The sequence below is a fragment of the Ascaphus truei genome, chromosome 5 (genome assembly GCF_040206685.1).
Source record: "Ascaphus truei isolate aAscTru1 chromosome 5, aAscTru1.hap1, whole genome shotgun sequence".
Classification (NCBI taxonomy): domain Eukaryota; kingdom Metazoa; phylum Chordata; class Amphibia; order Anura; family Ascaphidae; genus Ascaphus; species Ascaphus truei.
In genome coordinates this window covers 99106990-99179078 of record NC_134487.1, presented here as the reverse complement: position 1 = coordinate 99179078, position 72089 = coordinate 99106990, and the positions used below count along the sequence as shown (strand labels likewise).

At 42.2% G+C, this 72089-nt stretch overlaps 1 protein-coding gene across 4 annotated transcripts; it reads right to left on the bottom strand.

Moving 5' to 3' along the window:
• Nucleotides 1-16284: 16284 nt before the first annotated feature.
• On the bottom strand, nucleotides 16285-70460 carry MDM1 (Mdm1 nuclear protein). 4 transcript variants are annotated; one of them, XM_075600303.1, is made up of 15 exons: nucleotides 70247-70460; nucleotides 59619-59724; nucleotides 58989-59353; nucleotides 57784-57918; nucleotides 54228-54407; nucleotides 53569-53711; nucleotides 48402-48501; nucleotides 41819-41857; nucleotides 41216-41391; nucleotides 39845-40141; nucleotides 32892-33040; nucleotides 32382-32512; nucleotides 28231-28468; nucleotides 17941-18055; nucleotides 16600-16673 (listed from the first exon to the last, which is right to left on the bottom strand). In XM_075600303.1, exons 1-14 carry the CDS (start codon nucleotides 70415-70417, stop codon nucleotides 17967-17969), a joined length of 2319 nt encoding a protein of 772 aa, XP_075456418.1. In that variant the 5' UTR covers nucleotides 70418-70460; the 3' UTR covers nucleotides 16600-16673; nucleotides 17941-17966. The 4 variants fall into 4 exon arrangements, with proteins under 4 accessions (XP_075456417.1, XP_075456420.1, XP_075456419.1 ...); XM_075600302.1 differs by lacking the exon at nucleotides 17941-18055 and having other exon boundaries at nucleotides 16285-16673; nucleotides 70247-70456; XM_075600305.1 differs by lacking the exons at nucleotides 17941-18055; nucleotides 58989-59353 and having other exon boundaries at nucleotides 16285-16673; nucleotides 70247-70457.
• Nucleotides 70461-72089: the final 1629 nt, after the last annotated feature.

The following is a 72089-nucleotide window of genomic DNA, read 5'->3' as shown; positions in this document are numbered from 1 at the left end:
CTGTAATAGACGCTCAGTAAGAGGCTGAATCAGTCACTAACTGCGCGCCTCTCACAGGCGATCGCGGGGGGGGGGGTTATTTAATTTTAAACATTACAGTATTGTAGCAGGGGGTCTCCGGAGCTGAACAGCATTGGTTTCAAGTCCGGGGACCCCCTACTTCCCGAGATACAGGCCTTGTTATGGGGTGCCGGTATCTCCTATGCATGTAAATGTCTTGCGTCACGTGATCGGGACATTTACATGCATAGGAGATACCGGTACCCCGTAACGGGGCCTGTATCTCGGGAAGTAGGGGGTCCCTGGACTTGAAATCAATGCGGTTCTGCTTCGGAGACCCCCTGCTACAATACTGTAATGTTTACAATTAAATAAACCCCCCACGATTGCCTGTGAGAGGCACACAGTAGAGTGACTGACTCAGCCGCTCTTACAGCGCGTCTATTACAGAGAGGCAGACCCCAGTAGGACTGACACAGCAAGGACACCTGCTGTGTTAATCCGATGGGCCATTATAGTCTGCAGCGGCAAAACTTGTGCGGATCACGGGGAAATCTCGAAATCCATTTCGAGATTTGTTCGAATAACGGTCGCTGCATCTGCATCTGCATGTATGACTAATCTACCGGAACAACATTTCAATCGGGCTCATACCTGATTTACACAGTATAGGAGGATTTTGATTAGCCACTAGGGCTTTTAAAACAGTGAGAGAAACCTAAAACGTTTGCCCTGACGAAGCACGCAAGTGCGAAACACGTAGAAATCACTCGAGGTTACACACAGCAGCTGCAGTTTGGAAGCAGGGTCGATTTCAGAAGAAAGAGTATACCTCTGTTGATGGTGATCGTTCTCCAGCGTAAACATCATTACATCCCATCGACTATTTCTCCCAGGTCCCCCACGCATCTACACTATTACATTTTATTTTTATTGTAAATTCACTCATACATTTGTTTCAGACTATATTTTTAACTGGAACACAGACAAGACAGTGACCAAGGTCACATGAGTCCCTTTTTAGCACGCACTCATGGTGTAATAATGAATGAATAGTGGGGGATAAAGTTATCCACAGAGAAGCCTCGCGTTCACCATTCACCCACAAATAATGGGACTAATAAGGTGATAGGACGTCTAACCTTTTAAAAATTAAAATAATAAATATTTTAATGATATAATCAAACGCCGAAACAAGGGATTGCATGTATAGGTGATTTAAAATTAGAATTAAAAATGAATCCCCAGATAGGGAGGTGCTAGGACGAGAAGTGATAGTGGGGATGATAGTGGCAGCTCAGAATATAAATACGTGATGAATGCTGCTGCCACACACAAGACATACCCTCTAGTATAACTACCAGGTTCGCTCCCACCATCTGCGCTCTCGCTAGCCTGCGCCCCCTCCTCCTTACCTGCTCTCGGGCTCCATGTGTCATATGACGTCATGTGACGCATTGCCACTTGACCCTGCCGCGTCATAATGACGCGTCACCGAAGACCCGGGCTGAGAGCAGGTAAGGGAAGTTGCAGAGGCTTCATGCCTCCACCGGCCTGGGGGAAAAGTGTGGGGGCTCTGCAACTGCCACACCTCCCTTAGAAAATCCTGCACCCCCTTGGTGGGTGCGCCCCCCAGTTTGCGCACCGCTGCCCTAAATTATTGCGGAGATTCAGCCTCCTGGGAGCCAACAGGTGAGCACCACAGCACCATAAAACCAGCAAATCTCCCTTAGGGGGGATAGGGGTGTTACATTTACATGCAACAAAATTAGCAAGCTGCTAGTGCAACTGAAATTGTTGTCTTTGAACTTCCTTCCTTAGAGCTGCAGTGTGTTAATGCTTTGAGGTGGTGGCAAAGCAACAACCCGTAATCCACACAATTAGGAAACCACCAAAAATGATTATATCCACATTTTAGTGTAGTGCTTAAGCGGGTAGAAGAAGCTGATGTAACAATGTGAGGCATGTGGACAGACTTCCTTCCTATTGCTATGATATACTAATGCTACAGTATGATCTATTTTATCAATTATCACCCATATTTTATCGCAGTCTAATACAGTAACCTAAATTAATGTTTCCATTCCCTCACAGATTGTGATACACAAACTAAAAATGTTGGTTTTCGCTTTATGGATTTGCTCACTTTCATTTGTGATTTCGATGGACTGAAAATTAATTTATAGTTTCTATTGTTTTCATTCTTTAAACTATGCAGTCATCAGTACATCACTGTTATTTTTTTATTGGTGGCCTGTTCATCTAGTGAAACTCAGACTTAAAACCAAACACTTACTGTACACTTTCCTGCGATTTCATAGATTCAGTCAGATCTCACTGTTATAATGTTCAGTTTGCTATCCCAGTTAGTGAAGTAAACATCTCCTCCTAGTTCAATATTGTGGTTCTCTTTGTTTCTTCTCTTTGAACTCTCCTTAACATGCTGTTTGCAGTATAGTTAATGACACTAGTAACCAGGGCAAGCGCCACCGACAGCTTTCCTGGGGCCAATGACTAGAGTTTCTACTGGGCTCCCCCGTCGGTGGCCATGTGAGGCCCCCTTTCTTTCTCACCTCCTTGCTCTCACCCACTCTATTTCTCCCCCTCTTCTCACACTCCCCCATGGATTTCTCTCCCTCAATACCCCCTTCCCCCCTCCTCTCACACACTTCCTCTGCTCCATCACTCTGTACACACACACACACACACACACACACCTCCCCCCTCCCACCACCCCCCACAAACACACTTACATCCCCAACAATACCCACAGACAATTCCACGCACACAATTTAACCTCCCCGAATAAAGCAACACACAATACCCCCAAGTGTGAAACAACAAAATAAGGCACAACAAATATATGATATAATGCTAGATTCAAGTGCTGCATAAACACCAGCGGTTTCCCCAAACCACTATTTGTGACAAAACTAGTCAATCATGTATTCATGGTGCAAATTGAAATCAACAGTGCAGTGAAAGTGCAAAAATACCCAGTGAATAAATTCAAACACTGATCACACTTATACGGTTACTCCATAAACTGGAATCCTCTGGGTTTAGGGACTCCTTGTAGACCTCATATGGAGAAGACACAAAAGCAAAAGATATATAAGTAAAACGTTAATGCACTATATAACAGACAACACAGAGGGGAAAGGGACAACTCACGCTTTCCCCGCTGGAAAAAAACAAGGAGTGACTCTGGGCAAACTCCAACCCTCTCTCGCATCAGCTTCCCGGCATTTGTGTGCACACTCTCCCTGGTCCGCGACTCTCACTCGCGTCTGGAATCCCTCTGCTTGCAGCACGCGTCACTCGCATCAACCGCCTCAGCCAATCAGATTCTCCACTGAGCTGTTTACAGGGTTGGTACGGTGGTCTCAGACTCACAAGAAGCCCAACACGTTTCGTCTTTCGATTTCTTCTGGGGTCATGCTCAATGCTCTCTGCAGTCTCTCTATATACTAAAGATCATCACAAAAAAGGGATATAGCTTCAAGCTCTCCTGCAGCAATCAGTCCAGGACCTTCAGGAGACGTTCCTCATGCTCCTCCAGCATCCATCTGTCACGGTAGACAAGGTCATGTAACACCATTTATATTTAAGGTATCAGCCACAGGGCAAAACAATGTGTATGAAAAAGGAAGTGTACCAAGTGTGGCGCTCATATATATAGTGTTACTTTAACATAGACCTGTGAAACACATAATAAAATAAATGGTGATACTTATACAAACGTCGGATGCAGCTGAAACCCGGTGTAGGATTGCTTTCTCAATCCTTGTGGCAAGTGAAGAAGGGGGTCATCGGGAAGCGCATACCATGTTAAAACAAAAGACAAGTGCTTATAGTGCAATATTGTAAAGTCAATAAAGTGATGTTAAACTGCTAGCTAGGATGAATGTACAAAATACTCACAAACGTGAGGTGGATACTGGCACATAAAGGTATCTTTAAGGGGTGGCTGTAATCCGTGCAAATGGGATATCACCAGACCGGTACTCTCCACACAGGACCTTAAGGTAAGACGATACTGGACATAGTGTAGACTGTATAACACATTTAATACGGGTAAAAACAAATCCAATCAACTCACATGATGTGTATGATAAAAAAGCATATAGATCACACTTGGATCTCTGCAAACTCTGCAACCGGATGGGACTTCTCTCAGGTTTCCCTCTGTGCTGGCGTGCGTCACGAATGCGTATCACCGGCAGCCGGAAGTGACGACATCCGCATCCAGAGGTTCCGGTTGGGGCAAACAGCGTCACTCTACGCGTTTCACCTTCTCGGTTTCTTCAGGAGTCTCCTGAAGAAACCGAGAAGGTGAAACGCGTAGAGTGACGCTGTTTGCCCCAACCGGAACCTCTGGATGCGGATGTCGTCACTTCCGGCTGCCGGTGATACGCATTCGTGACACGCACGCCAGCACAGAGGGAAACCTGAGAGAAGTCCCATCCGGTTGCAGAGTTTGCAGAGATCCAAGTGTGATCTATATGCTTTTTTATCATACACATCATGTGAGTTGATTGGATTTGTTTTTACCCGTATTAAATGTGTTATACAGTCTACACTATGTCCAGTATCGTCTTACCTTAAGGTCCTGTGTGGAGAGTACCGGTCTGGTGATATCCCGTTTGCACGGATTACAGCCACCCCTTAAAGATACCTTTATGTGCCAGTATCCACCTCACGTTTGTGAGTATTCTGTACATTCATCCTAGCTAGCAGTTTAACATCACTTTATTGACTTTACAATATTGCACTATAAGCACTTGTCTTTTGTTTTAACATGGTATGCGCTTCCCGATGACCCCCTTCTTCACAGGGCAAAACAAGGCAGTGAAATAAAATGAGGTTTATTTTGAATAGGACCTCGGAAACACACAAGAATACAAAATACAAAAATATGCACACTTACGGGCATCTGGGGAATGAGATCTACCTTTCCTAGGTGCAGGGACCCACTTCAAATGGGTTTCCCCTGTCCGCTTCTCTGTTTCAGGATATCAGAGTGCTGAAAACACAGCAGTCACTCTGACATGTCTCCAGCTGGTCACAGTCCAACTCCACTCCTTCCCAGAGTGTCTCTCAGATGGTCTTCACACTCCATCCCAGAGTGTCTCTCCCTCTGTTAGTCTCCTGCTCTGATCAGCAGTGTTCCTTATATACCCCTTGGTGACTATCCTTAAACATTGAGCAAGAGTAACCAGCCAAGAGAAACAGTGCCTGGGGCTCAGACCTGGTAACTGATTCTATTAACTAGTGCCCTACCTTTGTTCTGATCATATCTTTTCTATGGAACAGTTCAGCTAATGGGATTACAGAAACTCCCTCCATAGGAATGATAGGAACAGGCACATAACATCATTTACATTTGCAGGGCTAACTTGTTAATTTCATCACTGTCACGGTGACTTTATGGCAGGCTGTAATTTACACAAAATATATATAAATATATATATATATACCTGGGTCTGAACTGAGACGAGACTTAGATATGATAAAATATAATTTATTCCTTGATAAAGGTGAACACACAATAATGTACAAATAACAGGCAAAATATAGACACTTACTTAAAATGGAAATGATGAAGCAGTCACATCTGGACTGGCAGTTCATACAGCACTCTTCATAGTCATCAAGACACCAAAGACATGAAAAGACCTCTGGCAGGAAGACAGTGCATAGCGTTTCTCTCAGCAATCAAGATGGTATAGAACAGACTGAACACTTGAAGAACTTGAACAACACTGGATAAGGGCTTGACCACAAATTATATACCTTTTGTGGCCCTATCCTTAACCTTAAGTACAGGTGATTGGCTTTCAATTACCTCCAGCCACTCTCTAATGTGGGAAAGCATTCTGACCCATGCCCCCCTGCTAGTTAGCACATGCGCAGTAGAACTCTGGGGTCTCATTTCTGAAGCCCCACATTTGCATCAGGAATGCCAGCCAGTCTATCCATTTGGAGTTCTGGCAGGAAAATCTTTGTTGAAAGGTGTGAAATGGGACACTTAAAGACTGCTCTGGTTTGAGCCTGCTCCGCCCTCAGGTAAACAGGGAGGGTGACAAAACCCTTTGAACAATACTTAAGTCCTAGACATTGGGTCGCCTCTAGGGCCATCTGCTATCCTGGTATGCAAAAGAATTTCCTCTGGGTTCTATCCATACCTTGGGACACAGTATTAAACATAAGACATAAACGTATTAAAATATCTGGTTCCGCTGGGTCCAGCAGGTCCAAACTTCCCAGTTCTCAATGTCGGAACTGGGACACCATATGGTCCAAAAAGCGACGTGCTACAACCTTCGGAACCGGAGTTACACAAATGCACCTTAAATCATTTTTCATTTTAATACAAAAATCTCCGCTAAAAAGAAATCTCAGCTTTTCACTAAATCCCCATTGAAAACAACGGGCTCCGCCGCCATGGGTTTCAATGGAGCAACTCCGCTGTTGTAGTCAATGGAGTTTCCTGCCATAGACTTTCAATGGGGAACCGCCGAAATTGAAGTCTATGAGAAAATCCACAAATCTTTACATTCGTCCATACTCCGTCTGGTTGGTCTGAGGGGGCTGGGAATGGGCATGCATTAAAGCCGGAACCTTGGCTATATGCCACCCAAATCCCATCCCTCTGGGCATTCCAGAACCGGAGATATGGACTTACACATTTCAACATTTTACACTAAGTCATTTTTTCACCATGCAGCTTTTCCCCCATTAGAATCAATGGTAAAAGTCCCGAACTTTCAAGGGGGTCCATACTCCGTCGGGTTGGTCCAAGAGGGTCAAGGATGGTTCTGCAGTGATGCCGGAGCAGTGACTACAGATACCCCAAACCTTGATCCTCTGGTCCCTCCGGAACCGGAGATATGGATTCCTAAATTACAGCATTTCACACTTAGCCATTTTTCAGAGCTGTTTCTGCCGCCGCCATTGAAGCCTATGGCGCGGCCCGCTCTTCTCGGTTCGACCCTTATCGGGGGTCCAGGATATGGGGACCCGGTTGTGGTCGTGTGGGGGGAGGTCTAGGAACTAGGGACAGAAAGAATTTTATTTCTAGGGCCCCCAGAACAGTTTATTCCCACGCCACTTGTCGTTGAACTTGACTTGTAAGTGATCAAAGCTCTCCTATTGAAAATGTATCCGCTTTGCGGTTAAGCGGTTTGGACGGCAGCCAACTCGTTCCTGGAAAGCTCTTTCGAGGGTTTCTCCATTGAAGTCAATGAGCCCATAGACTTTCAATGGGAAACCGCCGCTCTCCCTCTCGGACGCCATCTGCTGGTCTTCTCAGGAACCGGACTCCACAGCAAGATTCACCATTAAAAAGCATTGAGCCCTAATGGCGGCCTATGGGAACCTGCAAAATGGTGCCTGAAAAGGCGGGAAAATTACACAAAGGGCTATAATCACTATATCACTATTAACCCTTGTGCTCCCGGATGGATCCCAGTGTGTGATGCAGACACTGATTAACAATAAACATGGGGGAACAGGGAATATACATTTTCAGGTGATGACAAGGGTTAAATCACACATCTGGGCCTCAGCCCAGTTAACCCCTTGTCTCCCTGGTGAGGTTAGAGGGTGGCCAATTGGGGTGTAACCCCTTTAATCCCGGGCCAAATCCTCTCCATCGTCACAATCACCATACAATACCAAGTATTTAAGCTGGGAGGAATTGCTAACACAGGCATAAATACAGACATAAGGTAATTATGTAAAAGACAGAACTTAGAATTACACACAGCTAGCCCAAATCACATCATAAGACAATGCCAGCTTTCTAAACTGGCGGTAGGATTGTCACAAGGAATAAAGAATACATGCTTTGAAATACAGTACATTCTTACGGACATGGGTTACATTGACACATTCCCTGTTCTTCCCCAGATATTAAAGACATTTGGCTGGATGAAATATTACTACGACAGCCAAGTTACACTTTTGTTTAGGGGTAAATAGCTGGGATCTCTCTTTATTAGGTCCCCCACTTACCGCTACCGTCACACCGTCCAAAAACAATGATGTCATCCAAGTAGACTAGACATTCTCTTGGATTCATGTCACCGATGGTCTTCTCCATCAGTCGTTGAAAAGTGGCAGGGGCTCCACAGATGCCTTGTGGCATCCGGTTGAACTGATAGAATGCTAAAGGACAGATGAACGCCGTTTTCTCTTGGTCCTTGGGACTCATGGGAACCTGGTGGTACCCAGACGGCAGATCTAGTACGCTGAAACATTGACTACATTACAAGGCACTGAGGATCGCCTCAATTCTGGGTAGAGTGTATTGATCTGGACAGTCCGGCGATTTAGGGTGCGGTAATCCACACAGACGCCAAGAACCATTTTTATTCTGCACTACCACAATGGGTGATGCATAGGGACTGCGGGATTCTGCTATAATGCCGGCACCATTCATATCTGTCAGAATATCCCAGACATCTTCCACATCCCTGGGAGCTACTCATCTAGATCTTTCACGAAAGGGTGTGGGATCACTCAACCGAATGGTGAGCTGGGTGCTTTTAGTACAACTCACGTTCATTTCACTGGTGGAGAATACTTCTTTCCGCGCAACCAGTTTAGCATAGAGGTGTTTCTTCCATTCAGCCGGTATGAAGGTCACCGCAAAATCAAATTGTAATGCCGGATCTGCTTCCTGCACTGAAGCAGTGCTCACCCGGGCCAAGGGTTTCACTTCGGTCCCGGGATACATTGTTACCCAGCTCTTGATTGAAGTCAAGCTGGACAGGGTGAAGGGAAATATTCTGGATGGATAAAACAAACCGAGGAGGAAATGTAGATTTCCACTCCTTTACCTCCGGCCTCTCTTCTCATCCTCTTCAGGTGTCGATTCCAGCGAGAAGTACCAAGCACTTTCGTCATCACTAGGGTAGTAAGCCTCTGCGATCATGTGCCGCACTCCCCCTCCCTTTTCCATGTTGAAGAACCATCCAAATCGCTCTTGGGCAGAAATCCTTTGGCATTCCTCCACACCAGTGCTTCCACCTCCATATGGTGAAGAATATTTGTGTTAAGTTGGGGTATATCCGTTCACATCTTGATCACTCCCTCTATAGGGTAATCCTGGCTGCTGAGGCCCCATAGTGTCATTTTCTCCGCCGACTCCAACGGCAGATGTTGAAGATGGAGGTTATAGAAGGATTTGCAAACAATAGTTACCTGCGAACCGGTGTCCAATTGGGCAGAAGAGTAAATCCCTTCAATCAGTACCCGGACCAGTGACGTAGGGCCGATTCTACTTAAGAGGTCGGATCAACGTTCTTTTCGAGGGGGGCGAAGTTGTCGCACTCTTCCCATCACTGGGCAACTGATTCTTAGGGTGAGTAGCAAAAGTCAGCACTGCTGACTTAGTGGTTACCTTCTGAGGGCAATTACTTCTTAGGTGCCTCTAGTTCCCACACTCATAATAGTGAAGAGCGCGTTTGGGTCCCGAAGTAAAGAGAGGAGCTAGGCTCCAGGATGCCTGAGAAGTCCAAGGGGGCGGACGGGAAGACTCCTGAGTCATAGCTTCACTGGGATCTCATTACCAAGGCTCCATTTGAGGGGCTAGTCGTGTCCTTTCGGCGCTTGGGTTCCCGGTTCTTTTTGGGAATGTGGAAACGCAAGATGACTTCCATATCTTGTACTCGATCTATTAACTCTTCAAAACTAGGAGGGTTCTCCGTAGAGATAGAGCAGTTAAGAAGAAGGGCTATTGGGTGTGAAGGCAACGCCTCCCTCAGCAACTGTTTAGTTCGGTAGGTGTCTACCACTGATAACGCAATGACTTTAGAGATCAGCGTCCACTGGGCTAGCTGTAACCGTTGGATCAATGCGGACAGGTCTGCCCCCTCATCTAGTTTAAGAGCGTTGAATTGGGCTAACAGTTCAAATGTCATCATCCTTAGTGCCGTAAGCCTTAGTTAAGGCCATGACCAGGGCTTATGCGTTGGCCTCTGCATAACACTTACGGTACAACTGGACTATATTGGCAGTAGGGGACCGCAGGCATTCACCAACCCTTTCCCTCTTTACAGCTTCAGTGCAAGACCATTCATCAATTACTTGGAGTGTATGGTCTTTCCACTCACCAAACTCCTCTACGCCCAATGGAGTAGGCAGTACCCCTGAAAAGGTCTTTCGTTTGCGCTATTGGTGAGCCTGTGATGATTGCAACAGATTGTCAGCCAGCTGCTATATCACTTCTGCGAGAGCAGGTTCTCCCGAGGAGCTGCGACCAGACTGTCCGCGACGAACGGACTCTGGACACAGTTGGCCTTCTCTGGCTTGATATAAATTGATGCCACTAGTTACTGCACTAGTGGGCACCTTTAACTTGCTGCTTCACCTTGCACCATCAACTCGCAGCAACCACACGCACTAACTTTAGGCAGTGCAGTGCCTTATATACCTCAGGAAGCAGGCACATCTCTGATGTCACTAACTAGGGACTCAGAGCATGTATCCACTCCCATCCATACATAGGGCACCTCACCAGGGTGTGAGGGCAAACCTCCATAATTACTGCTGGTATTCCTGTAACTTACCAGGTTTTACTGCCAGCAGGAGATGATTGTAGACATTGTTATGCATGGCTACATATACATAAGGTCACAAACCTAGCAGCACTCCAAATCACACTCATGCGCATTTGAGTTTTGCGCTTACTAAAACTGTAAGTCATATTATATGCCTTGAGCAAGAGGAAGTGCTGCTTGAGGCCTGGGACATAGTAAGCACTTAAGTGCTGCTGCTCGCTCTTGCTTGCTGCCGCTCGCTCCACCAGGAGCTTTTTGCTGTCCTGGCAGAGGAGACAGCAAGCGCGCTTGGGAGGCGGCTATCACTGTGTGTCACTTGGTAGCTGTCAGTGTGTGTGTGTGTCACTTTCAAGTGGTCTGTGTGTTTGTCTGACACTGGGGAACCTGTGTGTGTGTGTGTATGTATATTATATAATATTTTAAAAATGAAAAAAAAACCGACATGTTGTGAGAATAAATTATTTATTAACATTGTGCAACTTTGATAAATATATTCACGCATGCGCACACACACGCACATACATACACACACACATCACACACCACAGAGACATACACACACATACACACACCTCTGTGCTTACAATGCCGGACCGGCTGCAGACCCATTGGATGGGAGCGGTCACGTGACCGCTCCTCCGCTTCCCTGAGCGGCAAATTTCAAACTTGCCTGTCTCGGGGAAGTTTCTCAGCCTCCGCACGCATCAGCAAGCATGCGGAGGGAGAAACTATAGCCGTGCTGATAACAGATGCAGGGGCTTTGTGCATCTGTTCAGCGACGCTGAGTGCACAATGTCCTGGGCCTGAACCTTTGAGTGTCCCACGACGTAGCTACTATGTCATGGTTTCTGGCACCTTGGATGCCAAATTATGTAGCTACATGAAAAAGAAAAATGCTTGTTCTCTTAGGGGAGATCACATCCAACTAAACTACCCTCAGTCAGCAGATACCATACGAGAGTTTTTTTCATGAAAAAAAAATAGCATTTCATGTTTTTAAAACACTGTGTAGTAATTAGTCCATTATAAATGTTCTCAGTATATACCAAACCTAACAATATACAGGAAGGCATTTCCTCCAGCTACAGTTAGGTCCGGAAATAATTGGACACTGACACAATTTTCATCATTTTGGCTCTGTACGCCACCACAATGGATTTGAAATGAAACAACCGAGATGCAATAGAAGTGCAGACTTTCAGCTTTAATTCAAGGGGTTGAACAAAAAAAATCATATAAAACGTTTAGGAATTCCAAACATTTTCATACACAGTCCCCTTATTTCAGGGGCTCAAATGTAATTGGACAAATTAACACAATCATAAATAAAATGTTCATTTTTAATACTTTGTTGAGAATACTTTGCAGGCAATGACTGCTTGAAGTCTGGAACGCATGGACATCACCAAACGCTGGGTTTCCTCCTTTGTGATGCTTTCCAGGCCTTTACTGCAGCTGTCTTCAGTTGTTGTTTGTTCGTGGGTCTTTCTGCATTAAGTTTTGTCTTCAGCAAGTGAAATGCATGCTCGATCGAGTTGAGATCAGGTGATTGACTCGGCCATTGCAGAATATTCCACTTATTTGCCTTAAAAAAAATTCCTGGGTTGCTTTCGCAATATGTTTTGGGTCATTGTCCATCTGTAAAGTGAAGCACCGTCCAATCAACTTCACTGAATTTGGCTGAATCTGAGCAGACAATATATCCCTATACACTTCATAATTCATCCGGCTGCTTCTGTCACATCATTAATAAACACTAGTGACCCAGTGCCATTGTAAGCCATGCATGCCCATGCTAGCACACTACCTCCACCGTGTTTTACAGATGATGTGGTATGCTTCGGATCATGAGCCGTTCCAAGCTTTCTCCATACTTTTTTCTTCCCATCATTCTGGTACAGGTTGATCTTAGTTTCATCTTTCCAAAGAATGCTCTTCCAGAACTGGGCTGGCTTTTTTAGATATTGTTTGGCAAAGTCTAATATGGCCTTTCTATTCTTGAGGCTTATGAATGGTTTGCACCTTGTGGTGAACCCTCTGTATTTGCTCTTGTGAAATCTTCTCTTTATGGTAGACTTGGATAATGATATGCCTACCTCCTGGAGAGTGTTCTTCACTTGGATGGATGTTGTGAAGGGGTTTTTTTTACCATGGAAAGGATCGTACGACCATCCACCACCGTTGTCTTCCGTGGACGTCCACGGTGTACAGAACTCACCAGTGCGTTCTTTTTTTCTCAGAATGTACCAAACTGTTGATTTGGCCACTCCTAATGTTCCTGATATCTCTCTGATGGGTTTTCTTTTTTTTTTGCAGCCTAAGGATGCCCTGTTTCACATGCATTAAGAGCTCCTTTGACCGCATGTTGTGGGTTCACAGCAACAGCTTCCAAATGCGAATGCAACACCTGGAATCAACTCCAGACCTTTTACTTGCTTAATTGATGATGAAATAATGAAGGAATAGCCCACACATGTCCATGAAACAGCTTTTGAATCAATTGTCCAATTACTTTTGGTCCCTTGAAAAAGAGGGGGCTACATATTAAAGAGATGTAATTCCTAAACCCTTCTTCCAATTTGGATGTGAATACCCTCAAATTTAAGTTGAGAGACTGCACTTTAAGCTCATATTCATTATTTAACTGTAACTTGAATTTATTTTGGTACACAGCCGAACTTGTATCAGTGTCCAATTATTTCCGGACCTAACTGTATATAAGGACTACTATTGTTTGTAGTTAACATTAACAGAAGCCTAAGATTGACATTATTTTGGTTCTCTTTTCTTAGTGTTTTCTGCCTGTACACTGGCTTTTAAACCAGGAAAACAAAGCAAGTTGGCTACACTAGGTCAGGGGCCAAACATAGAATCTTCCATAGAATGCAAGATAAACCATTAACATTCTATAAATGGGAATTGGTGAAGTGATTAACGAAAATAAATATTAATGTGGGATACAGACGAGAAGATAACTCGTCAACTGGAAGGTGAAATCAGCCACCAGAATCCTTGGCACTGGAGTAATGTAGATTTTACATATTCCTATGCAAAAATCAGTCTTTTCTGGCATGAGGAAGCAGCGTCACAATTTATGGATTAAGGGAAAAGGGGGCATATTTACCAAGTCATATGCCATAAAAGTCCTTCTAGTGTCAGAAGACATCGTAATACCTAAATGAACGCGATGTCGGGCACCAGAATGTAACTTATGGCATAGTTTTGCTTAGTAAATGCGGGACTATGTGCCAAACTACCAAAAACACTAATGACATTTAAAAAACAAAAACAAAAAAAACCACTGAACGATTACATGCTGTATGTACCGCATGAAGCATACTTAGTTAGAAGAGAAAAAAAAGTGCTTTTAAAAGCAATAGGAATACTACATCTTGTGTTAGTATATCCTCCAATTTACTTCCAACAAAAATACTATAAGATAAACCATTTCATTACAATAAAACAGAGAGAGAAGCCACCCACTTGGTTCCTTTATGTAGAATGGTTGACATCTCCAAAAGACAAACACAAGGTTGTAACTTTGTTTGGAAACACTTTATACATTCTAAAATGTTAAAATCTCAGCGCATGCTTTACAAGTTTAGCATTTAATGCACAGAATGGACTCATTTTCTCAAAAGCAGACAAGTACCAAGAATTACAAACCCATTATTGTATTTATTTTAAGTACAAGTCACACAAAAATTAGTTCCAAAATATCTGTTGTGACAGACAGGAATGTATTTTATTATAAAACTTGCATAGTTCCATCACCATTAGAATAATTAATTTCCCTGATATTCATTGCAGAAATCGCAGTAAAACAAATACTGATTAGTCAAATGTGATGATATTAACATTTTAGCATTTGATTGTACATAGCACACCTAAGTTGCTTCAATATAAAAATAAAATGACTTTTCCACTGAATAAAGAGTAGAAATGTACAAAGCCTTTGCCCAAGTTTGCAAAATGTTAAATTAGCCCTTTTTTTGTGCAACACTCACAAATCAGTCAGAGCTGGACAGTAGCACATTCAAAATGTGTCCAGCATTTTGTATGCCAACTACCATCCATAGCCTGAAATTGGGATTTTATTAGAGGTGACAGCACCTCTCCAACTAAAAAAAGCCCTATTTCAGGCTCTGGATGGGAAATTAAAGTAAATTAAAATGCTTGGCGAATCACTTGTGAATTGTGACTGAACTGCAATTTATTGTTGAAACCGTGAATTTATAGTGGAAATTTGTGACTTCTGAGAAACCTTTAACTCTTAAAAGTTGTGCGAACCAGTATACCGAGAATTGTTTTGGGTCAAAAATACGCAAAAATACGTTTGTGCATGCATTTTGGAAAGTTTTGCACATCTCTAATAAAAAGGGTGTAAGTCACAAAACTACAAAGGTGTACCGAAGTGCCTTTGCCTGTGTGCTATAGTCAGATTCTCATCATGAACATTTTACAAGTCAGTTTTGTCAGCAAAAACAGCCACGCAATTTCTTTTCTCATAAAAGTGACCACATTCACTTAAGATCTATAAAACCGTTTCATTCTGGATTGTGGGCTCTTCTAGTTGCAACAGAAAACCTAACATTCATGTCTTCTAGGCACAAGCAGATATTTATACAGTAGGTTAATCTTCCTGTAATTGTGTAGCTGCATGTAATATTAACGGTTTCTAACACGTTACACGTTGTCCAATATTGACCATGTAAGAATAAGCACTCCCATGACTAGAGCAATATGGTCTCAGCAGGAACTCTAGTTTTCTGTGTTTTTTTAAATAAAAAAAAGAATGATGAAAATATTCACTTTGCTGATATATTATTTCACTGAACAGAAAGAGACAGTGATATTGTCTTGTCATTACAAAATGGGCAAATTAAGTTGTTTTCTTATATTAAATTAATTTAATAAAGCCTTGGACTTGGAGGAATTAAGCTGCATCTTCCCATATATATTTTAAGAAACAGCGAAATTAATGCAAATATTTCACTTTGCATTTAATTTTAATATGACAAGTCAAGATTTAGGGTCAGTACTAAAATATTAAATAAGAATTCTTAAAGAAAAAACAAAATTGTAAAACAGAAAGGTGGACTCTTCGTCTCCTAATTAAAATCTGAATTTAGCACTTGCAGAATCAATAGATAATATACTTCCAGATTATAATGAAATCTTTAAGAGGAAGGAGGGCCTTTTTTTTTTTGCTCCTAAGAGATGTAGATTTTTTTTCCCCCCCCGTTTCAAGAAATGATGGCCATTTGGTTAACCACAAACCCACGTACCTATAAACTGCAATATCATGTGTTATTACAGGGCTTCTCAACTCGTCCCCAAGACCACACCCCCTCCCTCCCCCCCCCCCCCCAACATGTCAAGTTTTCAGGATATCCCTCCTTCAGCACTGGTGGCTCAGTTGAAGACAGAGCCAATGATTGAGCCACCTGGGCTGAAGCAGATATATCCTGAAAACCTGACTTGTTGGGGGTCTTGAGGACTGGAGTTGATAACCCCTGGATTATGACATTGTGGCTTCTTATTGTATGACCGGCCTTCTTGAGCATAGGTTGAACATGATGGACATGTATGTCTTTGTCAACCTCATCTACTATTTAACTGCTTTGTTTTATTGACCCCCAAATTCAAAGGTAAATTTCCCCAAAGCTAAGAATAATGCAGTTCAGCTCCAGAGAACCTCTGGTTCCAGTATTGAAAAAAAAAAAAAAAGCACTCTCAGCATATCAAAACGCATCATACTATGACTCACATTTTTGTTTAGAAATCTAGCATTCAAATTAAAAACTGCTGTAAAAAAAATATATATATGACCAATTGGAAAACTGAAATATTACATTTTAAATAAAGGAATCACAAACCATGGAAAAATGATCAACACACACATAATCATGGATATTTCCTCACAATGTCCATATTGCTGCTGCTTGAAACAGCTCTTATTTCTAGCAGCATAGCAATACTGTAAATCAGCTCTTCACTTCTTGCCCCAGAAATGCTCTTTTCTTCTCTGCGCACGTTCTAGGACCTGTGAAGCCAGTGAGCTTGAAGCTGCAGACCTGGCGGAGATTTGGGAGAGTCTGTCATCTGTAAAGATAAAAGCAGTATACTGTATATTGTTACAGCTTTTACACATTTGACCAATAAACAAGGCTCACCATAAAAGGTTAAAAAAAAATCCCCACTGCTACCGGATACAATACAGACCAGAAAACACTTGAGTATCTTTACATATCTTACGCAGATTCCCCAAGACTGTTCTGGTCTCAAAATCATCATTGTCATGTACGGCACACTTATGAGCACACAACTTGCATATGGGACAAGGGTTAATATACAGCTCTCTAACTGGCCCTCTTTTCACCTTCGTAAAGGTCCCTCAAATTAACAATATCTCCCCTCATTCTATCTCAACATACAATTGGTTACGAACAGTACACTTGTTAGCACGTGACTTAGATATGCAACCAGGTTTAATACACACGGCGAGTCTAGCAAACTCACCTTTCTTCTGCGCGAGGTACTTTCCATTAGTTAATATTAACCCCTTTCTCAATTGCAATCATGTATACGCTTCCACCACCAAAGAAATATCAAATAAAATTTGCAGTCTAAGGTCCCTGTTTATTAAAGAAAAACTATGCACTGAACAAACAAAAATCTGTTCTAGCAAATTGTGTTCGAAAATTTAAATACTCTCTACAACGCATGCAACAGTTTATTCAGAGCCCAAAGCATCACTTATTAAAGAATGTTTTAAAGTAGCAGTTCAAGCAATATCCTATGTGTTTTTTTTTTTTAAAGAAATCAGTTCTGAACTATGAGAAAATACTTGCAGCATTTAAAAAACAAAAATGTTTTAAAAGACATTTTTAATGTTTCTAATGTAGGAAGCATTTCTAAAGTGACAGCCCCTTTCACCTTCTGATGGGGCTCAAGAGCCAGAGCCTGCCCTCTCTCTAGCAATGCACCAATTGAATCTAGTAACTGCCCAGTCAATCATATTCCAGAACTACATTGCCCAAAATGCTGTGCAAGAACTGAATTAAATAACCCGGAGCAAGCGATCGATTGCAGGAGAACGGATCGATCTGCAGCTTAGCTAATCACTTGTCAGTGTGCAGATTATATTGATGCACATATTGAATGGGACAGCAGCTTGAACTCCAGCTTTAATATAAAAAACAAATACAGTGCATTAAATCAAGCGTGCGCAAACTTTGTTTGCGCCCAGTGCCTGCTCTTCCCCCTGCTCTCGCGCCCCCCTCCCCACCTTTTCTCTGGCATTTTCTGACGTCATGTGACCCCACTGCGTCATTTGAGACATTTACTGGAGATAAGGTAAGGTACTTACAGAGGCCTCGCTCGCTCTCCCGGCATTTAATTTAAATGTTGTGGGGAAGAGGGCGGGGCCTCTGTAAGCGCTGCACCCCTCCAAGAAAATGTTGTGCCCCTCAGTTTGCACACCCCTGCATTAGATTACAGGAAAAGATTAGTACAAGAACATACAGTTACAATAAATGAACAGTTTCTTAAAATAAAAGGATAAAACAAACAGAATTCCCTATATGGTACCACACGTCATAGGTCCTGTCCCAGAGAGGTCACTGGAGTAAAAATAATTCACGTGTTCTGATCCCAAAACACAACTCTGTTGAATTCTGATTTTCATATTACCTGGGTGAGACCTTTGTACTATTTCTTCCCCTGTCGTAAATTGGCTTTCCTGACATTTATGAAAAACCTCTTGACGTTTAAAATAAGTCTTGACTGAATATATAAAAGGCCTCACAACTTAATTTCTCTAATACTTAGACAGACACCATCTTCGCGGTTGCGTCTGTGGTCTCCACATGAACGCCTGCACCTAATTTGACAGCCTAACGTATATTTTCACAAGAGAAACATTTATCCGTCTTCGGGACCTCTTACCTAGGCAGTGTGTGGTATGATTTGATTTGTCTAATCGTAATGGTGACAGATAGCAATTCATAAGAGCAACAAATGGATGTCAGACCCATAATTTCTTATATTTAACATAGTCCTCCAACTAAGTGGTGACCTGTTGTCACCTCTCTCTGTAATGCACAAGTGATCATTAAAGAATGGTATCGTTTTCTTTGAGGCCGACAGCCCAGGATCTGGTTATCGTGTATAGCCTTCTAAATGACACACATTTCACTTTTAGAGAGCAATCAGCGATAGCCGAACCCACAATTAAGCCCTCTGTGGATCAGCACAGACACAGGAAGGTTCTTGACCTGTCAAACACAATATTTTGTATTTTTAAGAGAAACGGTAACCACATTAACCCTTGAAGCACCCGATTGATTAAAATACTTAATATACGACCCCCCCCCCCCCCCATTTTTATTACAATCATACAGGGCACTATGTATCAAAGGGCAAATTCCATTCCAAAGTTGTTATTTTGTCACAACACATACTGAAATATACCTGCGCCAGGCTGCATCTTTGTATTAATCTTAATTGTGCCATTTTCAGGGATGTCTGCATCTGTCTGCGATGAGATGAGGGATTTATGGAGCAAGTGGGAAGCGTTTGGGTGGACTTGCATTTGCATATTTGCGCAGGTCTATATATTAATAAATGTGTGGCTTGCATTGCTTTTATTGGTCCTTTTTTTTTTAAACTGATTTTCTCTGTCAATTTCATAAATATGTCACATTGCAGACAGAACAAAATGCGATTTCAAAAATTTTTTTTTGTGCAACTGCCTTTTGATACCGTGCCTCTTGATACATAGAGCTCAGTACATAAAGTGCAGAAATAACCAAAGTGGGTGTCATTTTTTAGATTCTAGTGATGGGATTTTCCCTAAAACATTAGCATGCTGCGTTTTAAAGCTTTTACAGTAAAGCCTCAGCCTTTTCATTATTTTGCTACTCTTCTGCTTGAGCTTAAATGCCAGCTCTGCGCTGCAAACCAGATTCTCACTATTGAGGCATGCACCTTAAAATATATTTGACCAACAAAAGTTTCGGTAAAGGTGCCCTTTCTGTAACCTTTATACAGTACCTCCTTCCCCTCTTCATTTTAGTTATGATTGTTATTTTGTAAATATGTCTAAACTTTGAAAATAAAGAGGTTACTTTTTTTATATGAATGCGACCTATTAAACCCACAAAATAAAAATAAAACGTACATATTAAATGGGACATAACAATGAGCCATATTTACCAAGCAGTCCCTTACCATGAGACACCTTCGGAGCTGGAAAACACCTTGCAGCATATTTAATACAATGGGTTGTTACTGTATGTGTCATATGGTAGAAGACTGTTTATCCTTTCCTGGCTTAGAAATCTACACATTAATAAGGTCTCATTATGGCCACCGTAGCAAATAAAGGAAAAGGTGCAATTTACGATTGTGATTTTGGGAAACATCTGTTAGAATCAAGACGAACAGAACCCAGAGTGATCCTACAGAAATCCAGAGAATTATTGTGATATCCAATGTCATTCTCTATATCCCAGCAGACAGATTCCTCTCGTGTACATTTCATCAAATGTAATCCAAAAATGAAAGAGATACCTTCAATAACGTTGCCATCACACAGTGGTAATTTTAAAAAACTGGGAATGCCAAAATTTCTTGAAAGAGAAGGAAGTGTTGTCTAGAATAATATTTACAACTATATTGTCAGTAATGTATCACAAGATAATCACGACAGACCTGAATAGTTGTTTAAATTACACACTACAGTAAACAGAGCTTTATATAGGAAGAAAATACAGGTACAGTATATGGATGCAATCAGATTAATTTAGCAGCATTCCGCAAGGAAACTGCAGATGAAAACTGCCTGACCACAGCGGATTCCCTGACGGTCAGACTAATTTTCCATCAGGATTCTGAATGGGACTCCCGCTATGCTAATCCTACCAGGTCGCCACCAATCTGGAAGAGCTGCGCAGTGCGGACAGAATTGGTCCCTCTTCCTGTGCAGCTCTAACCGGCGATCGCAAATGTTTTTATTTTAATTACATAGTATTGCAGCAGGGGTCTCCGGAGCTGAACCGCAATAATTTCAGGGCCAGGGATCCCATGTTTCCCGAGTTACATGCCCCAGTATGGGGTGCCAGTATCTACTGCAAGTTTAATTCTCCCACGTCACGGCCCACGTGACAGGGACATTTAAACTTGCAGGATGCACCAGCACCCACTATCGTGGCCTGTATCTCTGAAAATAATGCGGTTCAGCTCAGAAGACCCACTGCTTCAATACTGTGTAATAAAAATAATTAATAATAAAATACCTTGATTACCTACCTTAGTGGATACAGTAGCTTCTAAGGTAACGAAGGAGATAAGCCAAAGTACCCGGTTTGTTGGGGGTAGAGGGGTTACTACCACTAAGGTAATTAAGATGTTAACCCCTCCCACCCCAGGACAACTACCCCCTTCACCCCCCCCCCAAAGCTCCTTATCACCATCATTGCAGAAAGAAAGGGCCGATGCCCAACCATTAACACCTTAATTACCTTAGAGGTTAGTACCACAATGGTAATTAAGGGGTTACTGGTGTTTTAATGGGGTGGGTGAAGGGTTTACTATAGTTGCCTCAGTAGTCAATACATCCATTGCTTGCCACTGTGGTTATTTATACCCTCAACGAGGGGTACGCAGCCAGATTAGCAAACAAAGGGCAACCTAAAAAAAAAAAAAAAATCACAAATAAAATATAATCAATATGTTTTTTACCCATGTCGGGATGAAGGCTTTCATCTTCCTCATCCAACTGCGGCACCAACAACTTTTGACCCCTGAATCAATGATCCTGAGCTTGAAGAACAGCATGATGCGTGAAGATAGGATGATTTCAAGACTAAATATTAATTATGCTATATGCTCTATATTCATATATATTCAGCATGTAACTGGTTAAAATAAGTAATTTAGTATAAAGTTAGAAATTATATTGGAAAATTATAAGCTGACTGCAAAGATAAACTGAAGACGGGCAGATGTAGAAATGTTTGTCTTTGTTGTAAGAGTTTTAATTCAAAGGTTACTTAAATAGTTGGTAAAACAATACAATAGAGATAGGTCTTAAAAGATAAGGAACATAGGATTAACTATAGTTTCTTAGTGACAGAACAAAGAGTGTTTTCTAAATCAAAGTAAATTTCTAATGTTTGTTGAGGTGATTACTATGTTAAGACTGTTGGAAGAAAATCTATAAAGAGTATATTTGAATGTACAGATTCAGAATCATGTAACATCCAAGCTAAGAACAATGAAACTAACGATTCTCCACTAACTAAATTCTATGTGCCTAAAATGATGCTGTAAAAGATGTTTTCTATCGTATCTGAATAAATTTAGAAAAGAACCGGGCCGTGGACTATTTGATATATATTGAAAAATGGGACATTTATTTGCAGCCATCTAATGAGCAAATCTTCAATGCGCAGAAGTCCACGATCCCCAGTTGCCTAAAGAGGAGTCACCGTTGAGTAGATCTTTCTTCTTTTCTTTCTTTCTCCTCTTGAACAGGTCCAGGAGGAGATGTTGCCATGCCATGTTCATGCTGTCAAATGAGACGTGACAGGCTTTCTATAGGGCCTGTGATGTCACGAGACACATGGTACATCAACTAATCCAATTGGTGGCTGTACCATGTGACACCTTCCCTTTTTAGGAGAGATGTGGCGTCAGCTTAAAGGGAGGGAAGTCATCCAATTAGGTACCATATTCTTCCCTCCCTTAAAGATGACGTCACCTCACCAAAAAAAAGGGAAGGTATCACATGGTACATCCACCAATTGAATTTTTGGATGTACTATGTGTCGGTCAAATATGACGTTACAGGCCCTATATAAGGCCTGTCACGTTTCATTTGACAGCAAGAAGATGGTGTGGCAACATCTCCTCCTGCACCTGTTCAAGAAGAAAAAAAAGAAGGGAGATCTTCTCCTAGATGAGTTCTATTGAAGCTACTGAGGATCGTGGACTTCTGCGCATCATGGTGTAAGGATGAAAACCTTCATCCTGGCAAGGGTAGAAACACATTGTATTTTATTTAATTGTGATTTTTTTTAAGGGTGCCCATTGATTGCCAATCTGGCTATCTGTGCCCCCTGTTGAGGGCATAGATTGCCACAGTGGCAATCAATGGATGTATTGGCTACTGTTTTTTTGTATTGTCTTTTTAATTAATGTTTGTTTTTATTTCATTGTGATTTCTATTTTTTTTTTTAAGCCTCATAAATGGTCAAAAGCGCTATTAGCCATATTTGGATATTAGTGCTTTTGCCGATTTGTGTGTTTCGCGATGGGGGTTGGGGATAGGGGTAGAGGCCCGGGGAGGGTGGTTAGGCCTCACGGGTGGGTAGTGGCAGAGGTTAACCCCTTAATTACCTTAGCGGTTAGTAACCGCCAAGGTAATTAAGGGGTTACTGGCCAGTAGCTTTTTTTATATTTTAATGCTGATGCCAATAAAGATGAAGATTAGGATGGCCTTCATCATGGCAGGGGTAAATACAACTTTTATTTACTATTGGGTTGCTTGCTATTGATTTTTTTTTTTTGAAGTGAAACTTCCTTAGTGGCACCTCATTCGTGATGGGGCAAAAAAGAATTGTGGAGACAGAAATGAAACGGATGTGACGTCAGTGCTGGCAGTTGAGGCCGGGCTGTGTTCTGGCTCAGCCCGACCCCAACACTGACATCACACCCGCTCCACAAATCAGATGCGGCGGCGATAGCCGCCGGCGCCGCTCCTAATTACCCCCCCCGCCCCCGAGCCCCACACCCCCCACACACCGTGACATATGCGGCGGCGATAGCCGCCGCTCCTAACTGCCGCTGCCATGCCGCGCAGCCTCTCTCCTCCCTACCTCCGCTTTCCTGCTGACATGCGGCGGCGGCCCTCAAAATTTAATTGGCAGCCGGTGATTCGCTGTCACGTAAGGTGTGTTAAGGGGTATTTAATTCCCCTCATCCGGCACGGGCTCTGTGGTGCTGCCCGCCGTGGAGTACGCTGCTCCGTGGTGGGATAGCTGAGGCCGAGGCTCCACCCCCTGCCCTGTCACTCCTGCTTTGGTAACGGGAGGAGGGGGGTAACGGGACCACGTGTCGCCGGGGGGGCTGGGAGTCCGCAGCTCCGTGTCCGAAGATCAGCCTGGGGTAGTGGGAGTCGGGAGGCGGGGGGTAGTGGGAGTCGGGAGGAGGGGGGTAACGGGACCACGTGTCGCCGGGGGGGGGGGGGGGGCTGGGAGTCCGCAGCTCCGCCTGGGGTAGTGGGAGGGGGGGAGGAGGAGGGGTGGGGGGCACAACACAGAGAGACATTCACACAACACAGAGAGAGAGACACACACTGACTGACACACACACACACACACACACACACACACACACACACTGACTGACACTGACTGACACACACACTGACTGACACACACACACACACTGACTGACACACTCACACACTGACTCACACTCACACACGCGCACACACACACACTGACTGACACACGCGCACACACACTGACTGACACACGCTGACTGAAACACGCACACACACACTGACTGACACACGCGCACGCACACTGACTGACACACGTGCACACACACACACACACTGACTGACACGCACACACACACACTGACTGACACGCGCACACACACACACTGACTGACACACGCGCACACACACGCTGACTGACACACGCGCACACACGCTGACTGACACACGCGCACACACGCTGACTGACACACATGCACACACTGACTGACACACATGCACACACTGACTGACACACATGCACACACTGACTGACACACATGCACACACTGACTGACACACATGCACACACTGACTGACACACACGCACATACATACTCACTGACTGACACACATACACACACTGAGTGACACACACGCACATACAAACTCACTGACTGACACATACACTGACTGACACGTGTGCCGAGCACGCGCGTTATAAGTCAATTTCTGCGACAAAAGTCAAAGAAGTTTCACTTACTATGCGCGTGCACAGCACACATAGCTTTTTTTTTTTTTTTGAATGGGCAAAAGCGCTATTAGCCATATATGGTTAATAGAGCTTTAGCTCATTACTGTGTGGGGTGCCCATTGATTGCCAATGTGGCTCTGTGCCCCTGTAGAGGGCACAATGGCTACCACTGGATTAAATGGCTAGTGTTTGTTTTGATTGTACTATCTTTGACTGTATTGTATTACATTGTACTGTTTGATTTTATTGAGGGGGTGGGTGAAGGGGATGGTTGCCCCGGGGAGCACTTGTATAATCTCCTCTTCAAATACTGGGACAAATACAAAATTGTAAGCATTGTTGGAAGGGGGTGTGGCTATGGGTATTCTCCCATGATTGTAGTTAGGGTTGCACTTTGCTAGAAGTAGCACACCCCACAAAGTATTCATTGAATACATTTGTACTGTCAGTGGAATTTGTCAGAGTAGTATCATCCTTTTTGATGTTAGATGGTTGTTGATGGCTAGAAGGTTGGAATGTATTGTTACTGCACTTTCAGAAGTTTGCTGGATTTTATGTATTTTCATGAAGATTGTCAGAATAATATAAGGCTTGGGCAAGTGTTGTTTGCCTTGTGCATGTATTTCACAGATCTGAATCTTCAGAATACAGCTATGAATCTACAGTATCATAGAATCTCAACAATTATAGGAGCAGTGGATATAGTCCAAAATGTGGGAGATAAGAAAACCGGAAAAAACAATGGCACAATATCGTCAGACTAGGTATGTGATCTGCGAACACATCTGAAAGGTTTACTCACATGTTAAATGGATTTTAAAAGCATATCCCATACTGTAGCACAGGGGAGCGCAAACTTTTTGTGCTGCGCCCCGTCTTCCCTGCTGCGTCGCCCGTGCCCCCCCCCCCCTACCATAGAGCTGCGTCATTTGACGCTGCGTTGCCATGGCGACGGTCACAGAGCGGCTGAATGTGGGTAAGTAAAGTGTTGCTGAGGCCTCACGCGATCCCCCGACATGTCATTTAAACGCCGTGGAATGGCCCCCCTGCAAAATCTCCTTGCCTGGTGTGGGCGTGCCCCCCAGTTTGCGCTACTCTGCTATCTGAACAATCGCCTTTCCCATACCACAAGGAGCTCTTATCACCTGAGATCTGACTCAAAAAAGACTGTCCACGACCCCAAGGTTCAACAAGGAATCCGGTCGCTCCTTTTACTGTACACCTCATGTCTGGAACAACCCACCAGAGACTCTAAAAGCTGCCCTCAGGCTAAATTCCTTCAAGACTAAAAACGGTCTCACATTTTAATCTGGTCTGAAACTGTTACATACGCCCATAACATATATTATCTCTAACTTTCCATGAAATGTCTTTAAATGAACAGTGGTTATACTATACATTATATTTAATCTAACCATGTATTGTCATCAAAACTCTGTCCCCAGGACATACTTGAAAACGAGTGGTTACTCTCAATGTATTATGTCCTGGTGAAACAGTTTTTAAAAATAAAAATTAAATTCACAGACAAGATATCAAATATGTGTAACTCAGAAATGGGTCTATTTCCTTTACTGTAATATTTTTGCCGTCTACAGTAAGTGATAAATTAACCTTGCGTTGCACAGCAGAGGTGAAATGCGCAAAAATCAGTGAGCTTTACAATAGAAGGTAATACCATTACATTTAAACTATTAGGCTGCGGTCCCAGTCACTGCCACAGCGCAAGGCTCGGCGTGCGCTATGCATGTAAGCAACGCCCCTCAATGGGGAAGGGCCCAGTACGCACCTTCACGCTGAAGGTGCAGCCGCGCCGTACTGCAAGATTTTTTAAACTCAATGAAATTTGCGATGGAGGCGTGGCCACGCCCCCACCGGCGGTTCACCCAATGAGGGCGAACCTGACGCGTGACGTGATGGCCACGCCCCGCAAATCCCCGACCACGCCAACCCTCTTGTTGCAAGCTCCCTCTTCTCCTGGAGACCGCAGATCGCGGTTAGCGCTGTGCACGCGCCGCCCCCCCCGCCGGGCACGCATGTCACAGTTATGACTGGGACCACAGCCTTAGGTTATAATTTTAAGACAAGCTTTTGAGAGAAAAGCTGTCTTCCTCGGATAATGCAGGATTGGTTGGACTTACAGTATGCATCGCAGCTAACATGCCCCTGAGGAAGTGAATCTTTCACGAAATGCGTAGGGTGATTCTGGGAGTTCTAACTGAACTGCAGTGGACTGAACAGAACAGTGCTGTGCCGAGCGGAGAGTAATAATTACTTCCGTGTTTGCGCGTGCAGCCTGGGAAGTCCACAGGGACAGTGTATGGGACTTGGTATACACGGCAATCGTATGAGTGAGGCTCTGCCTAGGCGGTGAGACCAGCAGAAGTGACACCGGAGCGGCGGTACATGCGACGGCAGTGCCAATATTCTGGGGAGACATCACGGACATCCTGCTTTGAGATCTGCCAATTAGGATAGAGACCATCTACAACGCCTTTCTGAATCCTGCTTGTTGTAAGTAGGATTCCAATTTTTCCCTTACTGGAGCAGATTGTTCAAGTTACAACTCCCTGTGTATGAGACACTTGTTTATTACTTTTATATTTTTATTAAATGAGTTTTTTAGCTCATTATTAGGTGTTGTCTAGTTTTGTGTTAGCACAAGTTAGTTTGTTTGGTTGTTAGGATTTGTCTTATTTGTTATTATATGTATTGTCTTATTCAACAGTTATACAGATACACACTATGATCAGTTTTTGTGTTTATCTCCACATATTGTAAGACAACCTTCAAGATAATCTGAAGGCCCTCAGGTCAACAGGACTAGACATTTTTTATGGTCAGATTTATTTATCTGCTGTTTGGACTTATTTTAGATGCCGGATTATCTTTTATTTTCGTTGCTGTGTTTGATCTGATTGGTCATTTTTTCCTGGAAGCCTATCTTATAGATATTAGGGGGCTCATGCAGAGAGCATAGATAAGGAAATAGCGCCATCTTCTGGCGAAAAAACTAGCCAGAAATCCTTAAACTTGGGAGAAAATGGCGCGATTTTTAAAAGTGCCCAGAAAATTTTTCAGAGCTGTAAAACTCGCCAAACTCGTGGCGAGAACCTGAAACTCGCCATGCTAATATAGCGTGGTATTCCAGAAGGTCCGAATCACTGGAACACGCCAATATGTGCATTAGTATGGCGAGTTTCAAATAGCCAGGAAAAGTTGGCAATTAGCAGTTTTTTGCCGAAATGAGTTAACGACGTTCTCTGCATAACACCTTCACTAACGGCAAATCTGTGGCTATTTTACAGCCATTTTAAACTTTTTTAACGTTCCTCTGCATAAGCCCCAAGATTTGTTGGTATTCACCTTTAGTGTCTAAGTTACACTAACTATTAATTATTGCATTAGCGCTATATGCACATTTTCTTTTTTTCACAAAAATCAGTGAGCTTTATAATAGAAGGTAATACCATTACATTTGAACTAGGTTATATTTTTAAGACAAGCTTTTGAGAGAAATGCTGTCTTCCTCAGGTAATGCAGGATTGGTTGGACTAACGCATGGCAGCTAACACGTACACAAACACATGGCAACTACAGTAACTCAAGTTAATTGCCCAGTCAGAATGATTTTTTACCATTATGCTGGAACTCTGGATCCCTTAGTGCACCATGAATGCGACAGGATGGGCGCCATTGCTGTAACATGGGCACAAATGGCTTCTGCACAGGGGATCTGTTGAATGGATTTGAGGTAACTGGAGAAGATAGTTTATTGGAAATGTTGGCACTTGGCCATAGATCTTCCCTCAAAGGTAGAGGATCCACTGTCCTCATACCAGCAATAGGGGGAGACTGTGTATATAGCTCTTCATCCTGAAATATTGAAAGACAATAATGATACAGTAATAAGGTCAAATAAGATTAAGAACAAATGTTGATATTCATAGAAAACTATGAAACATGATGGTACTGTAGCTTTCCTGACATCGTCTTTTTTACCTCTTGCTATAACTGTTTCTCTAACTTTCCATTTATCTCCTGGGTTCTGGGGCATTTTATATACTATTCTACTATAATTGGAAGAACCCCAACATTGCCCTACCCGATACACATACAGTATTCACACTGTTAGTTAATTCAATGTAATTATTATTTCTCTGCATGTATGATTAAAAATAAAAATAAATCTGATCCTGGCACCTGTAAGTCTCATTCATTTTCTATTACTACTCTTCTGGATTTTGTTCTGTTTTAATTATAATTGTACAGGTTTTAATTTTTCTATATTGCCATTTTGCGCTAATCGATTTTTTTTGTGTGTGACATCCAACTGTTTTTCATTTTACAGATTAATGGCAAAAGTCATCTGGTTTGAGAGGTACTGTACTGATTATAAATAGATAATTAACAAAAGGAGCAGCGCTAATTGCAATACCTGTCAACTTAAATAGTGTTGCTTTGCAGTCTGTAAATGTATCAATGTATGATTTTATTTTGCATTCAAATGGTGCAATGCGGTTAATCAATTTTCTTTTCTCACAATTAACCATATTCAGTCTATTGACAGACTGCTGCTAATCTCGTATAAAATGGTTCATGCATTTAAAGCACCAATACTACATTCCCCTTGTTTCCCTTCTTTGTATATGTAAAGCATGTGACAATGTACAATTCTACATTCTTAGGCTGCGACTATAGTGTGTGCAACGGCACGCGCGGCGCAAACAAAATACAGGACCTCTATCAGGCCGGCCATAATGCACGCGGCAGAATTTTGAAGCAACAAACTATTTTGTTTTTCGGCACGACGGCCGCGTCACATGAGCGGTTCAGCCAATGAGGGCGAACAAGCAAGGTGATGTCACTGCCACGCCTCCCAATCAGAGGGCACGGATTGCTCGGGCGACCGGCGCGAACGAATTCATTCACTACGTCGCGTACGCGGCTGCACTATAAACAAAGCCTTACGTAAGCTGGCAATTGTTTGGTGCTTTGGATATATAGTAAATCTGTCAAAATCCTTATCGTGTTTTTAAAGAAATGGCTGCCTTCTAACTTTGTGCTGCAGTCTGCGAAATGCTGCAGCTGATATATAACATTATATTACCAAGTGTAATTCATTATTGTTACAACTTTCAGAAATATAGACCGGTCTGCGATTTGGAACATAGCATCAGATGTTTGTGATACTTTGTTGTCAAATGGCAAAGCTCAAAAAGGTGCGTCAGAGCCTGTTTCAAAAAAGAGGAAGTGGATATGACTTTCTAAATTGTTGCTGTATCAACCAAAGAATGATCAGTACATTAAAGCAGCAATACTACATCATCCCCTTTTTTTCCTCTCTTTTCTGATTTGTATATGTAAAGCATGAAACAATGTATAATTCTACATTCTTACCCAAGTTGGTAATTGTTTGGTGCTCGTTATAAATGTGCAAAAATTCTGATTGTGTGAATAACATAATGGCTGCTTTAGTCAGTGTAACTCAGCAGCTACAATGTATCCTTATCACTAAGGTGACATTATCTATTGTTACAGTTTACAGCTCAAACTGCTGGGAACATTTGCACCACATTATCTAAAATAGAAAAGTGTTGCAAAGACCTTGCACTGCTTGGGAGGTGGGCTAAAACCTGCTATAGAAATCAAAGGATGCTTTAAAACCCCATTAAAAATGGCCTTAAGGGTTGAATAATATATATTTTTTAAATCACTAAGCATTATCTAATATGGCTATTTCTGCTTAATCTAATACTACAAACGGATTTACTTATTTAAAAAAGCATAGGATCTTTCATGTTTTGCTGCTTTATTGACAAAATTACAATTTTTGTAGATTTTTAAAACGAATTATTACAAATACAGTACAGTACATTGTTCTGCTTATCTATTTTCGTCCACTCACAACTAAAATAGTGACACAATCCTAAAACTGGTCTCACAATGATATACTATTTTTCATTTTTTTGTAATTTGGGTAAAAAAAAAAATATGTTAAAGAAACCCTCTCTTGATCCAGCCTCTCTGTCTAACCACTGCCCTCTCTCTATTCTCCCCTTTGCCTCCAAGCTACTTGAGTGGCTTGTATACAACCGCTTGACTCACTTTCTCTCCTCTCACTCCCTGCTTGACTCTTTTCAATCTGGTTTCCATCTTCTACACTCCACCAGTACAGCACTAAGAAGAATGGCCAACGACCTACTCACAGCTAAGTCTAAAGATCATTTATCCCTACTAATTCTCCTGAATCTCTCTGCTGCCTTCGAGACAGTTGATCACCCCCTTCTTTTACACACTCTACACTCCATTGACCTCTGACACAGCCCTCTCCTGGTTCACATCCTACCGCTTACAACCGCTCTTTCAGTGTTTCCTTCTCTTGTGTCCCACTTCATTCCAACTTTCTGTTGGGATCCCACAAGGCTCTGTCTTTGGCCCCCTGCTCTTCACTCTATACACCTTCTCTTGGTGAACTAATACAATCTTTTGGCTTTCAGTATAATCTCTAGGCTGACATCTAAATCTACCTCTCCTCATCTGACCTCTCCTCCTCTCTTGTCCCGTGTCATCAACGGTCTCTACACAATCTCCTCCTGGATGTCCTACGGTTATCTGAAGCTTATCTGAAGCTTATCATGTCCAAAACAGAACTAATAATCATTGCCCTATACACAAATTCTACCTCACTGTCAATAACTCAAACTCATCAACACACCAAACCCTAGAGGTCATCTTTGACTCTGTCCTCTCCTTCATTCCTCACATTCAAGCCCTTACTAAGTCCTGCCGCCTCCACCTCTGAAATATTTCTAGGATACGCCCCTTTCCTCACTCATGATGCAACTAAAATATTACCTCACAACCTGTCCCGCCTTGACTATTGCAACTTTCCCCTAATTGACATTTCTGTTGTCTGCCTATCCCAACTTCCATATAGCGAAAATGCTGCTGCCAAACTCAATACCTCACTCAACGCTCCACTATGCAATCCCTACATGGGCTACCCATATAATCTTAATGTAAAACCTTCGCTCTTACTTACAAACCTCTCAATTATGCTGCCCCTCCTTGTCTCAGCCCTCGTCCCCAAATATATCCCTAAACGCACCCTCCATTCTGCTCACGACATCCATCTCTCCTTCTGCCTTACTACCTCCTCTCACTCCTGCCCATTCTCCCGTGCTGCACCCTCTCTCTGGAATTCCCTACCACGCACCATCAGACTCTCCCCCAGCTTTCAGACATTTGAAAACTGAAAAACTCACCTTTTCAAGGAAGCCTATCTGGCATACCTCTAACATCTACCACCACCTCCAAACCTATTGGGACCAGCTTTGCAACTGGTCCAAACTCCACATAAACAGCAACACCCCCAAACCTTAAAGGGGACAGTTGTGCAGCTGGATCATACTTTATCCTAAGGCACACTCCATCTCGCAATGAAACGACACTTTAACTTTTGTTTCAACATTGCCCCTTATTCAATCTTGATTGCAAAATCTCATGAGCAGGGCCCTCTTTACCTTTTGTATCTGTTTACGCTTGTTTGTCCTCATCTGCATGTCATTCTGGTTATGCAGTTGATATCACTCTTTACCCCCACTGTACCGTGCTGCGTTTTATGTTGGAGCTTTACAAATAAACGATAATAAAAATGTATCTATATTGCACTTTTCGAGAATCAAATTTCGCAGATAATTATTATGATCTTTCCTTTACTAGTTTTCTTATGTGCTTCACTTATTTCATTCTGTGCCGTCAGATGTTGTGTATGTATTTTGTTTACCTTGTTGAGTTTCCTTTTAAGATACTCCTTGGAGACAGGTTTTTTCGGGGAAGAATGAGTCTCAAAAGGGCTTTCCTTCTCTTCAAGTGTAGGAGATTTATGTTTTGTTGGGGAAACCAAAAGAGCGCCTCCTAGAAACAAAAATACAGTTATAAAATGACAATGTCTTCCACTCAGATGATTTCACAATAAACTATGTAATTAGGAAGAAAAGGAGCAGTAAAGTTAAGCGGTAAAGGGACCTAGGCATCTAGTTATGCTGTCACATACTGTGATATATTCTGGATAAGGAAAAATCAATGCTGTGACAAATACCTCTGACTAATACTCAAGAGTGAAAGTTCTTGTATGGGGTTTGTGCACAGCAAAACCCTGTGCCATTGAAATAATAATGTGCTAGAATCTTAAGTCAAAAACTTCTTAAAGCAACCAGACGGATGATAAAATAATATATTATGTACATTTAGCAAATACTCTCTCTGTCCAATGTTCTTATACACAAGATGTTACCTGTAGCTGGCGTGGTAAGATCATGATGAGTCCTTTGGAGAAGTCCAAATGTTTTCAGTTTTGGTGTTGGAAGCCTTCCGCGTACTTCTGAGGACACAGAAGTACATTCAGACCCATCATCTGAAGGGTTTAATTTTGTACCATCCACTCTGCAACAAGAATAAATCGGAAGAGGAAAACAACCATTGTGTAAAAATAATACATATACAGTATAACCAGGGGATGGAATGAGTGATTTATGGGCCTCAGTGTCACGTTTATCCCTGCATGAAACCAGGAAATAAACTAATTTGTTGCTCTCTGTGACCCCAAGAACAGAAAGTAATTAAAGGGTTCCAATTCCTGGCAGGGTCTGCTGCTGAAGACAGAACTGCACAACCATTGGTTCTTCTGCCACCAGTAATGTAGACAATATAGCAACACGAGATTCTGTTTTACACCTTGGAGAACTGACATTACCATTCTTTTCTGCTTACCTTTTCTATGTCCCTTCCACCTATCTGCACATAAACTGCCTATTTGTAGCCTCCTTTTTGAAACAAGGACTCAATATCACACATCCTTTTCAATTCTGTATTTGTTTCTGCTAATTCCTGTGCTCTTCCTCCCCTTCCAATCTTTGTGTCCTCTTATGCATGCTTTTGGCCTTCTTGTCTCTCTTCTGGTTTCCACTGCTTCTTCCTTATCTATTCGTAGATTTATTCCATGATTGCAGCTCACCTCTCACTGTCTTCTCTGAGAGACGAGGAGCCCAAAGATTGTAACATCAAGATAACAGAGTGACTATAGGCCTTGCTGGAAGAGCTGTTTCTCTGTTTGCCCAGTAAAGACTGCTTAAACGCACTCTCAAATTTAGCAGGAACTGTGAAAGACATCAGTTTTGCTGTAATTATGGTATTGGATTTCATACCTAAAAAATGTCATCTAACATCTGTCACAATAGCAGAACTAAATGTATCTGATGACCTTACAGATGTAGCGACTTGTGTTTATGGAGCCCACAGCAAAGAACCAGTTATGTGGTGACTACATAACCTCGCTACTGCATGGTTTAAACAAGCTGCAGTTTGTCAGGGAAGAGGACATGTTCAGTCAGTTCTGAAGTACATAACTCCGGCTACATCTGCTCTAGCTGAATAAGGAATTGGAAGATATTCAACTACATTTAGCAGCAACAACCTTATATACCATGTATCACAGTGCAGAAAACATCCTTCAGTGAAACAGTATAGATCATGTATGGGAGGAACAAACCAATAGACAGTTTGTTCATTGCTAGGATGTACAGTATATACTCTGACAGGGCACATGGGAGTTCGGTAAAAAGGTAGTGTAGTGTTTGTTTTTACCATGCTATTACAACAATGCATAGCAGAGTGCACAATAGTTTTTGTTCTGTATAAGCAAATACTGTACATGAAATTACAGCCTTTTCAAAGTCATCTCTACACATTAAGCAATAGCCCAGCACAGTAGGAAAAGCAAATTTTCTACACATCTTCAATTCTAACAAGTTATGTGTTTTAGGTGTACATTTTTAGATAACAAAAACAAAACCTAATGCTACATAAATTAATTCTTAAATACTCGCATGATCTATACCAGACAGCAGTATGACTTTTTTTTAAAAAAACATAAGTTTTTTTAAAACATAAGACACCTAAAATATGGCATATATTGTTCAAAATGAATGTGCATTCTAATTAGGTAACTTATTATTAAGCTGACACGTTGTAAACCCTCATGTTCAATCAGAATTCCTAAAATGAGTGCACAGCATTTAAGCTAGTGATACAGTGATGAGAATCAGCACACCAAGAAAAAAAATATTTGCAAAGTAGAATTGGAGGTGCTGGGAACCAACAGGGACCCCCAAGTCCCTTAGTAAGAGTGACACAACTAAAGTGGATATCTTTAGTCTGAAGCTTATATAATGACACTATACCAAGTGGGTCTATGCAGACTGTGAGCTCACAATAATAGCAAAGTCATTGCTTTCATTGTTGGACTTTCATGAATTTTGCTATTATTGTGAGCTCACAGATCCTCTTGGTAGAGTGTTTTTATATTTGTTTCGGAGTAAAGATATCCATTTTAGATTGACCTATTTTACAGTGTCTTTTATGAGTGTGCGGGTTCCCTCCCATTTTTGTAGTGTCACTGCATTTAAGTTGCTTCTAGTGGTGAAGAGGTTAAATAAACAATCCTAAGACAAAAATAGTTTGTTAACTCCTTTAAACTTTTTTTTTTTTTTTAATTTCACATCTCTATATCTCATGACTTCCCTGCACCACAAGCCATTATATCAGAAGAAACTACTAGCTAAAGAAACCTGGTAATCGGAGGGGGGGGGGGGGGGGGGGGAAACGAAAAGCATAGGGTTCTGCGGCTAAGTTAGCTGTGTTCTGGTGAATCATGCGGAGTTCACTTATTCCTACTGAGTCACAATGCTGCTACTACCATATGACAAAGGTGACAATAGCTGAGCAGTCATAATCTAACGTTGAAACTGGGGAAACAAAACAAAAGGTTACAGCAACGGAAACCAATGGAAATAATATGAATATCATGGAATGTCCTTCTAGGTCGCAGTTGGCCTTTAGTAGGAATTTATGCTTAAACCAAATGTAGGAAACTAGTAACTGCTCATGGCTAAATAATTTAACCATCACATATTTTAACTGGGAACATTTTGTGTTATAGCTATAGTTGTATCTGAAATCTCAATAAAAGATATATGTAGCAAAATATTTAAAAGAAATTGTATTCCGTTAATTAATACTGGACGTTCAGTAAATAGTGTAAAAATAAATAGACAAAAGGGTATGTTTGTCGTCCAGGTGAATAAACTTACACACTTTACAACAATCTTGTATTTTCAGAATTAAAGCAATTATTAAAATATTTTTATGGAGGATCCTCGATGTACATATCACTCAATATACAAAGTTAGAGAATATAGACACAATTAAACCTTAAGAACTAAAAATCAACAGTTTTTATACTGTTAAAATAATTTTTTCATCACTTACACATCTACTAATGACAATAGTAGAAGGAGAGGTGTTTTTAACACCTGTACCCTCTAGCTAGAAGCTCATTTAATGTAGCACTCCTGGGACAGTTAAAATATAACTTTTATTAAGTCTCATGTAAAATAAAGTCTGCATATATTGAAAATAAAGAATACAATATTCATATAAAATGGAAGGTTGTTGCAGTGATGGGGTGGGGTTGAAATATAGTACCCAATAAGCGTTATCCTTGTTTATATAAATTGATACATGCTCGGGACAACCCAAAACCCCAAATTCAAGAAAGGTAAAGTATCTCTATGCTGTGTAGGGATGTGATACTAAAATGTGCAATGTAGCAAATTGCAATTACTACCACAGCATACCAATCAAACCAACCTATGATCGCTAATAAAGTAGAGTCCACCACTATTGCCTATACTAATGGATACTAAGGGTAATAGACAGTACCTGTAGAAGTCACAATATAAGGTATACAACTGTCTATGTCACTTAATATAGGGTGGGAACTCACTCACTTAATTGATGTGGAGGACTAAACACAATCATAGGTTGGTGGTATGTGGATTAATCCTGTGTGTGACAGCAAAAGTGCAAGAGGGGTATTATAACAATATGCAGTTTAGGTATATTTAACCTGTAGCAAAGCAAATAAGGCACAAGGGTAATAGACAGTACCTGTAGAAGTCACAATATAAGGTATACAACTGTCTATGTCACTTAATATAGGGTGGGAACTCACTCACTTAATTGATGTGGAGGACTAAACACAATCATAGGTTGGTGGTATGTGGATTAATCCTGTGTGTGACAGCAAAAGTGCAAGAGGGGTATTATAACAATATGCAGTTTAGGTATATGTTGTGCTGGTGTTCTAGACTCACACTATTATAGAGGACCTATTTGCAAGAAATTTGTTGTTGGTCTGGTTCATTCATCAGCATTGTAATATCACTCTTTGTCTATCAAGTGATTCGTTTTAACAAGGTCTGAGTTACATACATGTTTTTTATCTGTCTCACAGCAGCATATTTTGATGTGCCTTATTTGCTTTGCTACAGGTTAAATATACCTAAACTGCATATTGTTATAATACCCCTTTTGCACTTTTGCTGTCACACACAGGATTAATCCACATACCACCAACCTATGATTGTGTTTAATCCTCCACATCAATTAAGTGAGTGAGTTCCCACCCTATATTAAGTGACAGACGAAATACCTTATATTGTGACTTCTACAGGTACTGTCTATTACCCTTAGTATCCATTAGTATAGGCAATAGTGGTGGACTCTACTTTATTAGCGATCATAGGTTGGTTTGATTGGTATGCTGTGGTAGTAATTGCAATTTGCTACATTGCACATTTTAGTATCACATCCCTACACAGCATAGAGATACTTTACCTTTCTTGAATTTGGGGTTTTGGGTTGTCCCGAGCATGTATCAATTTATATAAACAAGGATAACGCTTATTGGGTACTATATTTCAACCCCACCCCATCACTGCAACAACATTCCATTTTATATGAATATTGTATTCTTTATTTTCAATATATGCAGACTTTATTTTACATGATTAATAAAAGTTATATTTTAACTGTCCCAGGAGTGCTACATTAAATGAGCTTCTAGCTAGAGGGTACAGGTGTTAAACACACATCTCCTTCTAATTCCTGATAAAACTGTCATACACAGCTCATTGTATGCACCCGATGCCAATCTAGGCATTTGTGGACGAATCCATATTCCAACCTCCAATTGTCACACTATTTGAGAGCAGCATATGTCACTTGTGTTTAATGACAATAGTAGTATTATTATAATATAAGTATTATTATAGTATATTTGCTATTTTGAGCTTTGGGAACCTCTTTGTTCCTGCGATGCTTACAGCGTCAGAGGAACCATGAGCCAGCTTTTTTTTCACAACAGAACTTAAAAATATTAATATGTTGGTTGAAAAAAAAATGCTGTTGAAATTATAATGTTGATATGGAAATATTATTGAAGTGGATTTGGGGGGGGGGTCCCTGGAGAGTAATTTGTTAGCAGTGTTCGGAATCCATTTTGTCTGTTTTTGTCATGTCTCATATGCATTTCTTCATGCTGTGTTCCAGAACTCATTATCTCTGTGTGAAAGAATGTGGTGTTGCGAGTTAGTTTTGTTATCAGCAGACCACTAAGGCCAGGTGCAACGCCCAGAAGTACAGCAGGGCCCCGCATCTCAGCGCTCCGCTTTTCGGCAATCCGCCGGCACCGAGAAGGGGGCGCCATCTTGGATTCTCAGTCGTGCATGCGCAGACCGTAGGTTGCGCGCGGATACTGTAGTTTGCGCGCGCAGACCTAGGTCGCGCATGCGCAGAACGACGAAAATGCCGATTTGCGCATGCAAACTGAAAATCGCCAGATCCGCTTTCCGGCGATTTTCACTATACGGCGGGCCCCTGAAACGGAACCCGCCGTGTACCCGGGGCCCTCCTGTACCATTCTCCAATTATATATAAAATAATTGGATGAAATGCATCTTATGTATCTTATTATATTTTGTTATTTCTACTGAGTTGTTTTAATTCCATTTTCAATTGCTGTAGTGAGCTTTTAGATGATAGGCTTAAGAATAGGGAGGAGACTTTATATTCTGCCTAGCAACTTATGATAGACACAGTAAATGAAATGCTATATAAAGCCTGCTTGGACCCTCCCCTTGCAGAGTTGCTTGTTGACCCTCGTGTATGATCTACTACTCATTATTTACAAACCCGTGTTTATGAGTTTGCAAACGACGACACTGCTTATATTAATAGTATAAACTTTGTTCGATTAAAAAACAAAATATAAATAAACAAACATTTAATATTTTGTTGCCCTGGATCGCGGGAATACAATAGTTGGGAAAGAATAAAGCATTTTTTCATGCTCCCTTTCTTTCCTTAAAAACAGCTAGGTATATAAAAATATATTCTTGTTGTTGGTGCCATTTAAACTTCGAACGCTGTACTTGAAACCCCCAATGTTAGCAAAGCGTAAAAATATCTCATTTGTGCAGTGTTTAACTATTTGAGGTCAGTGAGGGTCACATCACCAGAGTGCCACCGTCCCTCCAGCACATAGCGATCACGTGATTGGGTTATCACGAATAGAACTGAAGAGGAGTCCTCCTCTTCTATTCTTCTGTCTGTCAGACCGCATAGAGCACTCACAAAAGCAATCTCTCCTAGAAAATGTGTTTGAAAAGCCCACAACCTAGCCACTATTTCATAAGCCTCCTGGAGTGCCAGACCCCATGACATGGTGGCTACCTAATGGGGCACGCAAAGGTGTTAAAGCAGCGTTTCTCAACCAGGGTCTGTACTCTGGTGTGCCATGACCTTCTGTCAATAGTGCCATGGTTCCAGAGGGAAACACTCGCTGCCTGGTGACACAGAGCTTCCTCTCTCCGCCTGGCCCGAGCAGAGAAATAAGCGTCTCCTATAGACAGCATCTCTACAGACATGTTTTGGGTGTGTAGGAAGGTTGGAGGAAAGTAGTGAAGGCTTTGTGTGGGAAAGTGGTGGAGATGAGGGCTTTGTCTTTGGAGGGGGAAGATGTGTGGTATAAGTAGGAGAAGGGAATAAATGTGGAGTGTATGATTGAACAAAGGGTGAGTGCTTGGTGAGAACAGGGATCAATGTGGAGTGTGTGTTGAATAAAAGGGCGAGTATGATGTGTGAGGATGAATATTGTGTGTGTAAGGTGGTGGATGACTGTGGTGGGTGTGTGCTTCTAGAAAGGAGGGCGAGTCTGTTGCATGTAAGCACGGAGTTTGGTCTGATGAGCAGGTACGCACCGAAATGTATACAATCCTTCAGGGGTGACCTTGCTCAAAAAACGTTGAGCGTGACTGGGTTAAAGGATTGCATTAATTTAAATCCTACCTTTTTGTATGTCTTTCTTCTTTATTCTCAGCATTTTCTTCATATCTTTCTGTCTCCTCCAAGTTCTCGTTCTCTTCACTGTCAGCTTCTTCTGCATTGTTGTCCTCCATTCTCAATGCTGGTATCTCTTGTGTTGGATCTGTAACATCATTTTGACCCCAAACAAGCCTTCTTTTGACTGGGATAGTGGGAGCATCTGAAATTCCCAGACTCCCAGTGTTGGACGGTGGCAATGTTTTTACTTTTGTTGCTGAATGTGACTCCTGTATTTTTTCATTCTTGGAAGATGTCTGCAATCTATAAATTAAATGCAACAAGACCAAATCCTCATTTAAAAACGTCTAATTTCTTATTATTTTCTCCAAGTATAGACCTTATAACTAAATGGACTTGCAATGCAAGGCCGTGGCGATTTGGAGCAGATTTCTGTTAAAGTGGTTCTCACAAAGATGGTTGATTTAAAAAAAAAAAAAAAGTATCAAGCAAACAGATATTGCCAAAATAAACATAATAAGCATGTTCTGCTTGTTTGCTGTGTGTCTATGTATTGAAACATGTGACAGAATGATTTGAAGAAAAGTCTCAGACATTAGAATAATAGTTGGACAAGGTATTCTAAATTATTGCAAATTGGTAAACAAATACATTGAACCTGTTGGTGGGAAGGGTTCATGGGAGCTGCACTCGAGGGAGAGAGGGCTATGGCTGCTGCAAGGAGTGTGAGCTGCAGGGCTGATGAGGTGAAGTCACCAACAAGAGTTGGAGTCAGAAAAGCGAGGCGGTTAGGACTGAGAGGAGTGACCGTCGCAAAGAATGAAAGTGATCAGCAAGCGATGAATGGAACATTCCCATAATGTAAGGTAATTGGAGTTGCAGTCTGGCACCAAGAGAGTCGATCAATATATATATAACCTGTAATGTTAACCTAATCACTAGTAGGTTTTACGTTATTCCCACTTAGATGCAATGACTTCTAAATTATGGGGTGCTTGTTAATCAAGTGTTTCTTCTACCCTTAGTGTACCGTATTCCTCTCTGGGCCAATGTAGACAGGAATATGGTTTCGCCTGTGCAAACTCTTGTTAAAACACACAGTGACACCCGACAAAAGGAAGTAGCCAAAGGATATCAAACCCAACCTACATAAAAAATTACCATGTTTACAAACATAAAAATAAAACAATTTAAGAATACTGGTACATGGTTTTTCCATAGAAAAGATAACTATCCCGATGGGCTATAAGGTGTGTTGTGCCGCTAGAAAGCTGTTTTATAGAATAGCACCACTTCTAAAGATGGGCCTAAATCCCTCATGAATGTTACTACTCTTGGTTCACTTTGATGCTGGGAGGACTGCAATGTTAAACTTACCCTGCTAGATCTAGAGCTTTAATATTGTTGCTAACATGTTCCTCATTGCTAGAGTCAGAAGACACATCCCACAGTCTGTTGTTGACAGAGAGTATCTGATTTAGGTGTTCCCGAGAGAAATGAGTTCCCTGAGCCCGCTGTCTGTAGTACTCTGCTTTCTCTCGCAGCTCCTTCACCTGGCAAAAAATGGGTGAATATGTTAGATTATGAATCACACATAAAATATATGTGCAGTTTTAAACAGATATCAACTTGGAATCTACCTGTTTACCATTCAGCCATTTATTAACATCTCAGACATGGGACGGTTCTGTGGAACCCAATATTAATCTGTGACAGCTATGATACTGTATGATAGAAATGCACATGCAGTTGAACTGTTAAATAAGTACAGAATGGTTAATGTAGACAGTGAAAAGCACCACCTGATATGCACATTCAAATAGTGAAAATACATGAACGGCACAATAGGGAAAAAGTGCATGTACAAACATGCAAAAGAATAATGAAAAATAAAAAAATGCAAACATGTGAGTAGAACGGGAGATCTTTTACTTAAAATAATAATATAGACTGAGTGAACAGAACACTTAGAAAACCAACCTCGGCAAACCACATGGAACCTAGATTGATATAAGGATCCTAAGGAGAGGAATACAGAAATAATAAATAATATTTAGGACAATGAAAAATACAAGTAAAAAGAGCAAAAACTCAGAGCTCCCAGTTCAAGCAAAACACTAACTTAACTGAAGGATATGCCCGGGTTATACATACTGTACAGCATGTTAAAAAATAAAGTAAAACTGAATAGGAGTCAATTTTCAAAGTACAATGATGTGCATATTACCAGAAAATTGACATTTTAATGCTTAGCAGAAATAAGTAAAATTATTATATTGATTATGGTATAAATTATTGACATACTTTGCTTTCAATATATACTATAAACAGTGTTCAGAGTACATATAATAATTTGCAGTCACAATGGATGCTTATCTAAAAAAATGTACAATGTAATTGTGTTGTCTCAGGTAGATAGTCTAGACTTCCAAGTCACACGGAGTGGGCACAGCATCACAACTTGTGCTCCCTCACTTGCATGATAAAAACAGAAGTCTCTACACAAATCCTATGCTGTGGTGTACATCCTGGGATCTTACAAACAGATGTATTAACCAAATACAGTCTACCACTATAGAAGTGCCAGCTTGTCTCATTTCTGATAGGAGTCCTGATCAATAAAAAGAAATACTGTATCTCCTTTGACATATAATTTTTTTTTTTAAAGAGTGAGGAATCACCTGAACGAGAATGTAGACCTTCTTATAATTGATTTTTTTTAAAGTAAAAAAATATGGTCGAGTAGAGAAGCTATACACGACATATCAATTGAAGATAAAGAATATTGCTGCAGTTTAGATTTACAGATGCTGCCATCTGGTGTTTTTAAATGAAGCAGCAGCAAATAAAAATACCACATCTCAGACAGGTCTGCAACCCTGCTTTTCACCATTATCTCTTAGCCCACAATGCTTCCACTGCAGCTAGGGATTCAGGGAAATTACATGCAAATGAGCACACAGTGTCACCTTTTGCTTCAAATCCATTTTAACATGGACCCCTATATAAAAGGTGACCATACGTACAGCTTTATCCGGGACAGTACCAGTCTTTGAGTGCTTTTCCCAGTGTCCCGAAAGGTTGAGTAAAACGTCTAATTTACACTGGTTTTAAAATTGCCGCTCCAAACCTCTTGGAGCTGCAATTTAAAAACCGGAACATATGAGACGTTGTAGTCCGTCCGCCGTGTGTATCTAGGGATGGGGGAGCTGTGTGTGTCTTGGGTGGGAGGTTTGTGTTTTTTGGGGGGAGGTGTGTGTATGATTCTTGGGGAAGCAGTGTACGATTCTTGGTGGGGAGATGTGAGTGCGTGGGTGTCTTGGGGGGCGCTGTGTGTGTTCTCGAGGGGCAGGTATGTGTTTTTCTTGGGGGTAGCTGTGTGTGTCTGGGCAGGAGCAGTGAATGTTTCTTGGGGTGGAGGTGTGTGTGATTCTAAGGGTGGGATGTGTAATTCATGTGGGAGGTGTGTGTCGTTTTGTGTGATTCATGGGGGTGAGGTGTGTGAGGGGGCATTGAGTGAGTGAGTGAAAGAGGGGGGTGTAAGTGAGGTGGAGGAGTGAATGGTGAATGAAGAGTGGGGTAAGAGGAAGACGGGAATGAAGGAGAGGGGGGTAGTTGGCGGTAAGTGATAGAGAGGGCGGGAGAGAGAGAAGGGTGGAGTGAGTGAGGGGTGCATGACAGGATTAATAAATTATGTTGCATTTTGTCCCTTTAAAAATATGGTAACCTTACCCCCTATAAGCTTATGCCTGCCGCATTACATCGCTTTTCAGCACATCCTGGGTTAAAGAAGTGCATAGTCAGTAAAACCTACTCACAGACAGCTGTTTTTGATCTTTTGGGTCTCTTCAGTGTAAGGCTAGTAATACTGGCTTTGCAATGTGAAGCTGGAATAGGTTTCAACCACACATTAAATAACTTAAATGAACAAGATATGGTAATAAAATAATGGCGGACGGTGCTATTAGTCCTATTACTAACACAATCAACTTTAAATAAATTCAGAACCTTTTGAGGCCTCAGTAATGCTTTTAATGATCGGATTGTTTCAGAAATAATGTGCACATTGCAATATTTAACATTTGAGGGCCAGGGCTTCTAAATAGGAATAAAGCACAAAGCACCTCAAGTTTCAAGTGAGGCTATTAATATTCTGACACGTTTACTAAAGAAACAAATTAAGAGGTTAGTGTTGTACAATCAAAGGTGAAAACATCTGCTTCTTCTAATCTAGCATCTCAATGTTTTAGGGGAGCAGTGGGTGTAGACCAATATGTGGGAGAGAAGAAAACAAGAAAAACCAATGGCGCAATATCGTCACACTAGGTGCAGAATGTGGTCTGCCAATTCATCTGAAGTGTTTACTCACATGTACGTAGTTGGGTTAAATGAGCATATCCAATAATGTGGCAAACTGTGGGTCAATCTGTAAACTGCAATCGATCCCAGGGGAAGTGAAGAAAAACTAAATTCACACGAAATCAGCAGACAGTGCCCAGGTAAAGCAAATAAGTATGTAATACAGGAAACAAGGCACAAAATTCCAACGTTTCGGCCCCAAAAACGGGACCTTCCTCAGGGTGGTGCATTACAGGGTAAAGCACCCCAACAGCCAGTAACTCCCATTGACTTCAATGGCAGGTTACACCCGGTCAGATACCCTAGCCGGTAACAGGACTTGATGAATAACCCTCAGTCTCCTTTTTATTTGGTGTGCCAGTCCAATATGAGATCCCTTGTTGTTTTCTTCCCATTTGGAATAGATATTTTTGAAGGGCAAAATGGTATTTACCCCAAAGTTTTTTGGGCCAAAACGTTGGAATTTTGTGCCTTGTTTACTGTATTACATACTTATTTATTTGCTTTACCTAAGTGCTGTCTGCTGATTTTGTGTGAACGGTATTGTATACCGACTATTGGAGTGCCGGCTGACATTAAAATATGTATATATATACCGTTCTGTGGCTAACAAAATGCTTTTATTTGTGCGAGCTTTCGAGATACACTGATCTCTTCTTCCGGCGATGTTACAATGAATAAAGCAAGCAAGGGTTTTACTTAAAAACAGTGTCTCTTCGAATGTTATCTGTGCTTATCCCTCCCCCGTGTGTAGATGCGATTTATGACTAGGTGTTAAATAGTCCCTGAATGTTAGTGATGTAAGAGTGGGTGTGTGAGTGTAACTATAAATGAATGAATGAATGAATGAAGATCCCACAGTGTATACAGCGCTTTACAAAAGGTGTGTGTGGAGTGGGAGTGTATATAATATGGTGTGTGTAGGTGTGGAAATGTGAAATGTGTTCATTCATTTACATATACACACACACACACACACACACACTCTCTATCTCTCTCTCTCTCTCTCTCTCTCTCTCTCTCTCTCTCTCTCTCTCTCTCTCATCACTAACATTCAGGGACTATTTAACACCTAGTCATAAATCGCATCTACACACGGGGGAGGGATAAGCACAGATAACATTCGAAGAGACACTGTTTTTAAGTAAAACCCTTGCTTGCTTTATTCATTGTAACATCGCCGGAAGAAGAGAAGAAGAGATCAGTGTATCTCGAAAGCTCGCACAAATAAAAGCAATTCGTTTGCCGCAGAACGTTATAGTCTATTAATTTTTGATTATTAAGCTCGGCTAACACGGTACAGATACTAGGGATTGTGTATCCCAATGCTAGATAGGATTTTTGCCCCAGGTGTATTTTCACTTGTTTCCATCTGACTCATTGCTGTCAGGTATATTTGCAGACCGCAACGCTATGTGACCTTGTTTTTATTTCCCTAACCCGTCACTCACGTTTGTCCCCCACTTGTGTTTTTTTAGACCCACACTGCGCTCTTGGTGGCTCTACCACTGTCGGTGCTGCGTCTAGTGTCCCGGATGGGCTGTGACTCTGCCCGCGCATGCGCGATCTTCCCCTGACTGGTTGTTATGGTGTTATGATGCCTAGACCTGGTTACCCAGCAACAGAAGACGCCGTACCCTTCACACATTAGAATGGCTTCCCTCACACGCAGAGTTTGTTCCTGTACTGGACTGTTCACGGCTGTCTAAGATGGCCGCCGCACGTCAGTGATGATGCCCCGTTATGTCATGTGGTTTTCTAATTAGTCAATTAGTTTCTGCTATTTGATTACACTGGGTTCTGTTTTGGGTTATAAATATCTTTCTGTGTTCTCCAGCACTCCCTAGGAGGGTCCTTTCTGGACCGAAACGTTAGATCAAGTGTGTGTGTGAGATATATAGATAAATATACATAGTAAAACAAGTTCTGCAAGACTCTCTGGTAAGTTTCCAATGTAAAAAAGGTTTACTGCATCAATCTAACATCAGCGGTTAAGTACAGGAAAGAATGGAGGAACGTTTCAGACCTCTTTGGCTTGACAAAGAACCGTGAGGTCCGAAACGTTGCTCCATTTTTTCCTGTACTTCACTCCTGGTGTTAGATTGATGCAATAAACCTTTTTTACATTGGAAATTTACCAGAGAGGGCTGCAGAACTTTTTTCCTGTCTATCTATCGTTGTCGCTGGATGATGATCCCGGCTACATTGCTAGCACCCTGCTCTTAATGGTTAGTTATAAGTTATTTGTCCTACTCTTGCCCAATTAGTGTGACCCTAACATCTTTTAGTTTTGTGTATATATATATATATATATATATATATATATATATATACACACATATACGTGTAGAGGTATCAGCACCGTGTTAGCCGAGCTTCCATAATCAAAAAATAAATAGATGATACCGTTCTGTGGCTAACGAAATGCTTTTATTTGTGCGAGCTTTCGAGATACACTGATCTCTTCTTCCGGCGATGTTACAATGAATGAAGCAAAAGGTATACTTAAAAACAGTGTCTCTTGGAATGTTATCTGTGCTGTTCCTTCCCCCAGTGTGGATGTGTTTTATGGCTAGAGGTGTCAAAAGGTTACTGAAAGCAAGTGAAGAAAGAGTGTGTATGTGTATCAGTGTGAATAAAAATGAATGGAGAGCCCATAGTATATACAGTGCTTTACACAAGGTGTGTGTGGAGTGGGAGTGGATATAAATGGTGTGGGTGGGTGGGTGGGTGTGGGTAACATCGCCGGAAGAAGAGATCAGTGTATCTCGAAAGCTCGCACAAATAAAAGCATTTCGTTAGCCACAGAACGGTATCATCTATTTATTTTTTGATTATATATATATATATATATATATATATATATATATGTATATATATATATGTATATATATATATGTATATATATATATGTGTGTGTGTGTATGTGTATATATATATTATATATATGCGCATATGCGTGGTCTTTCCACAGCAATCTACAGGTGTACCTGCTACTTGCCAAAGACATGTGGATTTCTGAAGTTTCCACATTAAGAACGGTATCTGGCTAGGCAGATAAGTAGAAAAGCATAGGATAAGGGCGATAAATACTGATAAAGCCAGTGCTCTAGATATCCTCTGTCAGCTGAGACAGGAGGAGACAGGACAGCTGCCCTCACAGTGGTGACTATTATTATTTCAATGCTATGATGGACAATTGGTTAAATGCAGGTATTGCAATCCCACAATTCTAAAGCTTCTTTATTGCGTGACAAAAGAAAGTTATATATTTTGACAGTACCAACAAACTGCATTGATATTTAAAATTCAACTCAAATGTGCTTGGTACCATTACACTTCTGAAGCATTCATACATGTACTGTAGTAAAATTCTTCAAACCACACTTTATGGAGATGGTCTGTAATGCCGCTTCCAAACAGAAACAAGAAAAGTACAATTATAGTATTTATACCCAATTACAGATGTGCAAACAGAGACTCATGGGAAAATAATTATTATGTGTCTAAGGTCACAGGAAAAAAAAGGAATAATTCACTAAGCAGCATGACAGCTTACAGAATACCAATGATTCCTTCAGAAGTTTCCTTGCTCTTCCATTTAAAGCAGCACAAAACCAACCTCTGGAACTCGCTATCACTTTTTTTTGTGATAGCAAATAGCAATAGCTTTCAAAGAGGATTATTCATGGAGAGTGGACTCATAAATGGATACTAGCAGCATGGACATAGTTGGAGGCAGGGAATGATGTATTCACCCAGAAGCTTCAAGTACTTGCCACTGTGGAAAGCAGGATACTGGGCTTGATGGGAAATGTGGTCTGACACAGCATTGGCAGTTATGTTCTTATGTTGGAAGTGGATGATGCTGAAACGTAACCCACAAGCTTCTAAATTCAAGACAAACACTAATCCAGCAGAGCAATGGGAGCTGGGTGAATATGTCAGTAGTCCAGTGCTTTGCTTTTTGTCCTTTACATAATACAGAAAAAAAAAAACACATCAGCAGATTGTGTTGAGCAAACACACCAAGGTGTTCCAGTTCAGTCTGTCCCTGACATGGTATGAATCTTGATACAAACTAGACCACTAATACAGCAATACAGAAGACAAGGTTGCTTATACTGTATTGTTGATTATGCTGAGCCATCATAAATAGAAACAGGGGGTGATGCCATTCTGTAAGTATTCATGGATTACTCACTTGATCACGCAGTTGTTGCTTTGCCCGAACCCAAGCACCATCTCTGTATTTATATTCTGATGGGGAGAGAAAATTTGCAGAATACTCTGATTTCATTTTTCTGAAAGTGTGAAATTAAAAGAATAAAACATTTACCACATAAAAAAAACAAGACATATGACATTATAGTTGTGGAATTTAAGTATTTAAGTAAAAGATACATACATCACCGGAACTTATTCTATCATCAGTGTGTGTGTGTGTGTGTGTGTGTGTGTGTGTGTGTGTGTGTGTGTGTGTGTGTCCGCTCATAACGCGGTCTGAGCGTGGCTCCCAATTTAAAAACCATCTCCATTTATTATTATTTTATTTTTTTAAACATTCAATGCTTTATTGCTAACGGACACACACACAATGTGGAAATTGAACATGAATAAATTTTATATAATACACATGCAGGAATCAAACCCAGGACCTTTCATATGCTAGTACCAATTCCCTACCTGCTACTTTTGATCCTGCCTCCAGTTCTCTTTTTGGCTGTGCTCCATGTTAATTGTTGTACTCTTCTATAAATATACTTTTAACATCTACAGCACAGTGCATGTTAAGTTTGTTTTTAAGAGTCTGTGACATCACACAAACCCTGTGGCATGCAGGTAGAGAATTGGTACTAGCATATGAAAGGTCCTGGGTTCTCATTGTGTGGACCGCGGTATAACGGGGTTCAGCTGTGTACAGTATATAAAAAAAAAATACAAATGTAATAAGATATTTTTCTTTTGTGCCATATTTCTAACTGACACTAAAAGAAAGATTTCTTTATAGTACGGTAAACTTTGTTTAGGAAAGGGATTCATGCATTTATTATATAAATTGTAGCCTTCTACTACAAATCATGAAACTAAATGGAACCATTCCATTACGAGTAAAACATGTAAATGTCTTTCTACAAAACAATATTGTAATCTATTCATTTAAACACCCAAAGTTCAGAAATTCAAAGCAATATAATCTGTTTTACTCTTTGTGAGTAATTTTAATTGTTTTTCTAAGATGATTTCAACGTATAGGGGCATATGTATCCAGACAAAATAACAAAAACAAAAAGACCTTGAACTCATTAGCATTATATATATATATATATATATATATATATATATATATATATATATATATATATATATATATATATATATATATATATTTTTTTTTTTTTTTTTTTTTTTTTAATTATTTTTATAGCCAATAAAGAATATCACTTGTGAGCACATTCACATCTCTTAGGCTAAGGCCCCGCTCCCTCAGTCAGCGCGCCCGCACTGCAGACAGGCGGGGCGCTGACAGACACAGACCGCGATATGCGGTCTGTAGGGAGCCAGGAGCCGGAGGGAGGGGGGCGGGAGTGGGAGGGAGGAGGGCGGGAGTGGGAGGGAGGGGGACGGGATCTGATCGTGGTGCCGTCCACCCCCCCACACACATACATACACACACACACACATATACATATATACATATACACACACACACACACACACACATATACACACATACACACACACTTTAACCCGCAGCTCCTTCCCTGCTCCCTGCCCAAGGCGCCTCCCATCTAGCTCCTCCCCTCCTCCCCATTGGCTGACTGGTGTACCATGTGACGCGTCGCCGCACGGGAACACAATTCTCTTGTATCCCCTGCTGGCTGACGCGTCACAGTACGTAGTCAGTTGGCAGTGAGGAGGGACTGGGACCAGATCGTGAGGCTAAACAGCAATAGTGAGTTGCGCTCACGCGGCCGCCCGCGCCACCGGGCGCAGGGGGTCCCAGCCCTTAGACAGGTCTGCAACCCTGCCTTTCAACCATTATTACCAAGCATACAGTGCTCCCACTGCAGCAAGGGATTCTGGGAAATGACATGCAAATGAGCACACAATGTGTCACCTTTTGCCTGGAATATCCATACACATGGAGCCCATTTAAGCTGATGTATAGCCGTTCACACAGCTTTTAAAACACAGCATGGGACTAGCAAAGCAAGTACAAACCACTCACAGACATGTTCCAACCTTGATGGGTATCATCAGTGTGAGGTTGGTTTATACTTGCTTTGAAAAAAATTAAAAATATATTATATATATATATATAGAGATATATATATATATAGAGATATATATATAGATATAGATATATATATAAAAGCAAATCCTCAAGCCAATGCATGCTGTTTTAAACACAGCTTTTAGACAGAGGCTGGGATGAGATGCAAAGCCATTAAACCCACTCACAGACATATTTCAATATATCATCAACATATCATTAGTGTGAGGTTGGTTGTAATGGCTAAGCTGGTTTGAGACTAGACTAGGTATTCACCACAATTTATTAAGGTTATGGTGGGTAAAAAAAAGTGACAAAAACCCTCCACAGTAAAGCATAAAGCAACTGTAAATATTACTGTATGTTCATTTGCATGTCTTAGACATGCAAATGAAAAGGTGGGACTGAGTGCTCATTTGCATGTCATTTCCCAGAATCCCTTGCTGCAGTGGAAGCGCTGTATGCTGGGCGATAATGGGGAAAGACAGGGTTGCAGACCTGTCTAAGACATGCAAATGAACATACAGTAATATTTACAGTTGCTTTATGCTTTACTGTGGAGGGTTTTTGTCACTTTTTTTACCCACCATAACATTAATAAATTGTGGTATATATCTATATCTATATATATAGACATTAATATATAGACATTAATATATTAATATATATATATATATATATATATATATATATATATATATATATATATATATATATATATATATATATATATATATATATATATATATATATAGATAGACATGTGGTAACCAGGGGGATCCTCATGACAAAAGACAGCACATCGCAGTAATAATCCAAAAAGTGTGTATTGTGAACACAGGGCTGTCAACTTTCTTCCATGTACCCTTTCCCTGTATGCTTTATTTTTGTTCACATCTTTGCACTATGGTGTCTTTACCACTTGGTGACCCAGATCTGACTCCTATCAGCATTACACCATATGGGTTTGCATGGACTTAGCACTGAGAATTAGGATGTCCATAGTTGTGAGGTATTTTTGTCTTTTAAACTTTATGTATACATATGTTTCACCGCTTTTATCTAGTGTTTCTTAGCCTTAGATGTTATCATATGCGCCATCAGGGGCGCTGTTGCTATTTGATTGTGTATATGTGTTTTTTCAGTGGGATATGTTGCGCGCGCACACACCCCTGTCGGCAAGGACGCCACCGGGTAGTTTGGCGCAGGGCCTGCCTTGCGATCGGGTCTATACGCAAGCGTAACTATTCCCTCATTTACGTGGTCGAGCGGCCATTAGTTACATACAATGGGACATGTTGCGCGCGCACTCCTCCTCTTGTTCGCAAGGACGCCATCGGGTTGGTAGGCGCAGGGCCCGCTCTGCGATCATGTTTGTGCACATGCGTTACTTTTCCCTCACTGACGCGGTTAAGCCGCCAACAGTTATATACAGGTAAAGAGGCGCCACATGCGACGGGAAGCCTAAGCAGACTCATAGTTCCTACAGGTTGCTAAGCACGCAATCGGGTGTCAGGTGACGTATGGGCATAGATGTTGTCGTTAAGCACATCCCCCATGACTTACCTTTGAAGCAGTTATCCTATTGGTGCTGGTTAGTTACATTTTCCTCTATTGGTGCTTGTTGGAGGTGGGCTGTACCTGGGATGGTTAATTCGTTTTTTTAATTGATTTCAGGTGTTTTGTTGCATGATGTTGGGGGTATATGGGTGCTTAGAACAGTCACTTGTTGCACTGCCCTGAGGAAGGTCCCTCTACGAGGACCGAAACGTTGGCGGCCCTGTGTTCACAATACACACTTTTTGGATTATTACCGCGGTGTGCTGTCTTTTGTCATCAGGATCCCCTGGTTACCACATGTCTATATGCTTCATATGGGACAAGCATCTGCCTTCTAACAAACGTGAGTGCAAACCTCCATACCAATGACATATACATATATACATATACATAAAATTTCTGATGCATTGGTGCTCAGATCCAATGCCACCACCTACAGGCTTGCAGACAAAACATATTCCCTGATGAAGAAACCTACGGGTTTCGAAACACGTTGGAGAGTTTAGAGCAGTATTATTCCTAACTTCACTGCCTTACTACGACGAGCATACCCAGTGTAACCGGCGCCAGTATCGGCGAGAAACCCCGCGGTGACGTCACCAACCCGGAAGCGTTCCAACGGAGGGGTGTGAGAGAGGATCTCAGCTGGTGTGGAGCTTCGTCTAAAGCAGCGATCGAGAACATGAGCTGCAAACTTGTTGATTTACTCTTGGGAGCAAGGACTAACAAAGACTTCCCACTTACCTGACTAGGAACCGGTGTGAAAGGAACCAGCCTTCATCCTTATGTGAGGACATCTGATCCGGCTTCCACGTGGTGTTGGGTAACATTATCCCAAAATTGCCTGTTTATTATTATTTTGATGTACGCTTAATACTCACCTTTAATATATTTTTTATGTCAATATAATTTTTAATGCACTATGAGCGTCGTGCACTGTATTTTTTGTGTCCTTTTCTGTTAGCCTTAGGGGGTTTCTGAGCCCTCCCTTCTACCGCAGCTGCAGACGCTCAAATTACCAAGGTCACGTATTTAAATTCATTTTTACCACATCACTATTTACATTAGTTGCGCACTTTTTTCTTCACCCAAAACAGGAACAACAATGGTTTATATCAGCACTCAAATATATTGCAAAGTATAAGTAAATGAATGAAAGAAAGAAAAAAGAACTTACAGTTTCAGTGTAGCTGAATTCAACTCACTTTTATTGCAGAATTCGTTTTTGGAGACATTTTTACAAAAATCAAAAAAAGGGGTTAGATCTAATTTAGGCATCTACTGCTCTGTAGCACAAAAATTACACCGTCTCAGGGTCCATGCCATTTCCTTAAGGCAAAATAACTGCAACCATACAGTATGTATTAAAGAGTTCTATCTTGTGCTGTTTTTGTGCCCCAGAAATGCTCCACTTTTGCCTTAATACATAGACCCCATAATGTGTAGAACAGATGTTACATGCAATATATCAGATACATAGTTACATGAAATTATTTAGCATCATTTGTATTAAATAATGGCAAACATTACATACCTATAACCTTTGGAAGGAATGCTAAGTTGTTGAAGAAGTTTTTCTTTAAGTATATTTCTTTCTATGATTTGCTTCTGTCCTGGTTCTGATATGTCTGTCTTAGGACGTCTGGCTGTTACCTCCACAATTTTTTTCTTTATTTCCTAGAGAAATTCAAAATATGTATCTTAAGTTTAGATTCATAAATGGAAAAGGGAATAACAATCATAACCCATTCTCCAATAGGAAAGCTAGCAACACAATAGAGCCATATTTACTAGTTGTTTTTTAGCTACAAGAATAGTTGTGAGCAATTCCAATGAATTGACTTTATAACGCATTAAGGCTTTGCTCTGTTTAGTATATCTGTGCTTATGTCAGTGCCTAAAGCAGTGAAGTAGCTATCCACCCACACAAAAATAGTATTTTGCTTAACCGTACTTGGACCGGAGAATCCCTCAAACCAGCATCATGCCTTAGCACTTTGAAATTAGACCTGATTCAGGAGTTGTTTCGGATTAAGAAGGAAACCTGCTTATTGGCACATATATTGGCTCTGCTGAAATGTGTATTTTCTTAACATTTTAGAACAAGCAGCTGGAACATCTCCTGAAGTGGTGTAGACTACCAGGGGATAACACAAGATGACTCTGCTCTGGTTGAGGTAAGGAATATCTTACCTTTCTTTTAGGAGATAGGTTTTGTGGTTCATACACAGGAATATGTTTTTCTTCATAATCCTTTCTTAACTTTGGTCCTTTGGCAGGGGGTGACCCTTTAAACTGACTTTTGTACTCTGTCTCAGTTTTGACAGCATCTACCTTATATGGGGGAATAGAGTGATTCTTGTTGTATATAACCTGAAAAAAACAAAAAACCACAATAGCTGTCAAAATACATCCCCCGACAAATAATGGGCTTTAATACAGTCTTGAGATATGAAATACATACATTTTCAATGTAAAACAAAGCTGTCAGACATCTGCTTCATTTCCTTTTATAAACATACAATCCCAGCAAGCGTTAACCCCAGAAACAACTACTGTACATACATACACATATATAGAGATCAGTGTATCTTGAAAGCCCGCACAAATAAAAGCATTTCTTTAGCCACAGAACGGTATCATTATATATATACAGTGGTTGACAAATCACAAAAAAATCTACTCGCCACCTAGTACCAAACGTGTGCTGCTTGGGCCAATATTTACTCGCTTGGGGTTAAATCCACTCGCCCGGGGCGAGCAAATGTATAGGATATATAGATATAGATAGATATAGATATAGATATATATATATATATAGATATATATATATATATATAAAATAGTGTTCGACAAACCTATACATTTGCTCGCCCCGGGCGAGTGGATTTAACCACGGGCGAGTAAATATTGAATAATGAATAGACAATACCGTTCTGTGGCTAACGAAATGCTTTTATTTGTGCGAGCTTTCGAGATACACTTCTTCCGGCGGTGTTACAATGAATAAAGCAAGCAAGGGTTTTACTTAAAAACAGTGTCTCTTGGAATGTTATCTGTGCTTATCCCTCCCCTGTGTTTAGATGCGATTTATGGCCATCACTATATATTATACATATACATATACACACACACACACACAAAGTCACAGCGCCAAAATAAATGTTAAAGATACAATATAGAGATCACAATATATGAAATTATAAAATCAATGACATCAATCAAAAGAATATGAGGATAACAAAACAATATATACTTTATCAATAGGGAAAGACCACACTGCTAGGTGTATAATGCCACAAACTACAAACAACAAAAAACAAACATATAAGACAAGGATAAAGGAGAACGAGAAGGAATGGAAAGGGAAATACAAGGAATGAAGGGATAGGGAAAAGGAAAAATGCCAATGAAAAAAACACTATATTGTATCTTTTACATTTATTTTGGCGCTGTGACCTTTTTGTGTTTAATATATATATATATTATATAATGGGCTTTAATACAGTCTTGAGATATGAAATACATACATTTTCAATGTAAAACAAAGCTGTCAGACATCTGCTTCATTTCCTTTTATAAACATACAATCCCAGCAAGCGTTAACCCCAGAAACAACTACTGTACATACATACACATATGTATGTATGTAACGTTTCGTTGCTAGAGTAACGGCGACTTTATCAGGGGTTAAGGGGTGAGGTGAATCTACACACCTTTATATAATCCAAATTATATATATAATATATATAATATATATATATATATATATATATATATATATATATATATATTATATATATTATATATATAATTTGGATTATATAAAGGTGTGTAGATTCACCTCACCCCTTAACCCCTGATAAAGTCGCCGTTACTCTAGCAACGAAACGCATAGGGCTGTTTGCGATTGGACTTGGCTGGTCACTGATCTGTGAATACGGGAGTGAGCAGTGGAACAGGAGAGCGCTAGACCGCAGTGCCGGGGGACCGTTGTGTGGACATACATTTTCTGAAGTACCCGGATGTGGAAGCGGAGCATTGTTATACACCTCCAGCCACAAGACCTAAGCTCCATACCAGCAGAGAATCAACAGGAGACTCATATGCATGATCTACCACATTGCTGTGAGTGACCTGATTTTAGCTTGTGTTAAATAAACCATTTACACTATGGAGTCCGCACTGTCCCTTTTTGATCATATACACACACACACACACACACACACACACACTACTGAGTGTGGCCAAATGTATACAACAAAAGCCCAATGCACATCCAATATACCAAACTATATAGTAAATAGTATATAGTTAAATACTTCAGTAATCATTTCCTCACGAGTACGGGTCATTTAGTTAAACCCTTTGGCCAAAGCGTTATAATCCTGTAAACTGCGTCAAGGCATAACCAAATGTGCAGGTCCTAACACTAAACTGTGAAACTTCTCTTTTATCTCTGTTGGAGGGAGAATGACCGTAGTTGGTCTGTCCTTACAGAAAAATGAAAAAAAAAAAAAAAAAACTAAAAAAGTGGGAATGCGTGAGCTTAAACCCTGGGAAGAGGTGCCACTAACCTCCAAACAGATGCCAGTTGAAAACTGAAATTAACAAACACACAATCCCAGCAAGCTCTGTGCTAGGACCTGCAAATTTGGTTATGCCTCGATGTGGCTTGCAGGCTTATAACGCTTTGGCCAACGGATTTAACTAAATGACCCTTACTCATGAGAATATTATTATTGCAGTATTTTACTATATACTATTTACTACATATTTTGTCACATTGGATGTAGCATTGGGCTTTTCTGTCTTTTGTTGTATACATTTGGCCACGCTCAGTAGAACTCTTTTTGAGATAGATAGGTCTCTGAAAAATTGTGGAGATTCACAGTATTTTGAGCACAATTTGGTAAATTGAGATTGAGGGTTTACATTGCAGTATATTTTCTTCCTATTTCCCAAAGCTATAATCTCTTCTTACCCACTCCTGATATTAATAACACTAAGTTAATTTATGTAAATGTATAAATCTGAAGAACATGTCATATCACCGACATGTTCATTATAAAATCGCAAACATGACAATTGGATTTTTCATCATGCATTATAGGTTAAACAGGAGGGTATTACTGGAATTCTGGTCTTCGACTGGTCAAATTTCCAGGCACCATTGGCCAGAGTAGGGGCAGACGAGAGAGAGGTGAGGTCAATAGAGCAAACAAGAGGGAGGCTTGGAGGGGGGCCGGTTGACCAGTGGGACGGAGTGGGAAGCCAGTTTTGCGAAGGGGTGTGAGGGAGAGAAGGCCAGTTGAGTGAAAAGGGCCAGAAGGAGAGGAAAATATGTACAATTATGCTTAAGATTTTGAAACGTGTAGATAGCCTCTATCAGAAGTTTCTGGTTCATGATATAAAATAGATGCACAATTATGGGAGACACAGAACTCTGCATTTCTGAACTTTTGTTGGGTTTTGACTGAAAACCATAACATCATTTTTAAAATAATTTGTTTAAGAATGATAAATATTATATTAATTTCTTTATATCCCCTCTTATTTTCACCTGCTCCTTCAAGCTGCGTGTCTATCTTCCAACCTCCACAATGTGTTCAGTCTCATTCAGAAATTAATGGGGTGACGTGGCAACGTAAAAAGGTGGAAATAGAAATTTGTTTTGAAGCATTGAAGTTGGAGCAAAGACCTTGACACAAGATTTAAAAGAAATATGTTTTTATTCCCCTTTTATTACCTGTTCTGCCGCAAGCAGTGGAGAGTTTTCTGCAAGGCTCTTTCTTTCAAACTGCCTACTGTATTCAGACATCCTCAGTGGATGGTGTGATGGAACCATGTTCAAACCGGCTTTCTTGTGCAGAGCTCTGTGAAACTTTCAATTTATTGCACATTATCATCCTGCGTTAATAATTACCAATGGCAAAAAATAATAATAAATTATACTAAACACAATTTACAATTTGTACAATTAACACTGTTACTTACTGCATGTGATAACCATCAATTTACACATTCCTACATACTGTATGAAACAAAGTTCATGGAAGGTTATTTACTCAAGTCTATTGGCTGCAAAACTAGGGCATAACCAGTGCAAAAACAGTACTATATTTTATCACAGAATAGGAACTCTTAAGACTTTTTTTAATAAACCTGGGGGAATTCTTTTGCAGCCAAGTGAAGTTAGTAAATAACCTCCATGTAATAAATTACTGATGATGAAAGGGTGCTCTTTCTATACTGTGTCATGGGCCAGCTCATAATAACAACAAAAATCATTGCAGTAAAATGTTAGTGATCGGTGAATAATAATGTAGTATACGGTGACCAATGTTTCAGACACCATAGAGACTTTTCCCAGTGACCTTAGAGACATTGTTGACTGTATACCACATTACATTTCCCTGATCACTGAACTTCTGGTGAGTTAATTTACTGTTGGAATGTTTTATGCAATAAATTGATGATCGTCAGTGTCACCGACACCTCTTTCAGTCCACCTGCCTGAAGTGTGACATTTTGGAATCCTTCTAAGTGATGAATGACATAAGACGTAGTCCAGGTCATTCAAGTTAATAGGACTTTAAGGTGTATTTTGGCACTGGAAGGTGTTTTAAGATATAGCACTGCTTAGTAAATATGGATCCATAAAAATAAAACCTTTTATTCTAAATACTTAGATATGTGGATTTGAATTTAAAAGAAAAACAATGCTGGATTAGTTAATAGGCTTATGTTAGGAAGCAAAATGATTCACTTGTTTATAGAAAATAATGAAATAGCCACTGTACAAAATGCATAAAGTGCCATATTTTTAAGCATTTTAATGGCTTTATAAGTATCTCCCGGCGCTGAAAGGTGTCTAATGGCAGAAGACTGCTTCGTGAATATGGGCAATAATTATTTAAAAATCTCTGGTTTTGTTTAGATCTTCATTCTTACCCCACGGGTTTCCTTTTGTGGATATGGTTTAGAAGGTTCTGGGATTGCCTTGTTATCTACGGGCACATGGGTAGATAACTTCTTCACTCGTGACCTGCCATCAGCAGACTGTACTGGGTCTGCCGAGTGGGAGCGAGATTTTTTCTGCAACCGTGGCGCATCTGGTGTCTGTATCTTCTCCTCAATCATGTCATCTTTCTCATCATCAAGGCATAACTTCATGGGGTCAACAGTTTTAAATTCAGTTTCTGAATTTACATGGTTTTGAGAATCTAGATCTCCCTTCCATTGCAATGATTTAGAAATTTGTGGGTTGTAATATGGAACTCGTCGTTTCGTAGCAAAACTTGGTTCTTTGGTATTCCCTTTAAACACATAATTGCACTGATGTAAAAACATAATATATACATTTTTTGTTTGTTATTCTAACACATAATAGACAAGAGGATCTCTGCTCAGAAAAGCACATGATCAATAATGCAACAGATGAAATACAAAAAGCACTACACATCTGGTTCTTCTGGGGTGGAAGGGTTTAACTAGTCCAACCCCAATGAAACTGTTGAAATGTTCTGCAGCATTTTGGGAATTTGCCATTGACTAATTGCCACTACCGTATTTAACACTCACCAAGCTCATCTGATCGAAGGCCAGCCCATCTGGAGATCTGCATAGGATCATGATCTGTACCATCAGAGGTCTTCACTTTGAAGTTCCTATCATATTCAGATAAACCCTGTAAAGAAAAAAGTAAATGTAAGTGATAAAAAAAAATAAAAAAATGAGGTAAACCTATTTTCCTTTTTATATCATAACCGCACCAGATGTATCAAAGAGAAAAATGATTGTGTCTCAAGAAGCACATGATCCAGCGAACAGATCTATTTCATATAATAAAAACGATGAACAGATTTCAAGGACTAAAAACGCTCACAAATAAATCAACCATTCTTTAAGGCTCAATAGTACATATGTTTCCTGTAACAGGGACATACCCCTATTGAAGAAACTGCCTCGAAATCCAGCATGGAGCTGGTTAACTGGAGACCGGAAATTAACCAGACTCCATCTGGCTAATTAGGACTCTAGAGACAGGTTTAAAACTACTGCTAAAACAGACCAAGAGAGATTTTTCCTCAGCACACAAAGTGCTGCTATGAGGAGAGGTCTTGAGTACACCAGAGGACTGTGTATTGAAAACAAGACAGAAGGAGACCGGACTTCTTTTCCTGGACACAGGACCCAGGAACCTGCCAGAGGCCAGACCCTCAAATACACAAAGACATCTGGTACCACTGACCTGAAGGGCCACCTGCTTTAACGTACCACTGAGACTTTGGGGGTGGTATGCTGGTAAGGGGATTTCCCCCCCAGTCTTACAGATAGGGACTGGGAGTGAGTTAGCCCTTATACAGGGATAGGTATTTGTTGTTTTATGTATATTTTTGTTTGCTGTGTTTTTTAAAGGAATAGGCAATAAAGCCTTATGTTAATTTCACCCTAAACGGTCTTTATTAGCATACATCTGCACACATCTCTTACACATGGTGGGAGAAGTGGGATGTGAGGTGGCCCATGAATTGCAAAGGGGCCCTAGAGTCTCCCTGTGATTTTTTTTTTGTGCTTTTGCCTGCATACAATTTCTGCAACAGCCTGAGAAACAAAACAAAGAATCATGTGCAGCAGTGACCAGAATTAAAGGGCTACACATCCAGGCTGGAAAACTACACTGCACTGAATAAAGCCACAATGACATGGTTGAACTGGGAGGACTGCGTCCCCACCACTTGTGTGAGGGAAAAAAACCTGGTAATTTAAAATAGCCACCCAGCTGAAGTCAAATTCATCCTTTGTAAGAATGGGGAAGGAAATGTGTTCCTGGTGTAAAGAGCCCAGCCACACAGAGCAGTGTCCCTTCAGGCCTTATACCGATGATGAGGCGGATGCCTATGTGGCCCCAGAAAAAGGGCAGAAGTCAGAGGAATATATTTTTCAACGATCCAAGGAACTGCAGCAGCAAGCAACACGCTGTGGTCACAAGGAAAATGCAGAAGGTTTTCTTAGCAAGTGCACATCCAGTATCACTGATTAAAAAGAATGTGTGCACAGCACTGCTGATGTCTCAGAATCTACAAAAGTAAAGATGAAAAATAAAAAAGTTTACAGAGACACCTGTGAGAGCTACAAACTCTGCAAGCAAAGTCAGCTCACCTGTAGAACTACAAACTGGGGTTCTAGCGAATACAGAGAAAATCACTGCAATAGCGCCTCCCGAGGTCAGGGGGAAGAATACACCTGATACTGCTAAAATGGAGGGCAAAATGTGGTGTTCCTGTACTGAACCCGGCCACACGGAAGAGTGTCCCTTCCAGTCCTAAGATGATGAGGATATCTCTTAAATGGGCCCAAAACGAGACACCCACAAAACACCCCTAGGATGGTGGAGGTGCCTAAACTCTGTACACACCGAACAAACAAGTCTCTATGACCCCAAATATTCCTGCCAGCTAATGCAACTGCAAGAAAAGCATGGTGGATGCGGTGAAACTGCTGAAGTTTCAAACATAGGAGAACCCGGTACCCCTGATGGAGCGGAGTCGTCAAAAGCAAAAAGGCAGAAAAAGAAAAAAAGAGGTTCTCCAATTACCATGAAAGGATCTGACATGTTCGCAGATCCCGCGGAGGAAAAAGGGGGCCGAGATACCTTGCAGTCTAGAGGAAAAAGAGAATTCGTCCCACAGATGACAGAATATCCAGAGGGCCCAAGGCAGAAGTCGTGTACCCCAAAGAAGGGTCTGACTGGTGCTGATAGTGAGAAACCCTCAAACTAGACCAGGAAAGTGGAGCCGGAAGCAATGAGTGACGATCCCTTGACCAGCCCTAAAGATGCCCTGCGAGCTGCCAGGCATAACTGGGAAAAAGTGAAACTGAAGAGAGAACATAATGCTGAGCTACAGAAGACTGTGCTCACAATTTACTCTTTGGCCAGGACCAAATGGAAGATCTAAAAACTGAATTAGATACTGGGAACTCTACTAATACCGCCATGAATGAAAATCAGAGCAAATCTACCAAAATCATTGCTAATCTGAAACAGAAGTATGAGGAGGCGCTGATTACAGTCTCTCAGCAAGCGGTTTGCAATTGCCAGAGAATTGGAAGTCTCTCAGAATGGAGGTTCATACACTCTGCATAGAACTGAATGCCTCACACCAGGAGGTCAACAGAATCTAGACAGGAGGTGGACATATTGCAGAATGAGGTTCATACTCTCCGCATAGAACTGGATACCTCACACCAAGAGATCAGCAGTTGCCGCACAGAACAAGAGGGAGCACAGGAACATCCATAAACTGAGGCAAACGGCTGCGGCCCTAGCAAAGAAATCCGCAGAGCTCCAAAATATAATGAAGAATGTGTTGATGCACACTCAGAGCAAGCTCCAGAAACAGGATTCTCTCGGTGACGAGCGAAACTTGTTAAAAAAGGGAGAAAAGCAGCAGAATCATTCAGAAATACTACAAAAGCTCTTTTCCAAGCAAGGTTGGAAAAAGAAAGGTACCTGCACAAACTCTCTGCAGCGCTCACCATATAGGCTGCCTACAGAGGAATGAAAACTTGTTGGTTAAATTGCGAGAATAAAGCAGCCTGCCTTCTCCAATCCATATGGAGAATGCAACATCAAGGAAAGAATTATGAACATTTGAAGCAGTGTGTAATTTTGCTCCAGACAAATGTCAGGAAGCATCTGTAGCAATGATACTACAAAAAAATGACGGAAGCTGCTGGTGTGATTCAATCCAGATATAGGTTCTACATCACAAGCAAGCTGTGTGTTGCTATAAGCACACCCGCAATCCCATCTCAGTACTACGATCAGCTTTCCACACAATTCAGGAAAGAACCGAATTATGACTGAGAAGCGCAATACCAACACTAGGTAACTACCAAGTGGAGATGCCACGGGAGTCAATCGGTATGGATAAAAACTCTGCCCAACTTGAACCACCAGTGAATATGGCTACAGAACCCGCTGCAGGTGGTCACCCTAAACTTAGGGAAGAAAAGATTGCCCGACGCATATGAAAACTCCTGACCATATATTCTGAATAAAGATTTTGCTTGGGAAAAGTCCTCCTCGAGCGACTGAAGAGTGCTGATTTCAAGAATCTACTTGAGGAGATATTAGTAACTTGGAGAAAGGGATCTAATCACAGCGGGACTAAGGGTTCTTCTCCTCCATGAATTCTCATTCGAGCCCCTGATGTATCTCGAGTGAGAGTGGAAGGGTGCGCTTCAGCCGTGGTAGGCCCGAGCTTCCAACAAACAGGGGAGGTATGTAACAGGGACATATCCTTGTTGAAAAAACTGCCTCTAAATCCATCAGGGGGCTGTTAACTGCAGCCAGACAATTAACCAGACTCCACCTGGCTAATTAGGACCCTGAGACAGGTTTAAAACTCCTGCTAAAACAGACCTAGAGATTTTTTCCTCAGCACACAAGGTGCTGCACGAGGAAAGAGGTCTTGAGTACACAAGAGGACTGTGTATTGAATACAAGATAAAGGGGGACTAGACCACTTTTCCTGGATACAGAGGACCCAGTAACCTACCAGAGGCTGGACCCTCAAACACACAAAGACACCACTGACCTGAAGGGCCACCTGCTTTAAAGGTACAGCTGAGACTTTGGGGGTGGTATGCTGGTAAGGGGCTTTTCACCCCAGTCTTACAGATAGGGACTGGGGAGTGTGTTAGCCCTTACACAGGGATAGGTGTTTGTTGTTTTATGTATATTTTTGTTTGCTGTGTTTTTTAAAGGAACAGGCAATAAAGCATGATGTTAATTTCACCCTAAACGGTCCCCATTAGTATACCCCTGCACACATCTCTTACATTACCACACCTGGTTCCACTGCAGGGCTTGAGGTAAACTGCACCAGTATGTTTAATACTTTTGTGGGTTCGTTGAAGTGTCCGGATTTACAGATGGGCTGTCACCTGACTGCACCGTCACCGTAATAAACGTCCCTGCAGGTGAGCGCCACACACCTGAGGCAGTGACGGGAGCAAGGGACCGGCCTGTCTGTTAGTCATGCCTAGGTGGACACACGTGAGGGCATAGGAGGCATCTGCAAGCACGTTTTCCAGCGACTGTGTTTTGGACTTTGTAACAGTGACTTAACCCATTTCAAGTAAAACTGCCTCTAAATACTCTGAGGAATACAGCAGGTGGCTGGTTAATTGCAGTCAATTAACCAGACTCCACCTGTATAATCAGAGCTCTAGAAAAGCGTCCTGTGGGAAACTGCAAGCAGAGACTCCTTAGCACACAACTGAACTGACTTCAGGAGAAGATGATGTCTTGAGCACAAAGGCTGTAATGACAACAAGACACACTAAGACCAGACTGATATTCCTGGGAGCGGCTGGACTGCAAAGCCTGCATCTGGAAACGCCGGACCAGCACGGTCAGATAAGACTTTCTTATATATTGCTCCCTGATTAACTGTTCTATGTTTTTGGTACTGGGAACAGGCCTATCCAGACAGTCACAGATAGTTAGGGCATATACTGTTTAGTTATTCTCCAAAATAGCGTAGGCTTTCTTTTATGTTTTGTGCTGTGCTGTTTAAAGGAACCGGCTCAATAAAGCAATGTTTTAATTACACTCAAACCAGTCTCCATTAGTGTACCTCTACACACATCTCTAAGGCTGCGGTCCCAGTGCCTTCTACAGTGCACACCTCGCCGTGCGTATAAGCACTGCCCCTCAATGGGGCTGGGCCCAGTACGCACCTTCGCGTGGAAGATGCAGCTGCGCCATACTACAACATTTTCCTAAAGACACGGAAATTGAGTTCACAGTTTGCGACGGAGGCGTGGCCACGCCCCCGCCAGCGGTTCCGTCATTGAGGGCGAACCAGCCGCGTAAGGTCATGGCCACGCCCCTAGAAAACCCCAGCCACGGCCCCCGTCGCAAACACTGCAGCCTTCTCCCAGACCGCAGATCGCGGTGAAGCGCTGTGCACGTGCCGCCCCCGCCAGGCGCACGGGTGAAAGCCGCAATCTGCGGTTTAGATGCAGGAGATCGCGACGGGGGCGGTGTGGTGGGAGCACGGTCATGACGTCATGTGGCTGATTCACCCTCATTGGTTGAACCGCCGCCGTGACGTGGTCAGCGCTCTGTCGCCACAAGAAATGACAAAATCCTTGCCTTTTACAAAATGTAGTCGCGCATCGCGATCTCTACATGCGCATGCAGGCAGCTACTGAGCTCGGCACCATAGAGGAGCGGATCTCGTCATAGTTGTGACGCAGCCAAGATATGTGAACTGCAGGCAGGAGGCAGCCTGAGGATACAGGGAGGCGTGGCTGTGAGCGGTTCACCCTCACTGGTTGAACACATGACGCTTCCGTCATCTGAAGAAAAACAAATCTCAGTCTGTTCTCCTATCTGTCCCCTTGCAGTTGCTGTCTGCGTGCGCATCGCGCTAGGTAAACACTTTAATTAATTGTCTTGTAGAACAAGAAATGGGGGGCTTACCCAGCACTCAAATTAGAAAAATAAAGTAAATGAGAAATATGTTATAAAGAAATGTTACTGTGATATTGCCACAATATGTACAGTATAGATAATCGCAAAGGTCAGCAATATACGTACAACTGGGAGTAACAGCAAATGGAGTGGGAGAACAGGGTGGGGGAAGGGAAAGGAATAAGGAATAAGGAAAAGAAAAGGGAAAAGGGGGAGGGAACAAGACAAATAAAGGGGGCAACGTTTCGGGCGGGATGCCCCTTCTGGCCCGTTCCCCATCACAGTGATCAAGGGTAGTTCCCTTAAATCCTATATGAACAACTAAAAACAAAATACACAATATAGCAACCTATAAAATAATCTAGTGATCCAAGAGTGGTCACTAGTTACATAGTTACATAGTTACATAGTAGATGAGGTTGAAAAAAGACATAGGTCCATCAAGTTCAACCTATGCTAAATTTAGACTCCAGATACTTTATCCTATATCTATACTTACTTACTAGTAAATGTATGCCCAAACAAGTCTAGTGGCAATTAGACCAACCAACTGTAGAGTATATCTCAAGGATAACTGGTAATTAGCAGAGATAATCTCACGCAACAATGCTAAATAAGCCAGTAATGCAGGGGTTAATAACAAAACTGCTACAGGCTAAGCAAGCCAATAATATCATAAGATCAGTCATATATGCATAAGCTGCGGCACCGCTGCCGCTGAACTCGCTCATGCTTGGAGAGCAGTGATGTCACCAGCTCACCAAGCATGAACGATCGATGTCCTGCAACATTTTTAGAGCAGGAGCGGGGGGCGTGGCTATTTCGGGAGAGGGTGTGTCATTGGCTGTATAGGGGCTGTCTGTGTTTCTGTGTATATCTCTCTCCCCCGTCCCCTCATCTCTCTCCCCCCATTGCTCTCTCTCCCCTGCCCCCACGCGCTCTCTCTCTCCTCTGTCCCCCCCCCACGCTCTCTCTCCCGACCCCCTCTCTCTCACGGCCATCCCCCCTCTCTCCCCCGTCCCCCCTGCGTGCGCTCTCTCTCCCCCCCTCTCTTTCTCTCTCTCTCTCCCTTCTCCCCCTCTCTCTCTCCCCTCTCCCCCACCACACCACTCCGTTTGCCCCCCCCTCTGTCCGTTTGCCCCCCCCTCTGTCCGTTTGCCCCCCCTCTGTCCGTTTGCCCCCCCCTCTGTCCGTTTGCCCCCCCCTCTGTCCGTTTGCCCCCCCCCCTCTGTCCGTTTGCCCCCTCCTCTCAGTCTGTTTGCCCCCCCCCCCTTCCACTTCTCTCTGCTGAATTCAGTGTTTGTGTTTTGTGTGTGTGTGTGACAGTAAAACACGCCCTCTCACTTCCCATTTGTCAGAGCAGGGCCATGTGACCCTGCTCTCAGCACGAAAGTATCTCTCCCTTGTCTCCCCAAGCACAACGCTTGGGAGAGCGTGTGTGCACGCGCGAGCACAGCGGGAGAGGGGATGTGGTGATCCACATTGAAGAAGGTAAACGCGCCAAGCGCATAGCGAGCTCAGCGCCAGAGGGGACTCAGCCTAAGGTATAACCAGCACTTAAGCAGAGAATCTCAAGCAACAATGTTATACAAGACAGAAATTAAGGGGTTAACAAACATGCTACAGGCTAAGCAAGCCAATAACCTGTGGCCTGCAGAGTATCCAGTGCTGCTTCCTGAGACGTTTCTCCTACTGGGTGCACGTAATCCCTTTGAGCCTCTCAGTGCTGGTTATACCTTATGCCTATCTGACTCTAATTCTATGATATTATTGGCTTGCTTAGCCTGTAGCAGTTTTGTTATTAACCCCTGCGTTACTGTCTTATATAGCATTGTTGCTTGAGATTATCTCTGCAAAATATCAGTTATCCTTGAGATATACTCTACAGTTGGCTGGTCTAATTGCCACTAGTGACCACTCTTGGATCAATATATTATTTTATAGGTTGCCATATTGTGCACATTGTTTTTAGTTGTTCAGTGTGTAGGGAGTTACGTCCATATAGGATTTAGGGAAGTACCCTTTATAACTGTGATCTTGGGGAACGGGCCAGAAGGGGCATCCCGTCCCGAAACATTGCCCCCCTTATGTCTTGATCCCTCCCCCTTTTCTTTTCCTTATTCCTTTCCCTTCCCTTACACCCTGTTCTCCCACTCCATTTGTTGTTACTCACAGTTGTACGTATATTCCTGACCTTTGCGATTATCTATACAGTACATAAGTTAATGTGGCAAGCGCTGCCCGCTCAGCGCTAGCAGGGGCGCAGCCTTAGGCCGCGCTTATAGTGCTGGCAACAGCGACATGACGTCACCCGTCGCCACCTGCGAAAGTTATAATTTAACTTTCAGCGACGTCGCTAGCGACAGGGTCATTGATTGGTTTAGAGATGGTCACATGTGGCGACAGTCCCAGAAAAATCAAATTTGCCCGGCTTCCAAATTTTTGGTCACTCCGTCGCCCTTACTATTGTCAATTGTTTTGTTTTGGAGCGACGTCACGTCGCCGGCACTCTAAGCACAGCCTTAGTCTGGGATTATGGTTCCTGATTTGTGAACTTGGCTGCAGGAGATCGTAGACGCGTGGCGGGGGCATGGCGGACGTGTTACGAAATCGGTTCGCCCTCATTCGCTGAACCAGCTCACGTGCGCTGATGTAACGCTGCAGTCGCCTGAAAATACAAACTTTGTTGTATTTTCAAAACGCGTGTCAACGCGCCTCTTCGCTGGTAGGCGTGCAGGCACGGGGGTATCTCCCATAAGAAAATACAGCAGAGTGGTTGCCGGGTGCGCACACGCAGGGATGCCGGCACCATAATCCCCGCCTTAGACAGGTCTGCAACCCTGCCTTTCACCATTATCACCTAGCACAGGGGGGCACAAACTTTTTTCTCTACCCCCCCCCCCCCCGTTTACCTTGGCTCCGGCAGCATGATGTCACGTTGCCGTAGCAACGTTACATCACATGACCTCGCGGCGTCATTTGAAGCCATCTAAGAAGCCGCCGGAGCTAAGGTAAGTTAGGTTTACAGAGGCCCTGCAGCTCCCCCGGCATTTAATTTAAGTGCCTTCGGGAAGCGCGCGGGGCCTCTTTAAACCCTGCACCCCCCGCAGTCAGGGGGGCGCCCCCCCCGTTTGCACAGCGCTGACCTATCATACAGTGCTTCCACTGCAGCAAGGGATTCTGGGAAACGACATGCACATGAGCCCACAATGTGTCACCTTTTGCCTGAAAAACCATTTACATGGAACCCATATAAGCAAATGCAAAGCTGTTCACACAGCTTTTAAGCACAGCATGGGATTAGATGCAAAGCCAGTCAAACCACTCACAGACATGTTTCAACCTTAAGGCTGCGTCCCCGCTGGCACTGAGCAGGCAGCGCTTGCCGCTTTTACTTATATCTATATATGCAAGTCCCCGCTCACGTGGTGCGCGCACGGGCACGCACGCTCACCCACCCACGCTTTGCCCATGGTTAAACAAAAGAAATTAACTTTCGAGCATGCTCAACTTGCCCGCAACACCCTCTCTCCCCCCCCCCCCCCGGCCCGGCGCGCACTTCCTAAATAGTCAGGACACCCGGTACTCATGCTTGGTGAGCTGGTGACGTCACCGCTCTCAAGCATGAGCGCGGTCAGTGCTAGCGGGGCCGCAGCCTTAGACTGCGGATATGGTGCCACAGCCCGTGCGGAGACGCACGGAGGCTGAGGGAAAGCGGGTGCTTTCCCTGGCCATAATACTCGGGCCATGGGGGCCGTTCCTAGTGATGTCACAGAGCTAGTTAGCCCTCATTGGTCGAACCGCTCACAAGACCGCCATGTCGTGCCAGAAATCAGTTTTAACTTTTTACTTCCGCATCGCACGCCCCCTCCTGTCTCCGCGCGCAGTCTGTTCGCTCAGCGTGCGTCCGCGCGGTCTGAGGTACCATGGACGCATCCTTATGGGTCTCATCAGTGTTGAGGTTGGTCATACTGGCTCTGCAATTTTCAACGCTGGGTAGGGTAACGGTGGAGGTTTTTTTGTTGCTTTTTTCACACACACACACACACACACACACACACACACACACACACACACACACACACACACACACACACACACACACACACACACACACACACGTATCGGTACCATGTTAGCCGAGCTTTAATAATCAAAAATGAAAAGACGATACCGTTCTGTGGCTAATGAAATGCTTTTATTTGTGAGAGCTTTCGAGATTCATTGATTTCTTCCGGCGGTGTAACATCGCCAGAAGAGATCAGTGTATCTAGAAAGCTCGCACAAATAAAAGCATTTTGTTAGCCACAGAACGGTATAGTCTATTCATTTTTTTTTTAAATATATATATATACACATATATACACATATATATACACACACACACACACACACACACACACACACACACACACACACGTCATGTCTAGCTTCTTACAAACGGCCATATACTGCACATAGGTCATGTATATCTCTGTACTAGCTACCATACACTAAATATACGGTACAGATGTCATTGTATCACTATCCATAGTTATACTGTATATCACGCATACATCAGAACATCTCATCATCATTACCCAGCAGTTTTCATACACAGATCACGTGCACATTATTAATATACCGGTATATACATAGACAGACACACAATGATGTACATGAACGCTGCTGTATATACACAGCTATGCTATTCACTTCCAGTTCATCACAAAGCCCGCACCTTGAATCGCACCGCCATGGTGCGAGCCTCCTCACAGGGATGCGCTGTATGTGGTGTAGACTCTCTCTCTCTCGCTCTGACACTCGCGGCTACAGGAGGAGGCTGCTGGTGTAAACAGGACCCGTTGCCCTGGCAAAGCCGCAGCGCGCGCGTCCATCCCTCATTGCCCATGCGCGCCCTAACGGCTCAGACAGCAGCCCCACAAATCAGAGCGCGGCCTCCCGCGTCTACCCGAGCTTCCTCTCACCTCTGTTTACTCATGTGACTGTGTGAGGGCGTGACGTACCCGCGGGGAATTGGTTCACTGCTGTTCAGTGTAGCCAGCTGGAGATGGTCTGTTATTCCTGCCTGTACCTTTCCATGAAAGGGGCATATTTTTTATTCAGTGCCTCCAAATGTCACTGATATAGGTCCCTAGAGGTGGTAGATGTTATATGATTACTATTAGGAACTACTGCTGTTGACTGTCATTGCTGATTGGGAAGTGTTTATAGTAAAGGGAAATTGCTTACCTTGTCATGCTGTCATGTCTGCTGATTTTATCATTCATTTTTTTTTTTTTAAGTTAAATGCTTAATAACCTATGAAATGGCCACTATAGGATTGATACAATGGAAAGAGCTGCTGTTAGGACACTGACAATGTTTCTAGTAGTATGGCAGATCTATACCAAATCAAACTATCCCCGTTTTCTAATATATCACAATCATTTCTATCACTAATATTGATATTGTATTGCAACATTGGTATTGTCATACAACATTTGGCCCCTTTTCCCCCGTGTCTAGGGTGACTACGTGTGGTGTGCTTTAACTGATTCTCCGCTGCATGGAGTCTGGGGTGTACCTGATTCGTTCCGGTGACAGCGCCTCCACCTGTGAAGGATCCTAGCACTGCTGGATACCCCTTGCACAGGACCCAATACAATAAATACACACACTTGTATAAGATAACAGGTTTTTCTGAACGCATATAATACTATAACGGAATGACATATATTAAGGTAGGCCTCACACAACCGTAACCACACAGTGTCCCAACCACCTTGTCCATAACCTGGTGAGATTTTCCCCCAACGTACTGAGGTGCCCGGGGCACCTAAGCACCTGGTGTCCACAGGAGCCACAACCCACCCCAAAGTGTGTGGTTGCACTACCCACAGGAAGTGTGGGTTATAGTTGGTGCACGTGATGATCTTGCTCCCTGCCGGAGCACCCGGTACCACCAGCTGATGAAAGGGGCCCATCTGGTCCCACACCGTCAGCAATGGCATCTGCCTCCATGTGGGGTAGACTTCGAGTGGAGGGTCCCACCGTGAAAAGAGAGTCTCTTATCATGTGGTGTTGGTCTGGTTCCAGACCAAAAGCCGCAAGTACTGCACGACGTCGCTGTGTCCCTGACACTATAGGTTCTTATTGGGGCAGTATCCCTATCTAAGGGGGCCTGTACCTGAAGCACCCACAATTTGTTTGGGTCTCAGAGCCTACCTTTGGCCAAAGGGGGCAAGCTAGGCCTAGTCCAGGGAGGCACAGCTCCCTGGACACTGCCTCTCTGTTTCTGCTCCATCTTCAGACTGGCGTGGCTCTCCAAGCGAGCCAAATGTATCTTCAGTGCAGGGGAATGCTGCAGCCCTATTGGCTGTTGTGCCTCACATGTTCTGCAGCCCCAGTGACTACTGGGGTATGTAGTCCCCTGTGAAGGGAGCCGCCATGGACCTCCGGCGACCCGCTCGCCATCCCTACTGCCCGCAACGCTCCTGCAGCCTCCCCCGCCTAGCCACACTCTCCCCAGCCATATGGTGAGGTAAGGGGGCCAATGGGGACCTGGCCACAAATATATCAAC

Bases quoted from the DNA above. Each gene is read 5' to 3' on its own strand.
- MDM1 (XM_075600302.1), bottom strand. From the start codon at position 70,417: ATGGGCAATGAGGGATGGACGCGCGCGCTGCGGCTTTGCCAGGGCAAC. The intron at 53,712-54,227 runs GTAAGATATTCC...GAATTTCTCTAG, and splicing joins ACCTATCTCCTAAAAGAAAG to GAAATAAAGAAAAAAATTGT. The intron at 41,858-48,401 runs GTGAGTAATCCA...TCCTCTCCTTAG, and splicing joins AGCAACAACTGCGTGATCAA to GATCCTTATATCAATCTAGG.